The sequence below is a fragment of the Sander vitreus genome, chromosome 14 (genome assembly GCF_031162955.1).
Source record: "Sander vitreus isolate 19-12246 chromosome 14, sanVit1, whole genome shotgun sequence".
NCBI classification, from domain to species: domain Eukaryota; kingdom Metazoa; phylum Chordata; class Actinopteri; order Perciformes; family Percidae; genus Sander; species Sander vitreus.
The window spans coordinates 11,966,300-12,035,049 of NC_135868.1; the positions used below are offsets into that span (position 1 = coordinate 11,966,300).

The following is a 68,750-nucleotide window of genomic DNA, read 5'->3' on the forward strand; positions in this document are numbered from 1 at the left end:
GATGAACACCAACTGTGTACCACAATATTACATATCCATGAAGTGTGCTGTCTGGCATACTGTACGTCCTTGCAGATATTATCAGATCACAGCTTTATCTCAGCAGGGCTCATTACAATACGACAGGTAAAGTAATGAGCACAGGATTATCTTACACATGGCAATTTTGGCTCGGATTTGTAATGAAGCTGTGAATAAATTGCTAGTTGTGTCTGGGGTTATACAGGAGAGTATTATGTTGTGTCAAAGTTAAAACTAAATAAAAAAACTATGAATGCCAAAGATTTAGATAACTCGTCAGTCGTTTTATTTTCTACGAATGGCATCAACAATGGTACCAACTCGGTCTGGTCTAGCCAAATAAATGGTATACAGAATCAGCAAGTACTGGAGGCACAAGTACTGTATTTGTAAAGCAAAGTTCTCTAAAGCAAGTATAAAGCATTGTTGAAATACATTTTTCTTCAAAATGCTTGGTTTTCTGTGCTGTGTGGTTGAGCCTCCTTCAGATTATCAATTAAACTCTATAAACTGTTATATTGTATATACACATTTGCAGTGAAAAAAAATAATGACATGTGATGTGATTAAACCTCATGCACATCCATTTTTTTTTATAATTAATGGGTACTTTGTCCGGTGTGGGTGCATCATGTCATGCAACACATGAGAAGTTTATTGTTAATACAATCCATTTGCCTTTTGGGAAGGACATCAGGCAGTAAGGGGTTATTTCAACATGTAAGTCACATTTCCTAGATGCAATCCTTTTATTTTACAGAGACAGGAAACAGGATAAGAGAATAGTTAGGAGAAAAGGGAGTATTCAAGAATGTCATGCTGCAGTCTGGTGGATTTGTGTTTTCACCAGCCATTACATAAGGATTTATAAGAAAGAAGTAAAAACTTTTGATACATTTGCTAGTGCTGACATAGGTGTATATTGTAGAGGAAATATTTCCATTTTGATGCAGCCATATAATGTTACAATGCAAAATGGGGTATTATCAATTCCACACTCCATCTGTAGTAATCCAATATTCTAGTGTTATTTTCAAGATTACCATACAGGGGTACAGGGATGTCATCCAACACAGATTTCATCAAAGACTGTAATGCATCATAACTTTAATTTGATTGAATTGATTCCTTTAATAATTCTGAAAAAGGTAGAACAGCTCTTTACCTACATATTATAACTGATCCTGTCAAATAGAACTATACAAAAGCAAACCTTACAAAAAAGGCACAAGTTGAAAGAACAATTATTCAAGGCAAGGTTTTCGCCTCAGTGACAGCAGAGCAGTTCAGTATGTGGTAGTAAATGGATGCATAAGTAAGGGATAGAAGGTAAACAAACATGTCAGAGTGGTGCAAGTATTCAGAACAGTATGAGAATGAAAACAAGTGCCTTGATGCAAATACCATCCAATACCACAATCTGAGATAAATGCAATTGGCCTTCCAACATTTCATTCAATGACCCGGATGTATTCTATAAGAGCATTTTAGGGTAGTGTCTGCCATCAACTGCCTTTTTTTTTTTTAAACATTATTTTCACATGCATTTTCATGTGTCAAGTGGCTGTGTAACCATACAATAGTTGTATACCCTAAATACTGCCAAAGTCCATACTAATAAGATTTAAAAAAGGTTTACATTTATTTCAGAAAGGGCACCACATTCATAAATACTGAGCAGCTCACTGTCAGAGCCCTCAAAAAGATTTATTTTAAAGCAGGCCAAAACTGATATATGCTTTTATGGGAAAAGGGATCAAAAGTAGTTTCTAGACGACTCTTATTAGATGCGGCTTTTGAGGCACATGAAAAAATAATAATAATGTTAAATGCCAATTCACAATGTCATTTAAACCAAGCAGCAACATGTCACTTTAAACCGCACCCAGAGTCAAACTTGATTTAGGATCCCACTATTCAGTCTGGCTTATGTTCTGACCCAAGCTTGACCCAGAATACGCTGTTAGAATTACTCAAATGTTTAAACAAGTTTCACTCCCCACATCTTATATAACGATTGTTCTAAAAAGCTGGAATATCCAAGCAGGTTCAGCAAGTTGGACAGATAAGTTAAGTCAAAAAGACTAAGTGAAGTTTTTCTGGATGACGGCGCGTCGCTGTTAACACCCATGAAGTCTTTTCCCTAAGAGAAGGGCGAAGATTTTTGTTTTTTGTTTTTTTCCCCTTCAACGCATACTCCATTCCACAACCATTGTTCATAAATGTGACAGTCCTTCTCCAGGTCCAACATGATCAGCCCAAATCACCTACCATAGAAGAGCTTGGTAATCTGACAGCACACTGTCTATTTTGGGTTGATTTGTGACAAGCAGGATTGATCTTCCAAGGACCCAGCAATTCTCTCCCTTATGACTTTAGGCTGATTTACCAGAGGGCGCCGGAACAGCAAGATGTGGGGCTCTGGAGGAGGAAGTTACACAATATATAAGCAGAGATAATACTTATTGTGATGCTTTTGGAGAAACCTGACTCTAGTGACTCATATTCCATTATTTTTGAATGTAGGGTGTAGCTGCTGGGTTTGACATTCGCCGTCCAGATAATTGTGGTCAGAAAAGATATTGCAACGTTCACCACTCATCTGTACCACCTCTTCAAAAAGGTGCAATTTAACCCATTTTGACATCCAATCCCCACATCAGACTTTGCATTTCTCACCTTCTGCCTAAAAGATATCAAGAGGAGGTCCCCTTATTGGCAATTGTATTAGCTAAAGTAAAGAGGGGCAAAATATGGGGAAGGGGGGGGCTTCAACTTTCAATTAAGTAAAACCCTACAGTGGACAAGTTCAGTTAAATGTAGGGCTGCACAATTAAAATCGCAAATTTTATCAAAAACGCAATATGGACTAGTGCAATATCCAAATCACCGAGGGGCGCAATATTTGTTAAAGGCAAAAGTCAAAACCATTCTGTATGAAGTATTGTGGTGCTGCAGAGACGTCCCAGCCTATAAATCGTATCCTACAGAAAATTTATTTGGTACAGATCCTCGCAAAAAAAAAAAAAAATCAAAAAAAAAAATCACACTATAATCCTTTTAATTGTTTAAAATGTAATATTAGTCAATGAAAATAATGATAAACATGATCATTCCCTTCCATATCGTGAATCATATTGCAATGTCAGTCAAAATATAAAATAAATGTAATTAGATATTTTCCTCACATCCTGCAGCCCTAAATGCAAATTAGTGATATCACTCGTCAACATTGTGTCATGTGCCTGGTAAGTTTCAGCTTGGGGTCACGATTTTGTAAATACAGATTCAGCACATGACAACTGTAAAACAGAACAGTTGCTCATAGAGTGTGCCCTGCAGTCAAATAATCTCTGGCACAGAAGCCATTTTATACACATTTGTCTCAAATATCTAGACTTTATAACTTTCACACTTGATCATAACCAAAGCCTTACAGCTGCTCAGTTATTATGGCACTGTACTTTTGCAAAAATAGAGTAACTTCAGATAAGCCTCTTTTCCATCCAGTGGCCCCATCAGGTATAGTCTCGTCTATTATTGGCATGATAATAAAGGAGGACCAAGGAAACAATATTTAACAGAAAGCGATCAAATAAAGATATTTATGACTGCTTTGTTTACTTACGTTACTGGTATATTTTCAGATCAGTTTAATACATTATCCCTAGAAACAAGATGAACTACCTGGCTGGTGGATCATGTAATGCACCCATCCTTGGCTCTGCTGGACTCCCAGGTTCCTCCATTCTGTCTCCGACATCAAATGGGTCTTGGGTACACGCTTTGCAATGTCTTTGGGTAGCATTACATGCCTGTAGAAAATGAGGGCGGATATTAAGCAGAATATTAGCTGATGCACCAACGCAAAGTGATGATTAGTTTCTCTACAAAGCTACTTTGCTCAAGTCTTTATAGGATAACGTTGACACGCTCGACAAAATTAAATTGTATGTTGGATAAACATTAGCCATACACACCTGTACTCGTATTTGTCATCGTCATATTTATCAGAGTAGTAAATCTGTTTGTGAGACATGACGGAGACCTGGTGGAGAGATTTTTAACATTAGTCAACATTCAGAATCAGCAATAAGGCAAATTAGACTAATATTTAGGGGACAACGTGGCAGCAAGTTTCCGGGTTTTTTTTGGTTTGCATTGCTAAGCGAGTGCAGCTAACAGTAACGTTAAGCTAACGTTGCTCAAGTTAGCCGACAACAAACGTTATCTCTGACAACTTACGTAAACGCCTTTCTATGTTTCTGCTATTGTGTGGCGCAATCAATGAGGCTTCAAAGTTACCTTATATGGTTGCCAAAGTATTCTGATCAGAAAAAGTTAATAATTCCAGTTTTTCGCGTCCAAAAGTAGTAAGACGTTGACCCCTCTTTGTTTCCCTCTCGAATGTTTGCTAGCCCGCATTTGACTGTTCAAATAGACCTCGTCTCATCCCATTGGTCAATCCATCCAAATAGCCCTCTTGCCATTGGTCTGTTCTGTCTGTCGCAGTAAATATTCGTAATCGCTACAGGGCCTCGTGATTGGTCAACATATGTAGCATGCCAAAGATCCATTTAAACCGCCATGGATGTATTAAGAGAACGAACTAAAAGATATAACTTCCAGAAAGTATAAAACACACAACCCAAGCATGACATGTCATTGACTATGGATGTAGATGTATATGGATATGTATATCTACCATTGAGTATGGATGTATTATAAGAACTGTTATTATTATTATTATTAGATAGATAGATAGATAGATAGATAGATAGATAGATAGATAGATAGATAGATAGATAGATAGATAGATAGATAGATACTTTATTCATCCTGAGGGAAAGATAGAACTCTCTCTTTCATGATTTTGACAGTTTTATTTAAGCAAATACATAGAAGGGGTGAAATGATACTTTCAGAGCTAATATATGTTAATACACAATAAGACTTCCCAATGAATGACCTCTATTTTAAACAACTTCTCAAAAAAGTTATGATTTTTTTTTAATGATCTATTCGAACTACAAGAGGCCATACTCCTTTCATTTAGGGGTAGTTTTACACGGTGGTTTTATTATTTTACTTAAGGAAAGGATCTGAGTCCATTTTTACCACTGCAATCTAAAGCCTATCTGGAACCACAGACTCAATCATTTTTAATGGCGTGTGTGTTTGTGTGGGTTCTTGTGTCAGATATGCAGATGTGTTAAAGTAAATGTCCATATCACAAAACCATTTACATACTCTAATTTTAGAGTAAAAGGATCCTGATGAAATTGATGTCCACACAGGAGCAACCGGAGTAGAGGGGTTATCCACCCTGGTAAGTCCCGCAGTTCAAATATAGCTCTGCAGACGTGTCAGTGTGCGGCTGGTCCTGGTAGCCTCTCCCTTCTGTATATATATATGTGTGTGTGTGTGTGTGTGTGTGTGTGTGTGTGTGTGTGTAAACCCATGCATCTTAAGGGACGGTTCACACATGACGTTGTATTATTTAAATCGTCAGTGTCTATCGCCTGCCACTTTCACCTGCAGGCGTCAATCAAGCAGGGCTGTGCGTCGTTTTCCTGACACGACACTTATATCTGATTGGTCCAGCCGTGATTCAGGGGCGGGAGATTCTTCTCCTCTGCTGAAACCCTATTGGACGAACGGCGCCTTGGTCGACGTGACGCAGCTTGGAATTCCCAAAGTTCCCAAGTTCACGGGAAGAGAAGAGCGTTGTTCATACTAAAAAACAAAACGTTTTGAAGGGAAAAACAGCGAGCGACTGAGGTGTAAACAAATTGGGTAAATAAAACGTCTTCTTTGTGTTAAATTTGGTAGCGTCGAGCAGGTGTAGGTGCTGGCGAACAGCTGGGCCTGAGTGAGAATGCGGAAGAGTGGGAATGGGAATATTCAGCCTACCATCCATGCTACCATCCTTTGTTTACCATTATGAGTGAACCCTGAATTTAGTTACTACAACAGTCATATCCCCTTCATTTTTGTTTCTTATATGTGCTAAACAGAAGTTTAGCGCACATAGTGTTGTCGACACGTGAGTATCAACCGTTGTTTGTCTGGATCAAAGAGCTGCTCGTGTCTGCGGTTTGACCATTTTTGGTAATTTAACTGGCACACAGATTGACTGGATGCATGGATCTGAATGAAAAGTTGGCTAGGAAAAGCAGCGGTCATGAAAACAATCAGGAGATTCCTGTTTCTTCTTCTGACTGAACCCTTTTAAAAAAACTGCGCAGCAGTATGGATGCCAACACACCGTTACATAACTTGTATTAACGACAATCTGGTCTTTATCTCATGTCTGTGGTAAATTAGGTCCCAAACTGTAACGTTATTGCATAAGTGTCCTCTTGAACGATTATTTACAAAATCACCATCAAAATATTGCCGAAAATGAGACATAGTTTTTCATTCTGTGTTTACTTCATGTTCGAACTGCGCATACGGTTGTTGGCAAGTAGCCTACAAATATCAATGTAACCATGTTAGAGTCCGATTATTACATCTAGATAATCCAGTTAACTCCCACAAGGCATGCTGTGTGTGCATCAGGCATGATCAACTAATATACGTTGTTTCTGTCGTCGTCTGCAGAAAATCAGAAAGCTGAGTCTGCACCGTGCTGTGCCAAATTGAGCCTGAAGAGGGCGATGTCTGACAACAGCAACAGCACAGGCAGCAGCAGTGGCTCCTCAACCAACAGCTGGACCCTCCTCTCCCCCGAGGTATGACCATAGACAGTATAAAACAGGGTATGACAAAGACGCAGCTCAGGGAAACTGAAACTTGAAGCTCTGTGTGTGCCTGGATATAATTTGGATGATAGTTATTTTCCTTGCTCATGAATACAAGTTAATTTTAAATATGGCATGTTTGTACCTGCACCCTGCTTCCCATAGTTATTCAATTGTGGGAAACGTATTTCAACTCTATGTGCAAGTATTTGTACATGGCTGTCTGTGTTAAGACAGCTGCGTTCAGTACAGAAAAAAATATAATGTAATAAACATAAGATCCTCCTTAGATACCAATATACACACAATTGTCAGTTTATTAGGCACACCCAATTAAAACTAATGTAATACAACAGTCCTGCAATAAATCATGCCTTTATGAAGGTTATAGTGAAGGTTGTAGTGAGTTGAGTGTGTAGTATTGTAGTGCTGTTGCAATGTATTGCATTATACTGAGAGGTAATATTTTGCTTACCCTATTTATATCAATGAGAGTAGACTTAATATTTATCACAATATATGTTTAGGAATAGAGTCTGTGTCTATGTCAACATGAATGCAGTCACATTTGACAATAATGGATGTTAAATGTAAATCTAACTGTAATTTGTAGCTGCTATTATCAAGTATGTCAGAAATCATTATGGAAGAAAGCCGACTCAGCATCTACTTTATTGTTAGAAGTTCCCACGACTTAATTACAGTGACAGTTGATAAACAAGAAATAGTGATATGTTTGCCTTGTGTGCATGTGCATGCATGCATGCCTGTAATGTTTGTTGAAATGTCAAGGGCAGTGTTACCAACGAGAGCACTATAGGTGTTAATGTAAATACTTGCAGGAAGCTTGATCTCCCTAGATCTTCTGACTCCACAGGAAGCTGCTGTTGAGAATGTCGGGCCAGTAGATGACGGCACTGAGAGCCTGGGTGACGTCCCGAGTCTCTCTGAGGATGTGACAGGTATTGACATGTCAAGATGTGGCTGCTGGTTTGGGTTGTGGCATAAATCAACAATTAAGGCCAAAAAGATTGCTTTTAAACCTATTCTTTAGTTTCATATTTTAGTTTTGACATTGTGTGAATGTTGTTTCAGGAGCTGCTGCAAGTGACATTCCAGTAGAAACTGTCCTGTCTGAAGAAGGCCATCAGGTTGGTGAACGATGCAATAATCCAGTCAAGGCATACATTACACAATTAAACAATATCAAAATCTCCCTACAGCATATTGACATTGTTATAACCAGCTATTGGTAATGTGTATCGTGTCTAATTTCTTGTTAGATGTTGTGTTTTCTCTTTTAGTACATCCGTATGTATGTACGTACTTATGGCCCACACACAGATAATGTTACGACATTTACCGCCAGCATAGGTACAGTACAATTAGCATTTTGCACCCACGATTAAGAATCAGACAGGGTGAAATGTGTCACACATTTGTAGAGATACACTGAAAATAGCCTCAGTAGAGTGTGATGTGTTTTCAGTAAGGTGACTGGAAAACTGTCTCAGTCTGACTATGCAAATGCCTACGCCCAATATAATTTGAGAAGTTGAGACCTGTTGTCTTGAAAACTCTGGGCAGCATAGGAAGTCATTAAATAAAAGAGTAAGTACTGTAGACAATACAGACAAATGGGAAAATGGATAGATAGAAACATTATCACAAAATAACACATTGTTTGCAGTGAAGGTCACAAAAAAGATGATATCACAGAAAACCTTTTTCCTGCCCTCATTTCTAGGTGTGTCAAGAGACCTCTCCAGAGTCCAGTGAGGGACCCATCCCATCTAGTCCAACCCAGATTAGTCCTCTCCCACCCAACCTTCTTGATCCTCTAGACCTTGACCTGGAGAGTCAGCCTCCAGTCATCCATGACATTGTAACCAGCTCCCCCAGTGACAACGAGCACCTAGGAGCCACACCCTTTGTCACCAACATTGATATGGGGGCTCCACTCGATATTCCTGATGCCGATCTCCTGCCAGCGGAGCCCGAGGAGTCCTGCTCCACTCATCTCCTGACTGAGATCCCTGTCTTTACAGAACAAGGGCTTGACACGCCTGCTGATATCGGGATGGTTCTTGCCAGCCCTGCTGGGGAGAGTCCTGTCTTCACTGCTGAACCTGAGGTCAGCATCCCCACAGAGACCCTTACAGCCACTGATCCTCCCCCTCATGTTGAAGCTGATATCAGCTTTGTTCCAGAGAGTACAGAGTCACCAAGCCTAGTCCCAGAGAGCCTGGTGACAGAAAGCCCCATCAATGATAGTCCTGCACCAGAGACTGTTGGTTTAGTAGAGGCAGAGGGAGAGGCAGCTTTGAAAAAGGAGGAGATGGAGCCATCTGAGACAGTGACCCAGGATGGGAGAGAAGAAGGAGAAGAAAAAGAAGAAGAAGGAGAAGAAGAAGGTATATGGGATCAATCTACAGGAATATTTATGATGATGTATGTATGATAAATCAGGCAGTGGAATAGAGTAGAGAATTAAGAGGACGAGAAAATAGAGAATTTAGCGGAAGTTACTTCTCCAGCTAGGCACTGTTAATAGGGATTTCTTTTATTATTATTTAGATGTTGGCTTTTTTCTTGTGAAAAAGTGGATGCCTTCAAAAATACTTTAAATGAAACAATGAGAGACAGAAAAACCATTGGTCTCAAGCCAAAGCCGAACAAGGCTGGGAACCACTGCTCTAATAGATAACACAATACACCCACACTGATCCCTCCTACATGTGTATATATACATTCCTTTAAGCAGGCTAAACATCTCTACCTTCTGTTAGCTGCCCCTAGAGACAGCCATGTTCATTTTACTCTACACCCAGTTTGGCCAGTAGCTGTTATGCAGATATCTTGCTCTGCATCAAAGTTTTGTCAACATCACCACTTTGCTACTAGCTAGACAAATGCAAAGACAACACATAATATTATAACAAAACAAATTCCAGACATAAAGGTTAGAATGAAACAAGAAAATACGATAGAACAAGAAAGTGAAACAAAAAATCCTTTATTCCTGAAAACCTGATCTTCCAGTTAGCATTTGGAAATGAACAGTAGAGTCCTTTCTGAAGTAAAGTCATGTCTGGAATAACCTGCTGTGTGGTCCCAGGGCAAAGATAAGTTGCCTGGCTCCCGCTAACCACCCACTCCTCTGTCTCTGTGCACTGTGTACAATTCTTCTCTGCTGGAATAATACATGGCCTCAGATATGCTGTGTGATAATATAACTAAACACAAACTGATTCCTGATTCATTCAAGAATATGCACCATATAAGCACAGTATTGACTGCATTAATGAGTTATTAAAGCTAGATTTTGACACAGGCTAGCATATTGAAGCAGGACCCGTTTTAAGGCCTTTATCATTCCAGTTTATATTGTGCTTTAGTAGTGCTTATCCCCCCAAAAAGTGACGATTGATCAACTGCCACAAACATGGGGCTTTTGTGGGCCCCTGGGGGTCTTGGGCTCTGCTGGTAACACTGCCTTGAGCAAAGAAAGTGGTTTATGGCTCTTTGTAGTTAGCACTTGTCAATAGAAGCAGAACACGAGAGTCTTCTTGCAGAATAATTGTTTAACATGTTTCTTATCTGTGTCATGCTAGCATCTGGAAAGTGATTTATCAATATGTCAGGGAGGCGTACTCCCGGCTGGGGAAAATGAAGAAACCCTCATACATGAAATCATGATTGTTGTAAATTAGTGAGAAAACGCCTCCATTTACGCAAGCAACACTGACTTTTTTGTCCGCTTTTTTCACATACTGTTTACACTCTGTTGGGTTTTGTGTGCGCTTAGATTTTGGTATTTTTGTATGAGGCAGCCTGCCAGTAGATAATTATGATTTGGATACTGATCATGATACTTTTGGTAGCCAAATATGTCGAAATGAATTGTTGAAGTTACTCTCTGGGGCCACATTTGAATACATGTGGTTTAACTTAAGGCTAGGTGTCTTCATTTTTCTCAAGAATTTATTGTATAATGTGACGGCCTTCTGCTCTGTATCCATTGCTTTTTCATATTCAGGATGTCTTTTTTTTAAACTCATGTTATGTTTCTCCTTCCCATAGAACCATCCAGCGGTTTTGATTTGGGCGACACAAGCAGCTTTGATGATGGACTGAGGAGGAGGAATGTCCCCTCCTTTGAGGAGCCAAGACCAAGAACATCAGATGAGGAAGACGAGGACGAGGAAGTGGAGTTCAAACTTGCTGAGAAGAAAGAGGAAAAGCCATGGTTCTCCTTGAACAAATGCATTGTGGGTTCTTTGATCCTGCTTTTCTTAGGTTCCCTCTTCCTCTCAGGTGAGTTCATACAACACAACTAAGCCTGCTAATTTGCTTCTGCTTTTTATAGTTCGATACAGTAGGAGGGACTACTTTTGCTCACAGTTTGTTTATAATATTTATAACCTAATGCTTATGTTAGAAATATCTTATGTGTTGTGCATCTGTTTATACCTGTTACATCAGAAGTTTGCTAATTTTATGGTTTATAGTATATATTGTCAAAAATGACATTATTACACATTGGCTTTTTTACAATGCCAGTATTTACAGATGACACATTCGTCAGCAGTAGATGGATGTTTGTTTTTAGATCTTGTCGACTAAGCTGTGCTATGTCAACAGGTTTCTTCTCTGACCTGAATAATGGTAGGTTCAGTACTACAGTTGAGACAGCAGTTTAAGCTTCTGCGCTAGCTGGCTAAAGCTCAATAGCTTGTCCAAGCACTTATCTGGCCTGACACTTCATGCTGTGGCAGCAGAAAATGGCAAATAACACGCATTCTGAATTGTGAAATGACACTCTTTATCCCTGTTTGGAAGGACTCACTGGATGTTTAGGATGCTTAAGATGAGGGTAAACTTAACTATTGCTGGCAATTTGCTTGGTTAGGTCAAAATATATAAAACCGGATTAAAAGAAAATTCTGCCTAAATAAATAGTTTCTGTGCACAGGTAGTGCCTGAGTTTTTAGAATGCTCTTCACAACAAACACATGTTATGCAGTGGTAAGACAGCTTGGCAGCTGTGTGTCAATAAAAGTGCCTGTTGTAAGACTAAAATGTGTTGTTTTCTTATCTGACAGGTGACTTTGACGCCTCTGAACTGAGTGATGTAGAACAAAGCCAGGTCTGTTCCTTCCATCTGTCACATCAGTTAACTCAATCTCAGTGTTATGTCCAGTATGTGTCTTTACTGTAGTATTTAAAGGAATCTTACAACTTAAAAAAAAAAACACACATGCTAAAGACAGGGTTATTTAAAAAATATGTTTTTTATTCATTTGCCAATTATTTTAAATCCAGGACTGGCTTAGCAGTGATCCACAGGATATGAAAGAGCTATTGGATAAACTGACACAGGAAAACCAGCAAATCGCTCAGCTAGAGGCTCAACTACAGGTCAGTATACCAGTTATATTAATGCTAATGATGTTTTTTTTTTTTTTTTTTCCCTTGCACATTGTTTTAATGCACTGCAATATATAGGCTGCATGTTTTCAACAAACATTTTTGATTATTGTCCAAGTTCTGCAGAACCTGGCTTTGACTATGCCACGTGTCTGCATTTCTGAACGTCGCTGTTTTTCTATATTTCTTAGTCGCAGCAAGAAGAACTCGAATCAGCACTGAAAGCAGTAGCAGCAAGCGGGGATGAAAAGGGACAAGCAGATCTGGAAAAAGACAACAGAAAGTTGAAGGAGGAGCTGTCATCTCTGCCTGAGCTGAAGAAAGAGCTGGAGAGTCTGAGGTCCAGGGTGACCGAACTCAGCCAGCTCACAGGTACGATGTGGCAAACATCAAGTGAATTAAAATGCTGAATGAAATCTGTGCTGTTGCATTTTTGATTTTAGTTCATATTTATTGAAACTACTGTATATTGCACATATATACTATGAAATAAAAATGGATTTCGCAGAATGCTAATCTTTTGGCCTTTCTGATATAATTAATTACCAAACACATTATAACTTTGATGTCTTGAATCCCTCACAGATGTTCAGGAAATGCCTGCAACTACCTCAAGCTCAGCCCCTCAGCCTGGTGACAAAGATGGTCAGAGTTACCAGAAAGCAGCGGGCCCTGAGAGGAGGAAGGACACAAATGAGGGAGGTTGGCTGAAGGAAGAACTCCAGAGGCAGAAAGTTCTTCTGGAGGAGAGCAAGAAGAGACTGCAAGGGATGAAAAAAGATGGAGGCGACAGGAAACGAGTGAGGGATAGTTTGGAGGAGATCCAGAGGAAGCTTTCTGAACAAGTTGAGAGGTGGGGTAAGAAGAAGCCACAGGAGTCCAAGTGGAAAGAGAACAAGGGCAAAAGCAATGAGCGCGACCACTGGAAGAAAGACGAAAAGAAAGAGTGGAAGCATAGCAAGGAGGGAGGACGGAGAGACAAAGAAGAGAAGAAGGAGAAGGGTTGGAAATCTCAGAAGCAAAACTCTCACAAAGAGGCATGGAGGAAACACCAGAACGAGTGGGAGAGGAAGAAGGACGAGCGCAGAATGGACAGAGAAGAGAGGAGGAAGGAGAAACCGTGGCACAGCCAGCCTGGTAAGAACTCCCACAACCATCACCAGCACCAGCCTCACCACCAACAGCCCCACCAGCCTCATCAGCACAAGCACAATGACTTCTGGAGAGACCAGGAGCAGAAGCTTCGACGCAACGTCCGCCCCCAGCTTGGCTGCAGCTCTGTGGAGGACTGCGCCAGCAAGGAGGGGCTCTATCCAGTGGAGCTGCCCGAGTTTGAGGAACTGCTGGAGGGCTACCTGAGCAAGCTTGAAGGATCTTCATCTGAGAGCAAAGACAAGATCCGGAAGCTGACTGCAGAGTTCTTTGAGGATGGCGGGTTTATCCACGACAGGGTTCTTTTCAGTGACTTTGCTGAGGACGTGGCGGACATTCTGGAGGACATGGTGGACGTTTTGGAGGACGGTGGGAAGAAGGACGACGACTCCCTGGAGGAGGAGATGGAGGAGTTTGAACGGGAAGCCCTGTGGAAGTTTGCCGCCACAGCTTAAATAGACAAAGAGGAAAAGGGAAACGCTAAGAAACAGCTCAAGAGGTGCTATGAAGGACATTTCTTGCCTACATTCTCTTCTTCAGAGCTGTGATTGTAGTAGCTTCTGGTACAGAGTGGTTGTGCCTCTCATAAATGTGTCCCTCTGAGTCTTTAATTATAAGCTAGACTTGTTTGTGTCATTTTGGACTTAGTTGTTGTTACCTACCTCTGTCAGGTCATGCCTCCTAATGCAAAGTCCTTCAGTAATGTGTTGTGTGGGTTTTCCTCTGCTATATAGTGTTTTCTCAATACGTAGTGCATGTTGCGCTCATCATGTATATTCAAACTACTAATATCCAGATCACACACAAAAACTGGGTAGATGGTATTTGCAAAAATAATTCTGTTCAGCACCATTGCAGTGGTTAAATAAATTCTTTTCAATTCATATGGTATTATATAAGTTGTCAGTTACAGAAATACATGTTGAATACTTATCTGTCATTTGACTGTGTGAAAACAACCCAACACTGCTCTGAGCAGGTTAACACAAGTGCTGAGAGATTATTGCAGATACCATTTGCCTCAAGTCGGCTGTTGCTGTCCAATCCCAGAGGATGAGATCCCAGTTCTTTTAGTGATAAGAATCTGATCAGGTCAGACCAGTTTGGGGCAAACACACACAGAGTGCTGTTTGAGAGCCCTGAGTGTTTGGTTTCTAGATCTGACAGACCTTTGATCCTGCAACTTCCAACTGACAGTTGACAGCAGATGTACTAATCAACCAGGAACCGGTTTGTGAAACGTCAGAGCTGCTATAAAAAAACAACAACAACAACAACACCAACAATAGGACAGAAGTTTATATTTCGTCATCATAAAAGTTGACTGCTAAACCACTTTAGCGCTTTTCTCAAACATTCACATTTACAGCAAAGGTTTTTTTCTCTGTTATGTTTTTTTAGACCATTAGTTCTCTTTAATATTTTTGTAATGTAGCCATGGAGACCTCCAACACATGATCAACATATACTGGGTATCCCAGAGCAAAAATTATAGAGTTAATGTGCAGTACTTTATTTTTCCTGGTTGTTAACTGACATGCACAGAAGTGATTTAGTAAAAGTTATTTAGTTGAAGAAAATGGCAAAATGAGGAAGCTGCTGCATTTTGTTTTTCCAGTTTTAAATTGAATGAGCCAGGCAAAGGTTAAATAAGACACAAAGCAAAGTCCATTAAGTATTAAATATACTGCTGCCCACTTTTGGCTAGTTCTTTGATACAAAATAAAAAAAAAAAATGTTTTGTTTTGTTTTAGTGTTTGATTCTAGTCATATTTCATCATGAAGTTTTCCCTCTTTAGGAGGATGTGTAAAGATGACAGATTGAGATTGTTGGTTTTCATTTTTCAGTGATTGAAAGAAGCTTTGGAGTGTTTTGTGTTTATTTATTCTGTCAGTACACTGCAAATCTTGTCTTTTTAATGAGACTTTGTCCCAGGCCAAACCATAGACTGTATATAAAGAGGGCCGTACAGTACACATTGAATGTGGATATGGTGAAGTTTTCAGTTACTTTGGTATTTCAGATATTAAGTTTGCCAGCTACTGCTTACGTGCCTTTTATCATTGTGAATATCCTATATTGGACAAGAGTTCTTGGATTTAATTTGCTTCTGCAAAAGTAAGAAGAAAACAAGTTTACACTGCTTTCAGTTGTTCATAGGGCAGAAAATGAATGTCATAGGGTTTACACATGAAGTGTTGAACAGATTTTTGTTAAATGTTCTTTTCTGTTTGCACAGAGGAACTTTTTATTTTGAAAGTTTTTAGACCAAAGGGATCGGAAGAAAGCTTAATTTCAAAACACAAATCATTTAATCAAACACGTTTATGAAAGTTGAATCAATTTTTGAGAAGTATTTTTGTCTTTATGGGACAACAGTGGGGCTCTGTGCTTACTGCTTATGTAGAAACTGTCTCAGATGTGCATGTCATTGATCCCTGGGCAAATGTATTGAAACATTTGGATCATTTTTAATTGTATCATCAGTTATGTCCTCTTTTAGGAAGTCAGTGTTATGTTCAATAAAGTTTTCATCATTAAACATGTAAAGTTTTGTCTTTATTGAAACACTTCAGTCGTTTCATTTATTATAAGGAAGCAGTAAAAAAAAAAATATCACAGAATTTATCCCCTGCTTCAGAATGGGTTGTATTAATCTGACTATTTTCATAATGGGAAATTTACAATGAAACCCAGAAATGTGTGACTTGCTGTCTGACTCGCTCTCTAACAGGAAGTACAAGTGTTGGCATGACAGGCATCTATTATCACATCTATGATGCCAAACTAAAATATTTACATCTAGATTAAATACTCTGAGCGGTAGCTAACACATGCACAGGCATGAACTCTCTTTCATCCTGGAGATGATACATAAACCAACCAGTGTGGCAGAGTCACCGACCTGATCTGCTGAAGAACGAGAATGTAAGCAATGTTTGAGAACATTCAGTCACTATGAAACTGCAGAGAGAGCTTGTCATTTTTTGAATTGTACAAATAAGTCACCACGCAAGCATTTATGTATAGTTCTGTGCCTTTTCTCTACAATTTTGCTTCCAAGATGCGACCTGGTTCCAAATAAAATGTAACTGATCCACGTTAAAATACACATGGATGAACTTACAACACGTTTAACAGACAATCTTGAGAAGGTCAAAATACTCAAAAACTTTGTCAGTAATCTTTCATATCATCATCCTCCATCGTCCTTTAAATGCTGTAAAATAAAAGTTACCATTTCTTTCTTTCCAACACACATTTACTCCTGAAAGACTTACACATGAGGCAGTGTGTCTGAATTACATATTATTTGAGTCATGTTTTATATAAACTAATTAGTGCTGAGACATGCATGATTCAGTCGCTTTATTAGAATGGCCTGACAGAGATCCTTGCTCCGCAAACAGACTGGTAATGTTTTTTTTGCTATCATCAGTACAAATTTGCCCTTTGTAGGACAGAGTGAATGCTATTCTGTGTTGTGCATGTGTGTTTATGTAGCTGTTTATGTGTGCAGTTTTAGTGGAAATCAAGCAGAGATAAGGTCAGCCTGCTGGATGGGGGAGAAGGGGGCAGGTTAAGTGTTTTCCGCTGATGTGTGCATCAGTGAACGCAGATGAAGCATATATATTCAGAGAGGTGATGGTCAGAGTGGAGGCACAAGGTTCTTTGTACCAGCATAACACGCAACGTACAGCATCTCAACACAAAAGGTGAGAACGCAGACACTGTTTTTCAGTACAATTTGTCTTATATCTTGTGTGAAAGATTTTTGTTGACACTTTTGTTTCTCTTTTCATTTTACTTTCCAGGTCTCAGCACAAAGCATCATGGAAGCTGCCATCTGCACCCTCGTTAACCAGTTCAAGACGTACGCTGGGAAAGATGGATCCTCCAGCACCCTGAGCAAAGACGAATTCCAGAACCTGGTGACCTCTGAGCTGCCCAACTATGTTAAGGTAAACCTCAGAAGTTGTTCTGAGCCACTTTGCCTGCTTATTTCTATCTGGCTTTGCATCCTGAGCACCTACAGATAGATATCAAAGATAGTTCTTGACACAATATGTCTGAAGCCTCTTGAGACGTCACTGCACTGTTACTCAGACATAACACTGTGGGTGAGTTGCTTTTACATATAACTCCACTGTTATCCTCATCCTTAGTTCTTTTCTTCTTTTTTTTTCTTCTTTTTTTGGGCATTTTGGGCCTTTATTTGACAGGACAGCTGAATACATGAAAGGGGAGAGAGAGGGGGAATGACATGCAGCAAAGGGCCGCAGGTCGGAGTCAAACCCGGGGCCGCTGCGTCTAGGAGTAAGCCTCTATATATGGGCACCCGCTCTACCAACTGAGCTATCTGGGTGAACCCTCATCCTTAGTTCTACAGATTACTTTCTCTAATTTGAACACAATGTCACATCATCATGTCCTTGGGTAGCCCATTTGAAAGAATCTACATCATCATCTTGTGAAATGTACAATTTATTCACCCTGTATATGAAAACACAATGTATGTGTATATTTCATACCAGTCTTGTATAAAGTACTTGAAAGTAATACTTGAGTAAAAGTACAAGTATCTTACCAGAAAATGACTTTGGTAGAAGTTAAAGTCACCTTTTAGAGCATTACTTGAGTAAAAGTCTTAAAGTATCTGATATTTACTGTACTTAAGTATCAAAATTAATGATATGATATTGTACTTAACTATTAGAAGTAAAAGTAAAAAAAAAACTTTTGAATATGAACTTTAGTGTGGCTTCCTTATAGTGAAGCATAATATTCAGGGTTTTCACACCTTCTTAAACATCAAATTCAAAGTCTGACATTAACAAAGAGAAAAACAGAAACAGAATTCAAATTTTTTGTTCATTCCAACATGCAAAAAACATTTCTTGCAAGTAACGACTAACGAAGACGCTTAGGGGAAATATATCGGAGTAATAATGTACATGCTATTTAGGAAATGTAGTGGAGTAAAAGTGAAAGTTATATAACGAAGTAAAGTGCAGATACGTGAAAATTCTCCTAAGTACAGTAACAAAATGTTTGTACTTCGTTACATTACAACACTGTTTCATAAATTATTGTGATTGTATACTTTTTATATTCCAGTTTAGTGCCTTGTTTTTATGCTGTGTGTCGGTGTATGACATGTCATTATGTGCAACATTGTGACGAAGGACAACCTGGGCTGCAGCTAAAGCTAGTTTTCTTACTATCAGTTATCTTTTCTAATTACTTAATATGTATCAAATCTTTAAAAAAAAATACATCAAATTCAGATCTTAAATTAGCATTATAGGATGTCCAACAAAGGGAAATAACTTAGTTTGTCTTGGAATTTTTTTTTTATTACAGTGGTATAAAACAAAAGAAAGCAAGCAACTACCATATTTAATACCAAATATTCAGTGTTTTACTTGACAAATCACTTAAATGATTGACTGATCATTTAAATGTTTCACCAATTAATAAGTGTAATGTTGTGCCTCTATGAAAATAATCAGGTATGACAAATAACGCAGACACTGTGCATACATTTTACATTTTACATCGTATATAAATTTGTGTTTTATAGTGACTACAGATTATAGTTATCAGTAATGGGCTTTGAGTCATTTCCTACTGTTGTCCAGCAATATATATAACATAATCAAACACAAACACAGATTGAATATGTTTTTTTAAAGGAAAGTTTGTGTAGCTGTTAATGAATTTGTACTTCAGTTATATTTTTTACTACACTCAGCCAATAGGTGGCAGGACAGTCTCGCAGAGTAGTTGATGTTGCAGCTCAGGGTGGTCTTGCAATGATCAGGGTCTCCTCTCTGTGATCACCCACAGAACGCCAGCGATCCCGTGGCCATCGAGCAGCTCATGAGTTCGCTGGATGAAAACAATGACGGGGAGCTGACTTTCTGCGAGTTCTGGCAGCTGATTGGAAAACTGGCGAGCAAACAGGGAGGCTTCACTCAGTAAATCCTGCCACTGTCTTATCAATTGTGGCTTTGAGCAGATTGTGCAACACCAATCAGCTCAATTCGAGCTGTCCAACTGTAAACTCAAAGGCCTACAAGTTCTTTTATCACTCCACCAATGCCACATGTGTAACTCTTTAGTTAACCATTTGTTGAATGCAACTTTGAATTAAAGACTTCATTGTCTTAAACCCTCAGCCGCCAACACTCTCTTTCCTGTCATTCATTCACCACATTATATGATGTCCATGCACCCACATTTGAGTAGGAGTGTATTACAGCCTTGATTTAGGGGCCTGTAATCCTATATGCGTTACTGCTGCCACAAATACACCATCCAGACCATATCTTGTTCCATAGAGCTTCATAATGCCTGTACAAAGCTGCCTGTACAAAGCTGCCTGTACAAAGCTGCCTGTCCAAGCATTAAACATAAAGCGTAGCCTCTTCACTGTCTGTCACTGAGGCCTTAGTGGAATCTGTAATGGGGATATGTGGACCAAATACGTCCCATTATGTATGGGACATTTCAAGCTTTGTAGTTTAATTGCATTGTCCTTGTTTAGCTGTTAGTTACTGGTGTTATACTGTCATGTTGTGTTTATTCTGATGTCTAGACAGAGTTATGTGTGCTGGCTTGCTCCCCAGCTGTTTTATAGCCTATAGGCCTGTTTTAATCCTGCAAAAGAGAGGCGATGCTGCTAACTGCTGTTAAAAAGGCAGATCTTTCAACAGATAAGAAAATGTGACTTTTGTATCCAAATTACACAAGCCAAGGTGCCAGTGTGGGAGGAGTGGTGATGGGCAAATGAGTCACCAGCAATAAAGTGAGAGATTAAAAGAGAAGTGGCACTGGTATGTGTAGGCTGTGTGTATATTGTCTGGGTAGGGAAGTCTCCTAAATGGGCAGTAAACAGCTTTCCCAGATAATCTGGGTGTAGAGGCTTGTATCTCATGTATCTATAGAAGGAAGCACAAGTAGTGAGATTTAATCTGTGGAGGAAATTTAAAAATAATAATTGAAGGCCCTTTCAACTTGGCAAAACTGCTTCTTGCACCACTCATGCCACCCACACTGGCTTTTTCATTAAAGATTCCTTTAGTCTCAAATTTCACAGTTTTAGCTGTCATTTGTAGTTAAAAACTATGATTTTGTTCATGTTTTTTACTTTTGTACTTTTTGCAAAACATAAGTGCATTTTGAATGTGTGTCCCTGGAGACAGACATGTGTAAAAATAAAGGAGAACAAATATACATCCTCCCTAGAAAGGATTGTAAGACTATGGATAATAGCTAGGCTATACTTTAAGTTTCAACGTTTTTTTTTTTTCTATTTCCATTTAATAATGAATTAATAATATAGAATAAAATAGAAAGCGACCGAGCCTTGTGCAGATGAAGTAATCCCACCCGCCCTGTCTCCTCGTCCCTGCAGATGAAGTCGCTCCAAGACACCAGTTTGGCTAGTTGGCGTGAAACTGTAAATCACACATAACGTGAAACAGCTGGCTTAAGAACCAAAGATAATTCCAATAAAAAACAAGTATACTTTCACTCCCTTTTACTGAGAGTTAGAGCCGCTCTCTTCCACATCTCCACTTCTCCCTCTCACTCTTCCAGGTACACGCCCTTTGACTTGTCAGGGGGAAAAGTTTTAAGGAAAACTAAATCACGGAAGAGATTCTGCTGTCCTACTAGTTTGGCAAGTTATCTAGGCTAAACGCGGCGGAGAAAAGCGGAGAAGAGGGCAGAAACTAATTTGCGCAAATTTATACACTTCTCTTGTCCTGCAGACTGTATACGGTGAGTTGAATGCGTCTTTCTGGGCTCTTTTAAGTATCTCCTGCGTAAATCTTGTATTTGTTCATCGTTTTTGCCACGTTTCGATAGACTCTTTCTAGAGCCGTCCCATGAAACTGACTGTAGGATGGTTTCAATGACTCCAGCCCTCAGAAGTTTTTAGGCTCATGTTGCACTTATAACAGCAGAGTAAATGATAATAATTTGTGGCTATTCTGCTATTTACGTTTACTTGTTCGGTTTTATTGACTGTTTGATTGCCATATGCTCTCCCTCTTTCTCTCAGAAAGATATTTGATCAGTTGTCAAGTTGCCGATCAATTGCAAACAGCCTATGAAAAATGAAAGTGACAGGGTATTGAGCCTATAGGCCCACAGTATACCTAGTGGGCATCCGGGTCGCGCGTATAGCGCAATTTTGCGTAAAATCAGTATTTTGCGCACAATATACTTTTTATAAAGAGGCCCACGAAAGTGACAGCGTGGCCTGCTGGGTGGATTTGTGTGGAGCTGTGTCGTTTATGAAAACTTCTTTCAACACTTTTTGTCAATATTTAAAATATCTGGTGTTGATGATGATGATGATGATGATGATGATGATGAGTCCTGGCAAATGTTGACGTTGCGCAACGTCCAGCGTTCAATTGTCTGTATTTTCAAACCTAACTGAGGGATGAAAGACAGCCGCTGTACGTCTGCTTAACGCAATTTACAGCCACAACCTAACTTGTTCCTCTGTTAATATTTTATGCCACACAGCGGTAGTATTGTCATTACTGTGCGCACATACCGTATCACATTCCCCCATTTGGAAAGGCAACACTCATTCTCCTTTGGGCTCTGGAGGGAAACGGGAAACCTCTGGTTGTAGGCCTGTATATTTAATTATTTGCGCAGTTTTTTTTTTGTTTTTTTTTTACCTTTTAAGACAAATAAGGGGATTATTTTGTCTCTTGACAAGACAAGCTGAAGCTCTGACGGTGGACGGGTGATGCAATTCATTCGTCATAATTAGGGCACGTGTTGGGACTCTGTCCAAGCGGGCAATACCACCTTAAGCGAGTTCACTAGGTAAATAATGAATGTGAGAAAGGATAGAAATAGCATCCAAGAATAGAAGAAATGCATTTGCTGGGCATTTTTTAAACAGGATGCACATAGAGCCCTTGTGTACTCAGGCTGTGGAGGGTGTGTCACTGGTGCAGGAAGAAGTCCCCTAAAGTTCCTACAGAACACGGCTGTGTCTCTAATATCACAAAAACTGACAAAAGACATGATATATGGAGATCGAAGTTTAAAAAAAGAAAAGAAAAGATGTGGTAAATAAACCTCTTTTGAACTCAAGCTCATAACATTATCACTATTGCTCAATGACAGTTGTATGGACAATCAGATAAGTTTTACTACGTGCAAACTTGTGTTTGTATTGTGCTCATGTGGTAGATTGGGTAAGAGCAAAAAAAAAACAGGTAGAGATCAGTACGTCAATGAGTAAAATCTAAAAGGGGTCGAGTGAAATGTTAGCTTTTAATGCTATAATGTGACTAACAGGCACATGCTCTAATTGGCCACATATGCTTGTAGTGACCAGCTGTGGAGAAAATGCTTGGCTGGAGGGTGGTTGAGTTTGACATGCACTTCAGTAATTGAGATACTATTTTTTTTCGTCTACAAATAACCGCTCAGCTGACACGAGCAAGGCGGCATCCTGTGGAGACAAGGAGTCTGCAGTGTGTTTTCTCACCAGCATTAACTGTTGTTTGCTCTGCAACATTTGAATACTGAAGCTGACAGATGATTACTGTCACCTCAAACATATCCTCTCACTGCTTTGGGGCACACCAGCTCGTAGTTGGCCTGTAAATTCCTGTCTAAATGATCTCCACAGACAGCAATGAATGGAATTCCTGCAAAGCGGAGACACTTATACTGGCATGTTTTACATTTTGAGCAATGTCTGTTAGATTACCTACACATCTGTAGACAATTATGACTGGGTCTCTATATCTAAAGTGATGCAAAGTCTAGGTGGACTTTTTAATATTTATGCAGGAATTCACTGCTGGTGTGTAACAAAAGTCTTGAAATCCTTATCAAGCCTTGTTGTCAAATGTGGTTGCATGTATTTGTGCGAAGGCTCGAAAAGAAGAAAGGGCAGCAAAGTGAAAATGAGGATGAGACAGTGGTAGGCAAAGGAAGAGAGAGTGCAGCTGGTGAGAGAGATTGAAAGACAGAAAGAAGGAAAGAAAGAGATAGAGAGCAGACAGGGCCTAGGTAATCCCTTATGTAATCTGAAGCTTATCCCTCGGTAGCTTCAGTAGATCAGATGACCTATCAAAGATCAGAACTTCCATTGTGCATCAGAGCTTGTCTCTCAATCAGACTCCCTCTCACCCTCTCCACTTATCTCACGTCACTGTCCCTCCCTTATTGCGGCTCGAGACTCAACACCTGAAACGAAAGGCTTCGCAAGGACACAAGGAGATCCTCTGTTTCATTTTCCACTGTATGGGCCTATCACTTGAATGTGTTTTGAATCAGACCATCCTGGATCTTCCTCCCTTACACTATCTATCTGTCTATCTGTCTGTCTCTCTATCTATCTATCTAACATCTATCTTGACCTCTTCCTTTTCACAGAGAGAGAGGAGTCATGGAGTCTGCTATTCAGACCATGGTGAAGGTCTTCCTGAAGTCATCCAAGGGAAAGGAGAATCTAGGAAAGAGTCAATTCCAGAGCCTTGTCAAGAGCCAGCTCTCCAACATTCTTTCGGTCAGGAAATCTTCATTGAAACTCTCTGAAATATTACCAACACTTATATAATATAACCACCTCACAGAAAAGAACATAGTAGTCTTGCATTAGAGCTGGCTAGTTTTAACTTAATCAGATTCTTAACATTAGCATTGTGACCAAATGGTGGTGTAATATACAGTAGGTGAATTGGGAAAAGTGATCTGATATGATAGAATGACATTTACCAGCATTGTAATGCAGATAGATCCACAGTGTAATTTGCTAATCGTGTGTGGTGATTTCGCCAGTGGAAGTCCAGATAGAGTTACTAATCATCATGCTTGATTGTCTAATGGTTGTGTGTGCCTACTATCCAGGACACAGACAGCAAGGAGGCGGTCAACAACATGGGCCAGGGACTGGATGCCAATCAGGACGGCAAGGTTGGTTTTGAGGAGTACTTGAAGCTGGTTGGCTACCTGGCGGTCTCGCTCAGCGAACAGCGCAACCTCGCCAAAGAGGAGCCTGCCCAAAATGCTGTGTCCGGACAAGTGGCATTAAGTTCCTCCGGCAAAGAAGAGGAGAAACCAGAGGCAAACGCAGAGGCAAATGAGGAAGCAAAGCCTGAAGTGAATAAAGAGGCAAATGTAGAAGCAGTTGCTGAAGTAAAGGTAGAAGAAAATGCAGATGGAAATGTCAAAGTAACGATAAAGTCCGAGGTAGCAAAGCAGGAGGAGAAGCCAGCAGCAGTGGTGGCAGCAGCAGCATTAGAGAAGGCCGCAGTGGAAGTGGTCGTAAAAGAAGAGAAGAAGGAGGAAACCGAAAAGTTGGAGGAAGCTATAGGGAACCTGGCTGCAGCTGTGGAGGCAGAAGTGAAGATAGAGGAGGCCACCTCATAGGGGACAATCCATTCCTTCACAAAACAAATCCCACTACATGCCTACATTCAACACGACACAAAACAAAACATTAATGCCAAAATAAGCAAATAAACCACTAAAGATTTTTGCCAAAATACACACAACACTAAAATACAAGATATTGGAAAAAGTTCAAACACTACAAACCCAGCTCTGAAGAAACCCTATTCCTCAGATAAATAATACATGACAGTAGAATCATTGCTTTGTACTACTAGTTACCACTATGTTCATATGTACAGCATGTGCATCCCACTATATAGCACATTTACCTCATTATGATAATATTCTATGATAGCATGCAGACGTACACTATAATATGCATGCCATTTCCCTGTGAAAAGTTTACTGCAAAATATGATTTACCTGAAGCAGCACACTGACACCCATGGCCAAAGTGTCACTGCAGCCAAGATGTTAAGTTTAAATAACGTCCTCTCCCCACATTTATTTTTATCTGGGTCTTTTCTGCAACTCCTCTACACTACTTACTGTACATTAGTCCATCAGCAGTATATATATATATATATATATATCTCACAGTATATATTTCTTGCTTAGCACTAATGGCTTAAAGGAATAATTTGACATTTTGGGAAATTATTAACTTTCTTGCAAGAGTTGGATGAGACTCTTGTATTCTAGAGTGGTGTCAATCTTCTCAGCTAATTCTCAGTAAAAAAGTGAATACTTTCCCAGAATCAATAACGATTCCTATAATGGTTGCATGCAAATCTGTGAATAACACTATATCATTTTTTACATTCTCATCTTTTAACTCACAATGCTATGTAGCTGACTTGGCATGATAAACAATAAACAAATTGTTTTGCTGAAGATTTGCATTACTTTACCCCATCTTATTGTGTACTCAATGCCCCATCACACCCTTATCTCTCTCTCTCGCTCTCTGTCTCTTTATTTAATTTTTGTAATTCCCAGAGAGGTTCACTTCATGTGGATCCTACAGTATATTCTCTTCACTCATAGTCAGTCATGGGTTAGGAACTGGAAGATCAAGTGAGTAGTAATTAAGTAATTAAGGTTCAAGAACAATACACTTACAGTCAAAAGGGAGCCCCAAATATTCCCATGGGAGTGGGCTGGTGACTAGGGGAGTCGGCCAGAGAAGGTATTAATGCAGCCTAATTCCCCTGGATTAGAACAGGTAGAGAAGAACAAGGTAACAAATACCAAGAGGTAAAGAAGCCCTTAACAGGTGTCACTTTAACAGGTGTCACTTGGTGGCAGTTTGTATCTCAAGTACTTTACAATAAGTGCATTTCTATTTGTTGTGTCTTTATATGGCATTTCAATGGTTATTGCTCCATAAATGTGCTGGATGGTACATTATTTGGAGGGACCCCTGGTAGCAGTGAATGGAGTGACAGAAATGTAGCTCTTGTTCAGGCTTGCGTGTTTGTTTGTCGGTCACACCCTCATAGTGTTTAAAGACCCTGTTTGACCTGCAACTGGATTCTTGAGTCACAGGCATTGGGACACCTCTGGCTTAGGCATTTGATGGGTAACACACCCTTGGACACAAACAATTGCATGAAAGTAATCCCAGGCTCCAGTAATCCTGCCCATCACACGATGTGCTACTGTCAGAGAGATTGTTGTTAAAGGCGCTATTTTAAGCAAAAGATAAAGAATGCTGAGCCATCAATATGAATCTATGTGGTGTGAGCTTTTACAAAAGGCTAATACATAAGATGTTGCATGCAGAAACTAATTTGCTAGTATTTACATTGTATTGCAATTATTGTGGCCAATTATTTGAGTTTGACAAGGCCTCTTTATATTTAACTTTTTTAACCTAACTCTTTCTTGTTTGGACCACTATTGACATCACTTGAAAATGTACTTCTTTGTCACATGATATGCAATTTGTTAATTACAATTTAATGATTTGTAAATTGTCTCATCATCAATAATGCAGCGATGAGAAAAAGGCTTGTGTTGCAGGCCCGCTATGTTATATGTCCACCTGGCCAGCTGCGTAGTGCTTAAGGCACACACATTGGGCACACTACCAAATGTGCACCTTATGCACTGAAAAAGCACCTGGCACTTCAAACTGCTCAGCAGCAAAATGGCCAAGACAAATAAACCTGAGTCATGTGGTCACCCTGCCTCACTGCGACACTCCCATTGTAAATACTCTCTTATTTACACTCACTCTGCTCAGACATTATATTCATAGTACGCTGTTTCCTGCATGCTCTATTACTAACAAACCTATTGGACATGTTGGGCTATTTAGGCTATATTATTATTTCTTTTATTACAACCTATATTATTTTATATCAAAACATTTTCTTATCATGGTACTTCCTGTGAATGATGGAAACATATCACTCTCTTGCACCATCTACAGCCAGCTTTCTGTTCAACATGTACTGTAACTTGTGTTTATATATACAGTACATACTTGTCCCCATAAGCCATGTTCCATGCGTCTTTGTGTTCTTTCTTTGCTCTCAACCAATAATCATGAGCAAAATATGGTAAAATTAAACTGGATAAAGCAGAATTCACTTTGCTGGCACGTTTTAAAATGACTTGCACTAGCAACAGATTCCTGGATTTAGAGTGAATTAAACATTGCAAAATTATTCTATTGCAGCTAATGCTTTCTTTTAACCTATTTGGAACAGCAGATTGACGGACTGTTAGAGCTACGTTTTCTTACAAAGAGGTTGAACTGTCTGCTCTTGCAGTTTTTGTTAATTTCCCTTAGTGTGAACCTCACCCAACCCTAACTCCATGTAGATTAAAAACATGCTGGAATGAAACACAGCAGATTTGCAGGCAGATTGTCATTGACACACAATAAGTCTCATTCATTCACAGTAGATGAAGATAAAAACCTGTGTTAGGAATCCTCCCAGCGGATATAATATGTGCACATACAAGTATATGGATGTGCTTTGGGTCAAAATGTTTGTAATTATGGGACCATTCCCAGGATATTGTGCAGGCTTTCATCATTGTGTGTTGATGTGCTTTGTTTATTTCCTGCCAAGTACTAGAGGGTGTGTTTGTGTTAAGCAGTTGGACTCATTTCAGTCCACTGTCATGTCCAGTAAATTCCATTTTGCTAGTACTTTAACTTCATATGTAATGCTGTATCATTTTTGCTAATTCTATGTAACATGTGTAATGGCTAACATTGAATAAAACTGTGATGATAACATATTTTTGTGTGCGTGTGCGTGTGTGCGTGTGTGTGTGTGTGTGTGTGTGTGCGCAAGCATGCGTGCGTGCGTGTGCGTGTATGTGTGATGGAGAGAAAGCACCTGCAAAGAGAGAGAGGGAGGGGAAGGATAGAGAAACAGAAGTCGAGAGTATGTAAGAGGGTAAAAGAGTTTGGGGGGTGAGGAGGAGGGAGGGGGAGGAGGGAGAGAGGCAGGTGATATTTAAGCCACTGGCAAACTCTCTCCTCATCCATCGCTGCCTTGGCTCAGTCCCCTGTACCTCTTCAAAGACAACGGAGGCCTTCCATCAGCACTCAGGTAAGACAGACAGCTTGGTTTCTGCACAGTACTTTCTCCTCTGTATCTAATGACGGTTTACTTGTAAAGTAAATCAAAAGCATGTTATCAACTGTGCAACTGCAGTAAATAGCTTAGAATCAAAACCCTTCAGGGTACAGTGAGACTGGGTAGCAGAAGACTTGAAAATCGAGGGAACTTATTTTGTCTTGTAAAGGTACCGTTTGCTGTCTTTTGATGCGCAACCTCTGAGAAGAGCATGACAAGGACTTTATACATAAAAAGTGAAGCCAATAGGGATTTGAGTCAAAGCAGTGTTAAGAAATAACAATATACTGGCATTAATGTAGAATAAAGGATGAAAAATGTATCAATAACAACTATAAGAATGGCATGGACGTACATCAATAGTTCATTCTTAAACCAATGTTTTAACTTCATACTTCACTCAACGTTGATATAGTTCCACCATTAAGTTAACATAGTGCATATTCATTATTGCCATGCTCAATGTTGTGATACTGATATAATTTCTGTCTCCATGGTTTCCTATTGTATTGTGTCAGTCAGTGAGACAGATGACCCCTATAGATTTTCCAGTTAGCCAGCTTTGGTGTCCACTCGCCTCTTTTGTCTCCGCTGCCTACAACTCTGACCTCTCCGGGACACAATGCTCTGCAGCATGATGAGAGGCAATAACCGATGACTGACATCAGCATCTCTGTCTTCTTTTGTAATAGCTGATAGTTAATAAATCACGCACAGGGAATGATTGTGTCCCTCAGTATCATGTGTGAGTATGGATTAGCCTCAAAATAATGCCGTTAACTTTTACTTTTTAGCGCTAGATCCCTAAACGTTATACTTGAGCTTGAAAATTTAATGTGACTGAGCAAGTATGGAAGTAAATAAGTTCCTTAATCTGTACACACAAGTGAAGGGTATATGCTGGCACCTCAGGTTATTTAGTTTCTGAATGTGATTACCAGTTGTATGTTTCTCTCCTGGTTTCCATCTTGAATGATAAGGCTGTTACACAATCAACAGACCGAGAACAGGTTTAACACTGAGACCACTCTTCACCGACACCACAGTGGTAATTGTTACATTCAGCTCACAAGAACGATAACCCAAGAAGTGGACTTTTTTTTAAAACAGCTCATATGTTCTTAAATCTATCTTTGAGGTGACATGAAGAAATAAAAAAAATATATATATATATATATTGAGATAGAAAGTCTGCATCATTGACAGTGACTTATCTGTGTCTGTGTGTGCAGTCTCTCCACAAGTCCAGCACAAGAAGCTCCAAGATGCCGGAAACAATGTGTGTAAGATTGTTTCGAAAAGGTTTTTCAACGCTATTCTCCATCTTTCCATCCAAACCTCTGAAATGTAAAACCCAGTGAGGTCACACGCACACATACACACACACACACACACACACACACAGTGACCACATTAACCTAAATTAGGGTGAGTAATAGCCTCTGCATTACAGTGAGTGTTATTCAACCCATTGTATAGAAATGGGGAAACCTCCTTCCTTCTATCCATCTGTCTCTCCAACTATCACTTTGACTTAGAGGTGGCTTCACCCTTGACTGCTATGTGACCGCACATGCAGCTGCGGCTGGAGCGGGCATTTTGTGGCAGACTCTCACCTTTTTACCTGATGCCTTTGCAGAATGTCCAAGGAGCCCAGTTCCAACCTGGAGAGTGCCATGCAGATGCTCATAAAAACCTTCCACAAGTACTCTGGGAAGGAGGGCGACAAGTACACTCTGAGCAGAGGTGAACTGAAGGAGCTGCTACTAGAGGAGCTGGGGACTTATTTAGGGGTAAGAGAAGGAGTGTGTGAATGAATGAACACACAAGTGAAGGTATGCACTCACATACTTAGACACACAAGTTAAGACAAGCTTGTGCAGTGATGTATACACACACATACACACACACACACACACACACACATAACAGAGAACACATTCTTAACTCTCTCTCTCTCTCTCTCTCTCTCTCTCTCTCCCCCTCTCTCTCTCTGTTCGCTCTCTGACAGGGCTCCAAAGATAATGAAGCGGTTGAGAAGGTGATGAACGACTTGGACGCCAACAATGACGGGGAGGTGGACTTCACCGAATTCATCATTCTGATGGGCGCTCTCACTGTCGCCTGCAACGACTTCTTCCTGGATTGCAAAACAGATGAGAAACCGAAAGATGGCGGGTCGGCATAGATGAAAAATTGAATCAGTGCAAGAGAGAAGGGGGGAGAAAAGTGGGCTGGATAGGTGGAAAGAGGGAGAAGAGCAATGGGGGAATGAAGGTGGAGGAGGGGAAAGAACTGTAAGAGAAAGAGGACAGAGTTGCAGTGGACTTTTGTCTTATGCAATTTGTAAACACTACAATTACACATGAGGGGAGCGGTCACAGGACACAGGGCATTCAACAGGAGTAGTGTTTTCTCCTCTGCAACTGTTTTTCATACCACAGCATATCCAGAGCTGGTTGCACTCAGGGTAGTGAGTGACTTTACATACAGAACAGGGTATATTGCAACTTCTTTCAACTCAAATATAGCAGTTTTGACAGCTTCTTGTATGTTCTGAATAAGGCACTGGAAAGTAAGGAAGTTAGAGTTTTGCAGAATGCACAACAGGATGTTTGAGCACTTCTTGCACATAAATAATTTGTGAACATATATTAAGTTACAGATTATCATATTATTGTATGTACTCAGCATTGAACAATAGAATATGATTTATCCCCTTTCTTGTGCCTATTTTGTAATCCGTTTTGGTAATAACCAGTGCATTCTTCAAAATATTAAACATGGCATTTAACCAACTATTAATTGTGGTGGTTTGGTTTCACATACTTAAAAATCTGGCTGCACAAGTACTCATGTTGGGCATGAATTGCTGCACCTGGAAATCAAGTTGAATGGCGCAAAGAGGAACAATGTGTGTGTGTGTGTGTGTGTGTGTGTGTGTGTGTGTGTGTGTGTGTGTGTGTGTGTGTGTGTGTGTGTGTGTGTGTGTGTTGGGGATTCCCACAGAGTAAACTGCTCCAGCTCACACATCCTGCCAACAATATCCTGCAAGTCTTGTTCCACTAGATATAAGCTGACCCAGATGTTTGACTTGGATCTGCATGGAAAACCTCTTCAAAAGAGTGAGAGAGAGAGGGAAGAGAGAGAGAGAGAGAGAGAGAGAGAGAGAGAGAGAGAGAGAGAGAGAGAGAGAGAGAGAGAGAGGGTGTGAGGGAAGATAAAGGGTGTTGGTGTGCATGTGTGTGTCTGCGTGTGTTTGTGAATGGAGTAAGGCATAGGCGGGAAGTGAATCCAATTTATGGAGTACATTAGTCAAGTATGTAACTTGGAAAGCAGTGGTATAATCACAGAGGAATGTTCAAGTTGCTGTGACTGTTAGCACACTTACTGTCCCTCAGTGTCTAACTCACACACACACACACACACACACACACACACACACACACACACACACACACACACACAGAGATCAGTAAATCAACACGTTTTCTTCCACCTCATTGGCTTTTAAAGCTGCTCATCAGTTTTAAAGAACAAATCCTGAGCAGCTGAATTACAGATCCTCTCCTTTGAACTGGAGGGATTTCTTCACTTCTGGGTGTAACTGTGCTGAAACACTGATGAGCCTCCTTTTCTTACCTTCAGCAATATTAAGAAACTGATTCCAAGGTGGGTTCACCCTGCTTTTATTCCTCGGCACTGTGTTCTCTAAAGTGTCCTCCGATTAGGCGGTTTGAAAATTTGAGTTTTGAGGTGCATGCAGATAGGAAAACAATTCAAAACAAAACTTGTGTCAATGACTGTTAACCCTGTTGTAGCCTGAGGGGGAAACAAACTGTTATGACTGTTAACAGCCTAGGTTACCTGTTTTCTCATTCCAAAGGTCCAATAAAACAGCTGCTTTCATGTTGGACAAAAGAGGGTAGACAAAAAAATATTAACACCTTATAAAAAAGGAGAAGCAAATGCCAGTTAACAACATTTGTAACTTACTTGTGAGTCTTTAAGGCAACTGCAGATGTATAAAAAATAATTTAATGCTAATGCCAACAGTTTCAAAAGTGTTAAATACAAATTGCAACAGCGCTCACATATAACTGTCAGTATACCTAGAAGAATTCAGATCCTTTATTAAAGTAAATACAACAATGTTAAAAAAAAGTACAGGCAAAGTCCTGCATCCAAACGAACAAAGTACAGAAGAATGTGCAGAAAAATATACTCATTAAAAGTATTTGTTCTCCAGAAAAATGGCCCCTCTGAGTTATATATTATAATATTATATTAAAGCTGATACATCAATGCATACATTTTAATTTTGTAACTGGTTGCCCCCCTCCAAAGGCTCACATGATAAATCTGAAGGGTCATGAGATAATTAATGGAATAGAAAAGAAGAAAAAGGTTTTCTACACACAATTAAGATACATTTCAGACGTTTCTCTAATCTTTGTTTTTTTTATTTGAATGAAACCATCGAAGACATTTAAAGGGGAAACCTCTCTGTGGTGAAACTGCAAACAACTCATAGACACTACACACAGTTTTTTTGTGAGGGGATACAAGGCAAAATGGGTTGTAACCTCTGTTTTAATCTTTAACAAGTCATTGTGTTTTATGTTTTTTATTGAAAAATCTTAACCTGAAAGATAACTAGTAACTACAGTCATCAAATACACATAGTGCAGTAAAAAGTACAATATTTTACTCAGAAATGCAGGGGAGTAGAAGTATAAAGTAGTATCAAATGGAAATACAACTACCTAAAAATTGCACTTTGCAAATTGTACAGTACTAGAGTAAATGTATTTATATTCCACCACAGCATAGCTATAGGATGATTACAAAAGGGCTTTTCACATTGCACTTAGCTCCAGGCTAAGGGAGCTGTTAGCCTGGGGCTAAGAAAGTGTTCACACTAGCACAATCCTGGAATATTCCAAAGTGGGCTAACGTTGTCTTTAGCCTATAGGGCTTGCTGGCCCTGCTCCGGAGGAGAGTTAGCCTCGAGTTTGCTGGGTTATCCCCTGAAAATTGACTAAGAATGCAGTGCATAAGAATATGCACTGTAAAAAGGGTAAAACAGTGCTAATTGACTTGTAATTTAAGAGTAGTTTGCTCTGGTGAGTGACGTTACATGAAAAGTCTATGTCCTTTAACAATATATACTTATAACAAGCGTTATTTTGTGCATATTTTAGACTACACATTTATTGTGTATTCAAATGTAGTGCTTATTAAATGCAATGATATTCCAATGGGATTCTGTATGAGGAGAGGAGGCTGATTCAATAAATTTGGGGCTTGTAACTGAGGTGCATCAGTTGTAAGCCATGGTGAGTAAGTTATGCTTTGGGGCAGTTACTTAATTCTAAGTCACATGGCCTTTCCAAACACACTTGCACAAACAATGGCTCAAAGGCATCCTGCAAACAGTATCTAAAAACACGCCTGACCTTACAAGGTGAGCCAGTTTAAAGGCAAGAGTCTCTGCTGATGAATCACACATGGCAGGTGCTGCCTGCCTGTGTGAGGAAAGGAGATGAGCAACACAAAACCAAGTCACTGGCACCAAGCCTAAAGCATCTGATAAGGAAGGCAGGGACACTTTGGTTACCAATACAGCAGGTCAAGCGACACCAGATGTCAAGCCACCACATCCATTAGACAGGGATCACGTCAAGCTGTCATGCAAGCCTGAGAGAGGGAGCAGCGATTGCATGAGAGTAGGGTACATGTGAGAACAAAATGAAATTATTCATTCGTAGTATACAGAAGCATAGCTCCAGGTCTATATCATGTGATGATTTATTCCTTTCCAGGTGTAGCTAACTCTCTCTTTGGTAGAATTTGAGAAGGCCTGTTTCCTCAGGTTCATGAAATCCATCTTGATATAAGACCGCAGGGAGACCTTATGGCTGCAGTGCACTGCCAGAGAGGAGTCAGGAGGACACATATGAATTACAAGGACCTGGCTCCATATTCATAAAGAACATGCGTTGATAAAACAGGCAGTGGTGTAAAGTAACTAACTACACATTTAAGGTTTGTAGTATTTTATGTTGCTTCATACTTCTACTCTGCAACATTTCAGACTTTCAGACAACTTTTTAGATCAATATTTTACATTAAAAAAAGCATATAACAATCTTATAGAATACACCACAAGATTAAACCAGTGGTCCTTTATCTCTTTGGCCTGTGTGTAGTTGCGGGCCCGTTGCCACATTTCAGATGTCTGATTTGTTAGCACTTCCACTAAAGACGCATTTCTCCTCTTAACTTCTCCCATGGTGATCTTTAAAAAACAAAAACAAAAAAACTGTTCAAATGATCCAACATTTTACCCCAAAAAAGACAAAGATTTGAGAAAAGTCACACACACACACACACACACACACACACACACACACACACACACACACACACACACACAAAAAGAAGAAAACTAATTTGTGGAGCAGAACTTTGTTTTCTTCTTTTTTTCGACCCCATTGATCATCTCACGACTCCTCCGATTTATCTCATGACCCCAGGTGGAAACCACTGGACTAAACTACTGAACATTAAAGTAGGCCTGGTACAACAGTAAAATTCAGCTTACACACTAATGCATCAGTGCTAACAATCTAATAATGTCTTATATAATAATGTATCAGTCATAGAAACTATTTGTATGCAGAACTTTTGATACTTTTGCTGACACATTTAAATTGTTGTATTGGTACTTTGGCTTAAGTAAATGATCTTAAAACTTCTTCCACCACTGATCAAAGATATATTTCTTCTAGCTAAACAGGTAAAAGTGTCATCTCTGGATTTAGAGTAATGAAAGCTATGGGTCACTTCTTGCCTTCATAAATTAAAACTCTTGGCACCAAATAGAAGCAAACAGTGATAGTGTCCTCCCCGAGACCCAAGGTGACAGACAGATATCAGCCTCAGATAAGACACAGTGAGGTAAAGGAGAGGGGTGAATGATACGTAAGAAAAGGAGGGAAGGACAGAGTGTTGGTGTCAATTGCTCTTTTTTTCCTTCACATTAAGCGTCCTTGGCACAGGTGTAGTGATACTGCTCTTACTCTTTGTCTATTTTAGTGTTGCATTTACCTTAGATCTACACACAGCCTGCCTGCTGCTTGCAGGTACGTGAGATGTTTGTTCTCAACATGATCCTCAGCTAAACCTAATCTCCCTACTAGACCTTTCACCCTCACCTTTTCACTCTAACCTGGCATAATCTATCCCCCCTCAAGCGAAATGTAGCACTAAACTTCCAGACAAATTACCAAACCACTAAAACCACAATGAAGCTCTTGCCGTTAAAAGATTCATTGTGCTCAGAAGTGCCCTTATTCAGTCATTTCCAGCGTCTGTGAAGAGGCTGGTTCCTCAGGGACAATAAGGCAGTTTGATGCTTTGATCACTCCCTTTCAGAGGAAATATCGCTGACACAAACACCCTCACATTTTGCTGTTCATGTTGTTGTTTATTGGGATCAGAGAAATGCTCACAGAGGAACTCCAGCATCGAGATTAAGGACCTTCTATTCTAATCTGTTTTACGATTTTTGAACAAGCTTACCACATATTAAAAGACAAGGACAATGACAACTGTATAGCAGGTGTGTCCTCATATAACCTCTGCATCACTGCTCTGCCAAAAACTACAAACTGACCTCCCTTAAATCTTTGACGAGACATAAAAATGGCAGACAAAAATATAACATAAGACAAAATTGAACCTTATTATACCATATTTTTGTCATCCTGGCAGATCAGAGTTGTCCAAATGATTTTCAGCATATCTCTAAATTAAGAGTACATATCATGTCAAATGTTTGAGTTACATTAAAAATACACAAAAAAAATAAGACTTGGGAATATAATATAGTTACCACTTTTCAATTTGGTGTTCTGCTTCTTAGCACCAGGGGGGCATTAAACTATGAGGGAGGACAGCATTACTTTGTAGCAACAGAGGTCTGAATGAACCATGGCTTATTTTTTTAACAGTTTAAAAGAAAATTCTTCTTTTTACTTTTGCTTTTACTAATTTCTTGCACTTATAGCTATAAATGATCCCAATGCGTAGACCCAAAGTATGACAAAAAGCCCTTTATATTATAATGTTTTCTTACTACAAATCAACATAATGTGCAGGTTTATCTTACAGATATTCCCCAAAACGAATAGGCATGTTAAGCTGAAAACCAAAGATGAAATGTAGTGTAATTTCTTGTCATGAAAAGCCATGGTCCTTTAAGCACATTGCAACAGGGTGAATCACTCTTCATAGTGCAGATTAAACAATGGAAACAACTCCCTCATTCACAGTTAAACAGAGGAAATCCTCAAGGGGCAGTGGTTACAGACAACTAACAAGTATACCAGCATAAACTAGAAATATGCTGCGAGCACAAATATTAAAATAGCTAGTCTTTGTTCATATCTTGATAAGTGTAATGATATGCTCTGTGCATGGATTTTACCAACTATTAATTTTGAGGAAAGAAAAGACTTCTTTGTGTTGGCATGTTGGTGCATTGTACCGGCACATCCACCAGAGGGGGAAAGAGAGCCACAAACTACTGAGTTTCACTCCATGTCAAAACTCCTTTCTGCTTCATAGTGAATTTAACTTAGTAACAATAACAAAAATATCACAAGTAGCTTCTAATAGAGCCACATCAGATAATTAAAACATCACATCTGTGCGCGAGTCACATCACATTTCAGCATTAAAAGTGCCTCGTCGTCTGCGCTGAGCTTCTCCCCCTGTTCACATGCAAAACAGCAGCCTAATGTTTTGCATCAGCTGCACATCAAAGTAAAACACAGACAAAAGAATGCATCCAGAAAGACACAGAGTGAGCCGCAAATGTTTTCTGATTATCAAATAAAAATCATAAAACATGGCACAAAGTAGGGTCATATAGCCAAGTTATAAAATGAGACAGAGCAGTAGAAGTACACAATGATCAGAGAAGTGAGGTCTTGACTGATTGTTGGAAACATTTTGTCCATGCAGGCCCAGAGGTGTGCTTGTTTTGTCCACCTATAAGCAGGGCTGGGGTAGAGTCAGTGGATGCGAGGCACTGGGTGCAGCAGAGTCATGTGCTCGGCGCCGTTGAAAGGCAGACGCTGAGTGCAGTAGTGATGCACCACCTCTGGGATGCTGGGGAACACGCAGCTGCTCTGGTCCAGGGTGTAGCCGCTTTCTTTGGTCTGGGCAACAATGATATGAACGCAGCCTTGGCTCGTCCTGAGTCACACAGAGGAGAGGAAAGGTAAAGTATTAACCAATTATACACACAAACGTGTCATAAAAACAGGACTTTTTTTAAATTAAACATGAATTATGGATCTTATTTTGCATTATACAAGTTTAATTTTACTTACTGGTATGCATTATATTTATTAGTATACATAGCCAAAAGTTAAATGATAAAGCTAGCATTATTCTATCTTTGTCTTATATAATGAAAAGACCAAAATCAGAATTGTTAGTCTGTCCGTCGTTCCCAATAAAATTGCTCATGAATATATATTTTCATTTTTATAAAAGTCTAAATACTTTCCTAAAAACGCTGATGCCTGTAGTTTTTAGCAAACATTAGTAGTAAATTTGCTAGGGACTATTTTTAGCTGTGGATTACACATTTGTGCTCTTGCGTGTAAGTGTGGCTTAGTGATGTGTGAAAGGTATTGCTGGTTCTGGTCTTTTAAAGGCATTTATAGATATTATAAATATTAAATATAAATAAATATTAACGGCCTGATCCTTTACAAAGTTATGCTAAAAATAATTAATAATGAAATAAACTACTTTTCACTGCTGTTTACAACTGGACTAAATACATCAGTATCATTCAGATCAGATCAGTAAGTAACATTTCAGCCATAGAGATGCCCTTTCAGGTTGCACTCACTTGAGGGCGATGGAGTACTTGCTGTTGTCCGACTCACTGTTCCTGACCAGAAAGCTGGCCTCTTTACATGATTGCAACTGAAACTCCGCCTCCTGACGAGTCACACAGCCATGGTACCAGCTGAGACAGAAGGTGGGAAAGAGGGAGATTACATTTCATCTGCTATTGATCAAGTCTAGAACCTCATTTCATACAAACCCCTTGAAAATGAGCAGGATTTTTACATAACACTGAAATCTATTAAAAATCTGGGAGTGAGGTTTATTGCGAATTATTATATTAAGGATAAAAAACAAATGCAGACTCATTATGACATACATTTGAAATCATTTTAAAATGGTTTGAGTATTACATGCATCTACAGGGAAAACCCAACATTGAGGTATAATGATGAATGATTTTGCACCACTCTCCCTCCTCACCTCTGTTTTTCCAGGGGCAGGGACGGGTCAACACAGCGGGCCTCAGTTTCAGGGTTGCTGCCAGAGGTGGTGGATGGCGACAGGGTCGGAGGAGAGGATCGCAGGATCTTCTGGGTCCAGCTTTTCTGCCTCAGATGCTGATGCTGCTGTTGTTGTTGCAGCTGAGCTGGCGGATGTTGCGGCTGCCTGGTGAGTGTGGGGTGAGGCGTCTCATCTTTGGTTTGGCGTTCAGAGCTGTCAAACTGTGCTGAGGGAAGAAGAGAGACGAGAAGATATGAAGTCATGTAAAGAAACAGTGCTTGAACTGGGTGCTGAAGCCTCCTGTAAACATAGAATAAGAAGACAGCAGTTTGATGATTCATGCAAGATGTTATTCAATATGCTGTTGGTCTATGCAGCATATAAAATATAAATGTGAGAGCAGGCCTGAGTTGTTTTTTTTCCTCACAAATACACTTCATATTAATCTAAGGCAGAGAAGAGGCAGTGGGTGTATGACTTCAGCACTGTTGCACACTGTAATCAGTGATGTATTCTTTAAAAACAAAGTGTTGCTATTTGAGGTATAAAAATTAGGAAATTATTAACAATTTAAAAGTGCAGGAAATCCAGGTGTGCACAGAAGCAAACATTTCCTTAATGCTCAGCTTGTTCTCAGATATGCGGTGTGACAAACGTCTGATGTACCTGACAGAGTTCTAACAATATGCTCCTTCTTCCACTCCCAGGGCAGCTCGTACTCAGTGGAGGGACGAGGATCCAGCTCGGGACGTGTGACCGCCGTCTTGGCCCCCTCACCGCTTCCCTCATATGGGACGTCATATATCTGTAAGGGCACAGGCTGACCTTCCTCCCCCATTCCCTCGCTCGCCTCCATCAGCCCACACACCTTCAGCAGGTCCTTGGACCCCCGACGTCTAATCTCTTGCAGGTAGAAAACAAGGGATTCAAGATTAAAATCTCTTCTGAGAGCTGAGCATAGAACCACCATCAGGTAAAGAAGACTGGAGTGATGTATGACATCAACTGCAACAGCTGTTGGATACATTACATAAACGGAAAAGATACTGGAATCAACCAGACACCAGACCAAAACCAGCCACATTATGGACTGGGAAGGTGTCAAATTCACTATTATTTACAGGCTTCAATAACCATAACAGGATACACTTCTAATGAGGCACTCCTTATACAGGGTTTATACATTGTATCTAATAGCTTTATTAATGGTTAATAAATCATTTGCTAATGCTCAATAGATTAGTTTGTTGGGTTGGGTTGCCAGGTTGTGACAAACCCATTTGCTGGTGTTTTTCCTTTTTTTGTGGCAATAATGCTGTTATGAATGTTGGTAATCCATTAATGAATGCTATGTTGTAAATAAATAGATTAAGATTAATTATAGATTAACTGATCAATAACACATAGTAAAGCCATTAGGTAGACCTTTTAAAGCCTTTATAAAAGGTGAATCTGCTAAGTAACTGATGTAAGCTGGCACATAGAGTGTTAATAATAACGCTGCCCTACTCTCATAGCCTTTCTTATTGAGTCACAGTGACATCAGAGTCTTGCTTACTTCCTTAGTATGATTTCAGCCTCATAAATTGACTCTGTCACATCGTCACTTCCTCTGTAGACTTCTCTGAGGAGGCCTGGAAGTAGCACATGCATGCACTGATTGAAGTTAAATCTACTAGACACTACAATACAATAAAACATTTTCACATTCACAGCAGGCTATAGTGTAACCCTTTTAGTTATAACAATGGAGTGATGGAATGAAAGGTCAGGAGAGCATGTGATTGGACGACGGACCACCCATCTTCCTAGATGCTGGGAAGTTTTGATAAATGGTCAGACAGGTCCAAATAGGGGGTTACACAGAGCTGCGTCCGAGAGGAGGCAGGGGGCACTGAGGGACAACTTCCTTTTTAGAGAATAGTACCAGGAAACAGAGACAGGAAAGAGGAAGCAGGGGCAGGAAACTGCACCCATTGTCTGCAGCACAGTTACCATGGCAACCCCATGGGGTGCAGAGAGCACTAGGGGAGCAAGTTCATGTTCTCACTGCTCGGCCTGCAGAGACTGAACATGTGAATCCTGTCATTCACCAGGGGGCTAACACAACTGTGTAGATTCAGTGATTCGGGGACTGAATGAAATAGCACAGCTCTTTCCTATCAGCTGACAGCTACAAGAGAAGGCAGTATACGCATATTGATGAAAGTCTCACCAGTAATCATCTGCTGGGCATCGTAAGGCTCCATGTAACCATCGTTCTCCCCGACCCTCTCTGCCTCCCTTTGCTCTCTGGTCTTTTGAGCATCAAAGGGATCTGCGTAATCCTCAAGGATGACCTGAATCACAAAACACAGGATTTTTTTTTCAAGCATAATAAGATACTTAAAACTGAAAAACAACAATAAAAGTTTTCAGAATGGCACCAAATAATAGGGCTAAAAAGAAACAAGGATTCCCCAACAAAGGGTACTTCTGATTGTGCTACCAGCTACGACAGGTTGACAGCTTTTACCACCTGCAGAAAAGAATCACTGTCTGGTATGAAAACACGTTGTAACCTCTTTATATACAGTCTATGGTTGTAACATTATCTAACTTTATATAATTAATAGTGTGAAATATCATCCAGTTTAAAATAGTTTTGTCTATAAAATGTCATGAAATTGTAAAAACAAAATCCCCATTTTGTGCCAAATGTCTTGTTTGTCTGAAAAGCAGTCCAAAAGCCAAATATATTCAATTTAATATCAAATATGGCAAAGAAAGACAGAAAATCCTCACCTTTGAAAAGCTGGAACTGGCAACAACTTTTTTTGTATTTTTGCAGTTAATCAATCATCAAATAGTTGCAGATTAACTTTCGATTGACTAATCGATTACTTGGATCGGCTCTAGTTTAAAATCAGTAAGTAAATAAGTTTGACAAAACACTAAGTGCAGTAAACTACAAGAAGGCTTCAGCTAAGAAAACCTGACACTTCATCTTGTCTTAAGAGCTCACTCTCTCTCTTCACATTTATATCTCTCTGTTCACCACCTCTTTTCGGCTACACCAGTCATGCCTGACTGTCTTGTCATCTTATCAGTGCCATATCATTTGTTGTTTGTTTTACAAGCCACTGTCCAAGAGACAATGGCAGGCCGTAAAATGAAGTTGTCAGCAGATGCTTGACAGGCTGAGATTCAGTGAGTTGTTAACATGTTTAGTTTAAAGCGGTTTAGACTGCAACACAGATACATATTTCCTTATTCAAATCTTACAATATGTTACACCTTCACCTCCTGTGGAAATAACGTAATGTTCTTTATGAACAGGGAAAATAAGACATATAACACACAGTAACTCCACCAATCAAACCGAGTGGCTGCTGCAAACTTTGAGATCAAGAACAGGGATTTACTCCCTTTCTGAAATATAAAACTCACATTTTATTCTTGCTCTCTTTTATGGGTCTTTTTTTCTCACCGTCCCTCCGCTATCACTATCCCTGACTTCACTATCTTTCTCCCTTTTTTTTCCAAAGCCAAGCTGGAGGGGACTTGGGTTAGCGCCTAAGTGTCAAATAACACGATGCTTTTGATAACATGATAGCCTTCTTCACCATGGGGCCTGAATCTAGTGAAAGAGAGGGGTGAGGCAGAGGAAGGGGAGGGGGGTGGGAGAGAAGAGGAATACTGAGCCAGATTACATACAGGAGAGAAAGGTACGGCCTCAGGTCTGACCACAGCTTTCCATTCAAGGCAAGGAAGGTGGGTGTAAAGGCGAGGAGTGGAGAGAAAGAGAAGGAGCGATAGAAAGACAGACTGAGGAGCGGACACAATGGGTATCACGGAGACAAAGGAGAGGGAGAAACTGAAACAATAATATCAATTTTCAGAGCTTGGACTGGATCCATTCTACTTCATTGTCAACAGTATTGATGACACATGTTATTTTGTAGTAGAAGTACTTAGTTACATTTCACCAGTGATGTTTGCTGATGTATTAACATGTAAGAGGCTCATTTTAACTATGCTACTATTTGGTAGAGTTATTCTTAACATTATCATTCTATAAACTAGAATTCCCATGTTACATCTTAATCTAATCTAATTAAATATACAGTAGCACAAAATGAAAATACTTAATATTGTCAAGTACAGTAGGCTACTTGAGAAAATAGCCTTGTTTACTTTCTAGGAAAACAAATAACCTAAATCACACAACAGCTGTTAGTTAACCCCACATAATTTATTAAGAACGTCCCTTGTTACATCAATTAAAAAAAAACTATGCCAAGTCTAAATATTCACCAAAATTGTTACAAATTGATCTCCACGGGCTGAGATTGCATTGGTTACTCACCGTCTCTGTTTTGCACTGGACTGGTTTCTCTGCTTCAGGTACCACTTGATTGGTGATGGTGCCGCTGTTGAAGTTAGGGCTTTTGTCCAGCTTGTCCACTCGGATCAGCCGGTTGATGTAAGCGTTGGCAGATGGAGAGCTTTTCAGAGGTCTGTGCTGCTCTTCAAATACCGGCTCCGCTTTGGAGTTCTTGCGACTTTTCCCTGACAGGAGGTTGTCCCAAACTTTTCCATCTGTCGGGGAGCTTACACTGTTTTTACTCAACTCTATGGCTGAGTTCTTTCGATTTCTTCCGGACAGGAGAGACCCAACTCCTCCACCTCCTCCGCATGTGTTGTCACCAGAGGAGTTTTTGCGATGGCCCGTTTTGGAGCCTGTTGTTTTGGTACCAATGCCGGCCACCAGCCCCGTTTTATTGACTCTTGGTTGTGAGCCTGATTCGGAGGCTGAGCGGATCCTGTCGGTACCATTCTTCAGATTGATGGGGAACTCCTTGAACCACTTTGCCATTATTACTCAGAACAACCTCTCTGCCTGTTTCGACACCTTTAAGCGCCATGCACCACAGGGCCCCGGAGACGCACCTTTAGAAATCACAGTCTTTCTAACAAAAGACTTCCGTTGCTTTATTCTAGTACAGAGCATGTGTAGACTACAAAATCTCCACGCTTCAGTTTAAATCATGTCATAAATGCTTTCAAAAGTCAATGGCTCTAGTCTTCAACCTCCAACTTTACAAAATATACACAAAAAAAATAAATAAATAAAAAAGACCAACAGGCTAAATGCCTTTTTGGCAAAAGAAAGAAAGAAAAACCAATACCCCTAGGCTACTTTATCCCATTTGTGATGCACCTGTTCCTTCTTCTTCTCAGAGGAAAAATGTATTCCCTTTGGATAAAAAGATGTCTTCGGTGTGGGATGACTATAAAGAAGGCAAAATTCTTCTTGCTTCTGATTTGTGGTCCCATTCCCAGAGTGCCTTATCTGGTCTTTCACAACTCCCACTGTCGCAATGAGGCTCCTGACTGTGCCTGGAGTATAGAGGGGAGGGGGTAGGCTGTATGAAGTTAAGAGGGGGAGGCAGGACCGGTGGGCGGTGAAAAACTTTTAATTGTAAACACCATTGTAGAATAAGCATTTGGGGAGTTTAGTATTGTACTTTAGACTGACCTATGCCAAGGTAACCCACCAAGGATTTTGACACCTTTATTAGCCTATTATTTTGCTTTATAATTAATGTAGTCAATGTTTTAACTGCAGTATACAATATAATAATTATATGTGAATCAAAATGGATATTGAGAAAAATGTTGATTATGCTCTGAGGCATGATTAACAAGCTAACATACTGCTAATGCTAAAGATTTTTCAGATAAAGTCTTAAATTGAACTTGACAGTTATGCTAATATTTTGATGATGGTTGTTAATTCAAGATTAATCAAAATGTCACTTGATAATGGCCTTAATTGGCTGTCTAATCAATGTCCACCCCTTCTTTAATTGTACAGGGTATCGTTGGGAAATGGTCTGTTCTGAGCTGCTCCACACATACCAGTGAAAGGTATGACACTAATGCTATAAATTAAAACAAATACTATGGACGATGGTGATACGGATAGTTTTTCAAAACATAATATTCTAATTTTATATATTGTACAATACACTCTGGGTTTTAATCATTTTAGTTAAAAATGTGTTTTATATTCATGAAGTATACTTTTCGACACCCCCATATTTGCCATGAGATGTAACCTTCCATCGTGCGCGATACTCTTGCTTGTCCCTCTTTGTCCGGTGGCGATAGAAGGCCATGATAATTATGGCAAAATTTGCGTTTTTGAATGAATTATAGTTGAATGGTGGATCAACAAGCATACACCGTGCGAGGACCAGTTTGCTGGCAATGACACACCAGAGAGTTTCAATTTAAAGGACAGCAGAGCAAGCAACGGAGAAAGGGTACAGTTTGCTTCCAAGACAGTCTGCAAGATGGCTAGCTATCTTCAGTGGCATGCTAACGTTAGCTAGCAAGCTAATGTTATCATAGTAAACAACAGTTTTCAAAAGATGATCGGTTTATTTATCTGATTAATGCTATGATAAGTGGAATTAACTGCACATTTTCACAAGTCATTGTAGAAAGATAAGTCACAGTTTCGGATTAATGTTCCAGTGTTGCCGCTACTGGGTGAAATCTCAACGTTGCTAGCTAACCACATTGAGTAACGTGGCTAGCTAGTTAGCCAAGGTAGTAACTAGCTTGCGTTAGCTAGCTGGTCGACTTCTTTGCTGCACATCTGTAAGTGATCATTTATATAGGGAGGGGGTGACCTGTAACTTGCTTGTACTGGCAGTCAAGCCAGGTATCAAGCAACCAGTTTCAGTTAGTTGGAACAAGACGAACTTGTGCTAAATAACGTGAACCAGCTCAGTTTTACCTGACGTTTTATTTGGTGACCAAATCCCGGCGTGACAGACACCGTGGCGAAATATTTGCAGCTGTAAAGGTGTTTGCAGACCTGGGCCGGCGTTATAACATAACATAAAATACGTGTTAGCTACTGCTGTGATGATAACCATTAATACGTTGACATGACCTGAAGGCAGAATTTCCACCTACTCGGCTCATAGCCTTCAAGACGTCGTCATTTTTAACTTTTTTTTTCTTGCATATGAACGGTGATATGCCACTTCACCGACAGTCATATTAGCTAATGGCTGCCGAATCGGGGAGACTACTGGCGGGACAAGGAAAACGAAGCAAAGGTAGGAATTTATTTCACCCATCTCCCAATCAGATCGGAATCATCCATTACTGCGCTGCAATGGGCTGCACTGGTGCTGTTAGCAAATCCCTTCTCGCCTCCCCCATATGTAAACTTCACGACTGTCTCCGGTGGTGGCTGTTTCTCACAGAGTGGATCTGTGAACGGGGTTCATGTCTATCTTGCTGTAAATGTACCTTCAACTCCGTTTCCTCGTTCTCATGTCTTCGTCTTTTCCTGTCTCCCTCATTGACCTTACCTCTTCTGCCTCTGTTTGCGGCCTCTCTCCCTCTTGCCTGGGTCATTTGGTCTGCCTGGGTCATTTGCGATTCAAGGCTTCATAACCTTGGTGATGATAGCGCCTGGATGTTCAGCATCTTGTCCTCATGCCAGTCTATGTCCCATCATTGAATCCATCTCAACTGTTGGACTTGAAAAAGAGGACCTAGGTCTAAAGCTGCTCCACTCTGTCACTAAGGGGTATTGGCCAATCCAAATGTGATGGTGCGCTTGATTGGTGGTGGACCAATAACATGAGACACAAAGGCCTATTTTTGTTGTCTAATATTATATTTCCCCATTTCCACCCCTTCCCTCCATATTTCACTATTTCAGCTTCACAGATGAAGAGCCCAGAGAAGAAGAAGGCGAGGAAATCCACCAACCAGGTAATAGTTGTTTTTAGAAATCTGATTACTTTGCAACGTAAAAGAAACATTATCTCAGTATGTGACAAGTGGACGCTAAAAAGTGTTCTGTTTTGTTTTTTTTTTGTCATTTTTGTTTTAGGCGGCAGGGTTCTCCCACCTCACTGAGTTTGCACCCCCACCTACCCCCATGGTGGACCACCTGGTCGCCTCCAACCCCTTCGACGATGACTTCGGCCCCCCATCCCGACCTAGTGGGACAGGTGGACCAGGTGGTGCTCCATTTCTACCCAGCCCAGGCGGAGGAGGTGGGTATGGAGGTAGAATGAGCGGAGGCATGGGCTTCATGGGAGGCCCAGGAGGACCAGGTGGCGGCCAACCTGGACGAAGGCCACCGTTTGGCCCTCCATCCAACGCTGGACCTCACCACCAGCTCGGCTTTGGAGGAATGCCTGGCTTTGGAGGTGGTGGTGGGGGCGGTAGTGGGGGAGGAGGAGGAGGAGGGGGAGGATTCCCCCCAGGTGGCCCTTCTCAGTTCAATATGCCACCAAACTTCAGTCCACCCATGCACCCCGGGCCAGGATTCAATCCCATGTTGTCTCCAGGGGCTATGGGAGGTCCCGGGGGAGGAGGGCCACCCCACCCTCGGTTTGGCATGCCTCCACAGCAGCAGCACGGACAGGGTGGACACCCATTCAACAGCCCACCATTACCTGGTGGTGGAGGCCCAAGAGGGCCCCCACATGGCCCCCTGCCTCCCATGGGTGGAGGCATGGGTCCTGGGATGAACATGATGGGTGGCATGGGTGGTGGCCCTGGAGGCAACATGGTGGGAGGGTTACCAGGTATGCCCCCTCAAGGACAGTTCCCTCCCTCACAGGATGGGCCCTACCCTGGCCCCAGTCCGCCAGGGCCAGGCAACGAGGATGGAAAAAACTTTGGTGGCGGAGGGGCTCCGTCTGGGCCGCAGCAGCAGCAACAACAGCTTAACCTAAATCCCAACGGCCCCCCTCCTAATAATACCACACCTGGCCCTCCTCCTAACTCTGGCCCACCACAGTCAGGAGGGGGCTTCCCTGGCCACCCTGACGTCCAGCAGACCAACACCAATACACCTGGTCAGCCTCCCTCAGCACCGCCACAGCCTAACCCCAACTCTTCTCCTACTGGTCCCCTGAATGGATCAGGCCAGCCTCAGCATCCACCACCCAGTCAGCTACAACCCCCCAGCAATGCAAATACCCCCAACTCTAACAACTCTACCCAGCAGCAACAATCCACTCCACCTAACTCTGCCCCTGGCTCCACCCCATACAACCAGCAGAACAACACTCCTGGTGCTGGTGGTCCCATGCCAAATGCGGCCCCCAATTCAGGTCAGAACAGCATGACCAACAACAACGGAAGCAACACTCCTGGCAGCAACCCCAATCCCCCCTCTAACTCCACTTCGACCCCAAACACCCAGTCTCCCCTTCCCCCTGGCCCTGCTGCCCCGTCGACTGGTCCTGGAAAACTCTGTGGCCCCGGGATGGTCTTCCCTTGTGGCCTTTGTACGGCAGAAGTGCATGACGATCAGGACGCCATCCTGTGCGAGGCGTCGTGCCAACGCTGGTTCCACCGTGACTGCACAGGCCTGACAGAGCCTGCGTACGGGCTGCTGACTCGAGAGAGCGCTGCTGTTTGGGCCTGTGACTTCTGCATCAAGACCAAGGACATCCAAGCTGTGTTTGTGCGCCAGGGATTAGGCCAGCTGGTGGCAGCTAATGAGAGTTGAGAAGTGGATGAGAAAGGAACAGTGTGGAGGTGCATCACATAAGGACAAATGGAGACATTCTTTGCTTTGATCTAACTGATGACCTGTGTGTCATGTCAGCTACTTGCCCAACTTTCTCTTGACTAGCCCTTTACTTGTTCACTACACAGAGAAACACCCTCATTGACATTCATGCTTATATATAGCACTTTGAGTGACTCTTGCTAAATGATTTTTCTTCCCCCCCCTTAAAGAAGTCAGATCATGATGAATGTTAAACTACACAGTCATTCAGACATCTAGCCTGCCAACCAGCAAAGCACTGACACCAACACACTACCTCACAAACTTTGTGACTGACTGGCATGGACGCTCCCGCACTGACTGACTGTGATTGACTCGCCACACTCATGCACCACATGGGTATGATGATATTTCAAACACACAAACCCACGTTAGGCGGAGAAAGTAATGTGGAAATATTCCTCTACTGTGTATTGACACAATGACTCGAAGTGTCGGCGTTATTCTCTGATTTTTGCGGCTTTAAAGTACAACAGACATAATATCAAATCTTTAAAATTGAAAAAAGTAATTGAACGACTGCCTGAAAATCTTAAAGGGACTTGGGTTTCGTTATTGAATTGATTCACAGCTCTGCCATCGAAATGCTTTATTCTAGCACTGCCCTGTCACATTGTTAGCCTTTTTACTGCAAGCAAGTGAACGAAGATGGAAAATTATATCAGTGTATTGCAGTGTAAAATCTCTAAAATCAAGTGTTTTGTGAAACACATTATTGGGGGAAAAACAAAAAAAAAATTGGTAGTTCCTGCATACATACACAGACTTGTACTTCTTGTATCTGTCGTTTTGTACCCAGTGCTGATTAATCCAAAGGAGACCCCTGCCGAGATTTCATCCACACGTCACATAGAGGATTTTACCACAAAATAGTTGTAAATATTAGGACAAAACATTAGTCCAGAACTCCCATCAGTTGTGAACATGCCACCAAGTTGAACAATGAACAAATGAGTTGAACTTACGTGTTTTTTGTTGTATACAGTATGACGTTTTGGTTTTTATACAGTACATTCGAGTCAACCATTTCTGTTTATCTCTGCAGTACACATGGATTGTGAAATCAGTGCTTTTGGATGGTGTTGGCATAGCAAGTAGTGACATCATGTCATATCAGATGTGCATTGTCCTTTTTAAATAAATAATAAAAAAAAGAGGGGGAAAAAAAAAAGTGTGTGGGGGGGTGCATGTGAACCAATGCAGTAACTGTCTGATCTGTTTGTTTATATTCTGGCCTCTGCGCTGCAAGAAGCCTTGAAGTAGACCAAATAACTTAAGAGCGAACAAAACCCATTTTCACATTTCTGTCACGGTATAAGGTGTTTATAACTATTCTTCCTTTTCGCTGTCCTTATTTTTCTTTATTCAATGTCCAAGTTGCCTTTCTTTTCTTGCTCTCTCAGCTGTTCCTTTTTGTTTTGTACTGTTATTTTTGCTGTGCTCTTGCTCTGCTCTGGCGCCTCCTGGTGGGACCTGGAGGAACCAGTCAGTCCCACACCAGGTGGGGAAGGGAAAGGTACTGAACTCTGAAGTAAAGACAGAATTTTTTTTTTTTTTGTACTTGTCCATGTCTGTTTTATTTACTTTTTTTTATTTGTTTGCTAATTGTATTAAAATGAGGGTTGTAAAACCCGTATGAAACTGATAATGAAATTTCTTTTCCATAATGCTCAGAGTTACAGCTAGATACCTTTTTATTATCTGTGTTTACGGTTTAATTTTTCCTTGGTCATCAGGGATTTGCTTTAAGGTTTTCTTCTCGTTTCATTGTGAAATTCATTTGAAAAAACGATTGATGAATAATGTCAGAATTTTCTAAGAAGTTTCCTGGAGAAAAAAACTAATTTGGTACCAATTATAAGTAAAATGGAGAACATTCAATTGGTACACTTCAAATTGATTCCAATGAAATGCTAAAATAGCATAACAAAGATCATCTGACAGCTGGTCAGTTGCAAATTCAAAAATAGACAATTTGCCTTGAGGGAAACAAACAGTTTGACAATAAAGATTAATTGATTATGATAAATCATTATTTACTTGGGTTTAAATTGAGTTCTTTCAAAGAAATGCCTCTGTCTCTTTTGCCTATACTTGGTACCAAATTACATAGCTCTTTTCAGAAAACGTCAATAAATGAGTAGGAAATTATTTGGATATTTAATTAAATTTACAACAGATTGTTCGTTCACATAGACTCATTACAGCCCTTAGATAAGTGAAGACAGTCTATCATAGGTCACTTGACAAAAAAAGAAAAGCTAAGTGAGTCAAAATTTGCAGTAGAGATAACATTTTCCACAGAGTTTTTAAAGTCAATTAAATTATACCTTATTTGAATTGTTACAAATGCAGTTTAATAGCCTTGTAAGCTGCATTGTACCATGCTAACAGTAGTTTTTTTTCCTGTCAATAGCTCCTGTTAATTAAACTTAGCACAAAGAGTAAGGAAATTTGTGTTTGGTAGATTATTTCTCTGTGGTAACAATGCTTTTTGGCAATACATCTTATACTGTTGGAAAGCCTGTTTAGTTCCCTTTCAAATGGTGCCCCATTTGTAAGGAACATGCATTTGTGGGATGAGCAGCAGCGCTGAGTATGTGGGTTGCGCCCATGAAAAATTTGCCAAATCTTCTCTGCCAATGCCAAACAGCTTATTCTGCCATTGACTCATTTGGTGTTTGGTGGATTGGATGATTGAAGTTTGAAGAAACAAGACATATTGGCAATTTAACAATTTATTCATTTCACAAACAGGAGCCTCAGTAGCGTGTGGAAGAACCATACACAGCCTGGCACCTCCTCCTCATGCTGGTCACCAGCCTGGTCACACACTGCTGTGGGATGGCATCCCATTCTTCAACCAGCATTTGTTGCAAGTCTGCCAACGTGGTTGTGTTGGTCACTCTGGCACGAACAGCACGCCCAAGCTGATCCCACAAGTGTTCAATGGGGTTGAGGTCAGGACTGCTGGCAGGCCATTCCATCCTCTCCACTCCCACATTCTGGAGGTAGTCTCTGATAAACCCCGCCCTGTGGGTGCAAGCGTTGTCATCTTGGAGGATAGAGTTCGGTCCCAGACTGTGGAGATATGGGATTGCCACTGGTTGCAGAATTGGGCACCTGATTGTCAGCACCTGGGGGTCAATAGCAACAGCAAAGCTGTTTGACATTGTCAGAGACTATTTGGCAAATTCTTCATGGGCGCAACTCACATACTCTGCGCTGCTGCTCATCCCACAAATGCATGTTCCTTACAAATGGGGCACCATTTGAAAGGGAACTAAACAGTCTTTCCAACGGTATAAGATTTATTGCCAAAAAGCACCACAGATAAATAATCTACCAAACACAAATTTCCTTACTTTTTGTTGCCTAATGTGGTTTAGCCTCAGCAGTGATCAGCATTTATCCTGATCTGCAATGGTATTAGATATAATTATAGGCCAATACTGCCATGCAAACATTTTTAAATTGATTGAGGAATTATTTTCCACAATACCTCTGTAGAAACGGGTCCCACTAGCCGTTTCTCTGTAATAATTAACCCGTGTTGTGCATGTGTACAGAGATGAAACTGAGCCCACAGCAGGCACCGCCTCTTCGGGGAGCCGCCCACCAATGAAGTCGGTCCTGAGGCGGGACGATGACTATCCGATGTGCTGGCAACAGGTTGCACTGGTAGCGGGGGAGAAATTTCCCGATGTCCTCAGTTCATTGATTAACATCTTCTCATCCCACCAACACTGTACAACGCTGCTGCTACGGTGTGGACTGGTACAGGAGCGCTGACTGAGGAGGGAGCAACATTTCGCGATTTGGATCACCTTTGCAGGTGCAGTAGCCTAGAATAAGTATTCACACAGCTGCTACTTTTTTACTGTACATTTACTTTTGTGGGATCAGGTGGGGAAAGTGCAACACGGTAAGACCCGTTTTGCCGAGCGGGCATTTAATAAAAATTGGATAAGCAGACATGGACACCTGTGGCTTTGTGATTGGATTTGACAGTCGTCGTCCTGTGCCCAGGTTTTCCTGCTCACGAAAATGACCGAGAACAAGCATCAGGCTTTTGTTGTTCGCTTTCAGGCGTGTTGTCAAATGTTTGGTCGCAGCTTTGTGTGTGTACTCCGCTGCTGTCTATAATTGGATCTGACTGCGCCGCGTAAAGAGGATATGAGAGGTTATTATAGCAGGTAAAGGCTTAAAATGCATAGGACGCGTTAGGAGGCAAGTGCATCGGTTGTTTACCTTGTTGCTTGGCTCGAGTAAACAACCCGGTGGTTTCGACGCGCACCGATACTGACTGACCGAGTAGCTAAGTCTGACGCAATTAATCCAGGAGCAGACAGGTGCTCAGGGGCTTACTCTGCTCTAATGGTTTCTCCTGAATAAAGTATCTTTAATTTACATATTGCTATGAATTTGAAAGTGATTTTATTTAAATTTATCAGTCAAGCTGTGTAAATAATCGAACACTTTCCAAGAAAATACAATGCAGGCTTTGTATTGATCAGATGTATGTGGCTTTATCAACTCCAGGCTAGGAAACACAAGCCTCATGATCGTCCCTCATATCCTTGCCAACATAGTTTACAACTCACTAGCAGTTGGGAGGTGTAGTAGAAATAGTCCTGACCTAAAATGTGTGCTTGGGGCACACTTGAAGCTCACTTTAAGGTGTTTATGTAAACATGTACCTTTTTAATGAGGGACTAATTTTACCATATTGTTGATGATTAACACAAGATGACCTGCACCGACCTCTCTAACACAGACCACAATACTGGTAATTGCAATAGTTGACAGTCTGGCTTTTCTGTTTTAACTGTACTCACCCCAAAACAAACTCTAGCCTATTAACATTTTCTGTTATTGGTCTCAAATAAAGCTGGGGGATAATTCATTATTATCATTTATTGTCTTTGATTAGAATCTAATGGTGATATGTTCATATAGCCTGATTGATTTACAAAATCCTGCTATCTGAATGATGCGTTCCAAGCAAATACATATACTTAAAAACAAACAAAATTAGTGAAATAAGTTTGTGTTTTGGATGTGTGAAGAGTTACATGATGTAATGCAGCAAACACAATTTGATTATTTTATATGAGTGTGCATATATTCTCATTTATACTTTTATATTTAAACAGATTTCAGAAACATTCATTATTGATTATTCTATCAATAGGCTATAAAATGTCAGAAAAAAGTGAAAATGCCCATCACAATTTCCCAGAGCTGAGGGTTTGTTTTGTCCAAATCGTACAGATGTTTAATTTACATGGATTTAAAACATAGAAAAGCAGGAAATCCTCTTTTTAAGGGGCTGGAACCAGTGAATGCTTTGAGTTTTTGCCAGAAAAATGACTTGTATCAATTGTCAGAATTGTTTCCAATTACCTCTCTGTTTGAAGAATCTCGTAACTAATCTCATAATATAGGCCTACTGACATTGATTTCAACCAAATCACCCAGCCCTAGTATAAAAGTAGCTTGTCATCTTGTTCAAGGGCAGGAGACACTGTGGGAGAAAGTTGAAGATCAGACGTGTTGTAGGAGGCAGAGGAGGGTGCAGGAACAGGGCCAGGGGAAAATGAGCTGGGTGAGGAGAAAGAGAAGCGTGATGACAGATAGGCCCGTTTGGTGACATTCCTGTCTCTGTTGACACAGCCATTCCTTGTACAAGAGAGAGCACCAGAGGAGGTGAACCTGTTGTCACCAAGCAGTGCTCAGATACTAGCTGCTGAACAAAACCTGAGCCTTGAAATCTGTATTTACCCAAGGAACATATTTACACCTGGGAGCTTTCTGTGTGACCAGTGATCCACAGCTGAGGGCTGAGCACCTTGACAATAGACATTTATATCTTCCTTCTTTTTATTTTTATTTTTTTTATAAAGATTTCCCCACAGAAGTAGTTTTTAACCTTGAGGTCATTGTTTTGCTGTCCAGTGTGCAACATGGTCTGCAAATCTGGTTGTTATGTTTGAATGGCAGAATTAATTTGTTTTGCGCTATATTTTTAGTCTCCAGTTTGTCGTCTTTTAAGTGTGGAGTCTCTTCACTTTTTATTTACTGCTTATGTGGACAGTTTTCTGCATGTATAGGCTTTACAGTGAGTGCTGCCCTACTTCTCAGTTTCCTCCTAATCTGTCTTTATTAATACAAATGCAAACCATGCATGGTGCCGAGTGTTAAGGGAACGTCTGGAATCCTAAGAATGTTTTTAGGAAAGACAAAGGCTGACTTTGATTCACCAATCTAACCTCAATGCCAGTCAAGGTGCTTTGTGTTACACTATAACCAGCGGTCAGTCAGAGTCGGTTACATTTTAATTCATGTGAGAGTCACATCTGTAGGTGCTGGACAAAGGAAACAGACCAGGGTTGGAGTACAATGGTGAGCTCTGTAAAGCAAAAAGCAGCTTTAGCAGCACTTCAATACAAAGATGAATGTGTTCAAGAGAAATAATACTTTGATGTGACTGCAATAACACGTTTAACATAATTCCACATTACTTAGTACTTTCTTGCCACCGAAAACAGTGATTCTTATTAGATCAACTACCTGCAATCAGATGGGGAATGCACAGCAGGTTTGTGCATATGTCTGTGCACGCCCTTCAAGTTGTGTGTGTATGTGCACACACTTGAGCCGGTGTGTGTGCCTGTACTGCTCAAAGTAAACAGTCTACGCCTGAGTGAGTCTATCTGAAGTCTGGTGACTGTGGAGACTCTGGCAAAGGCAGAAACGGAGAGAGGGGAGGCCCATTCCTGACATAGCCCCCAGTGTTTAATGCTCCACAGAGTCTGGACAATAGAAGGAGTATTCACTTTCTCATAGTGTTCATCACCAAGCCCTTTTTCAGAGCATATAAGGTGGACATGCATAGGTTAGATTACTAACATTGTATCTGACTGAGTTTTAGCCTGTAAACTGCAAATGTTTTGATTTTAATGATTTCAATCATATATTTTAAGCAAACATACAGTATACTGGATTCAGCTTCTCAAATGTGAGGATATATGGTTTTCTTTGTTATGTATACTATAACACAATATCTCTTTGGTTAGATATTGATCCGCTATTCCACTTCCATATAGTTTTGAGAACAAAAAAAAAAGATCATAATCAAAGCAACAGATCAAGCTCCAAAAATCCTGGATCCTACATTTTCCATCATGAAAAGTTCCTTCCTGAGGCTATGTTCCAGCGGCTCCGTGCGGAGCTTAGTGCTGGCCAAGACGATTGTGACTGGTTTAAAGAAATGCCAATAAACCAGAGCACGTTTTTCTCCACTCCCGGAATGCTGTGTGGACCCTCCTTTGCAGCGCTGTGGAGGAAGGTCTGGCAAAGCGAGACTAGCCATCATGTAACAAATAGCAGCTGAGATAACTCTGGTGACATCATCTGGGTTATTTTCTCAGACTTTAGAAATCTCCTAGAGACAAAGAAGACATTATACAACTTGTATCACAGGCTGAGTAGTACTCCTCTTGACAATTAAACTGACCGTTATTGTGTAAAATCAATGGAATGCCCCTTTAACACAATATTAAAGTCAGTAAAACACAACACAAACTGTCAGTATCAGGCGGTCAGTTGCCACTGTGGCCACCAGTAGTGCAAATATACTGTATATCCACTCATGTCAAGTCAACCACCTACACACCTGTACAGCAGGTTCAATTGTTCTAGTTGTTTCCCTGTTTTCCCAATATCAAAGTCAAAAAGACATTTAGATCTCTCTCACTCTCTACTTTCCAGCAGTTCGAATACATAAAAAATACCTAAAACTCATCATTAATAATGAATGGATGAAAACATAAACACAGTCAGCATGCTTATGTAATTGCATATTGATTACTTCCGTGTGTACACACACACACACACACACACACACACACACACACACGCACACACACACACAGTCACACTCCTGAGAGCTATTGCAAAAAACCAGGATAAGGGATTAAGCCGGGATATTCCCTATTCCTGTTATCCTGGATGAATTTAGCATTGACTTGGTTGCAAGTTCTGTTTACTCAGCAGTGTTTTTTTTACCTTATTGTTAACAGCCTGCATTAAAATACAACAGGTGCACAATGCTGTTCAGTTAAGCACTGTTATTATTTTAACATTGTGACCATTATTTTTATTATTCATTGTTACTGTTCGATTGAGTTTATGCTATTCATATTGTTGTTAGAACAAATTGCCTCTCGGGGAGTTTTCTAAGTCTAAGAAGTTTGGTGAATATATTATGGCAGTTGTTGAGATAATTGGAAAAGGCTGATACAGTTGCAAATGTGTTTTAAATGAAGTCAGTGATGAATGATAATATATAAAGTGCTGTACACCTGTTAGTGGTTCTAACAATGGCAGACTGGTCAGAGACCAATGCACCTTTAATTATTTTAGTTTATTTATTTTTGTATTTTTTAACAATAAAGGCTCATGTATGTTCCTCTTCCATGTGCATTTTATCTGCCATAGCACACAATGTGTGTTCTCTCCAGTAAACTGCGACTATATTGTACATTTTTAAAAACCTATCCTAATTGTAGAATCCTCCTTAATTATAGTCTGAGTTCACTGGACCAGTAACTATATAGTGCAGGCTACTGTACATTCATGAAACAACACCTCAATGGTTTTTGACCTTCTATTTTGCTGGGGGGAAATAACTGATGAATACTGTGTTACAGTCAGGTTTACAATGTGCATTAAATTTATCACATAATTATCTTTATAGTTTCAAGATTTCAGAGTCCAATTTCTTCAGTGTCTTTCTTTTCTATGTCCATATATAGGAGGAAGCAAAGCATATAATATGTAAAGAAGGAAACTCTGCCTCTGTAAAAAACAAAAACAAAAAACAGCGAGAACAAGCGTGGCAGAAGCGGTCTGACTGAATCTAAAAATATACATTTAACTGCTCTTAAATTAAACCATTCAAGAAGTTAGGCTAATTATTTCCACAAACGAACAGTTGTACACTTTGCCTGAAAAGCGAGCAGTGGAAGTTAATGTTACTTTCCCTGCCTTCTCATCACACCCTCTGGAAAAGTAGGCCTCAACCTGTACAAAGAGGTTCCTAGTGCCCAAATGGCATATTTGTCATAACAAGAATTCAGTCATTCTGGTTGAGAAGGAACTAAACCTGTAGAGCAGCAAGAGAAGATGTTTGCTTCATCAAGTTATACCGGTAATCTGATATTATTGCCGAGTCGGAGTAAGTCCACCTGGGCAGAAGGAGTGACACATGCAGGTAAAAATGAGGTATCTGAGTTAGGGTGTAATAACCCTTTGTAAAGCCTGGTAACAGCAAAAGACAAAAGAACTAAATCACATCTTAAGAGTGTAACAGCTGGAACAAAGGCTCTGAGTATGTAATCATCTGCAGGTCTGTATTGTGGAATAGGGGAAAAAGGGAGTCTTAGCTCGAGACTTTCATTTTCACTTTCATTTTCACTTGTTCCACTGATTCACCTGATTTGCATTTTTGCTGTTTTCCCTTCCCTGTCTGCCCAGGCTGCTTGCTCAGAAACCAGGAAGTCAGCATGAGCACTCTGTCTACTGACAGGAAGCCTCTTGTGGATTACGGCGTTCAAATCCGCTTCATCAAGGACCTCCATGACACAGGCGGAGGTTATCCCGATAAATCCAGAGGAATCAACAGTGCTACCCTTCCTTCCAATAAGTATGGGGTGGCAGTGCACGTTCAGGGAATCTCTGGACAGCCTTATGTGGTCCTGAAAGATGGTGAGAAAGGTGACTCGTACGGAGTTCAGCTCAACACTCCCACCCCCAGCTCAGGGCCACCTTCACTGTGCAACAGCCTCCCCAAAGCGAATAAAGAACCAGCAGAATTAGCAAACTCTTTTAGCCCTGCTGTAAATACAGCACACTCCCCTGTTTCTCCAGCAGAGGATGAGGTAAGGGAGATTTTTGAGAGCCCTCATAAAAGACCTCCAGGGGACGGTCAAGCAGGAACACAAGGGGAAGAGGAGGGTGGAGCTGGCAGACAGGGTGAGAGGCCAAAAGCTGAACCCCAACTCAAAGCAACAAGTGAGACAGAGAAAAACAGAGATAGGACTAGTAATGACAAGTATAATGAGGCAGGGCTGAAACCAGTCAAATTAAACAGTGTGGCACCCAGAGGGGTCAAGCAGCCTGCTGCCTCTGGTTACACTGGCTCTTTGGGGAGATACAGTGGGAAAAAACAGAGCACATATTCCCCTTCGGAGTCGTTTCCAGAACCTCCAGCATCAACTAATGAGGAGCCCATCCCTACAATCGACACCAACTCCCTGGCTCCCATCAACAAGCTCATCAGTAAGTTCAACAGTGGGACACCAAGCAGCGCCCCGCAGACGAGAGGCCGGTCTGGAGCGAGGCAGCGGCTCAGGTTTGACGAGCGCAGGCGGTCAAGAAGTCTTGATGCTAGAAAAGATGTTCAGCATGAGGTTCTCTCACCTAGCTCTCCGATTCTGAATCCCTACGCTGCTCTTCTGTCTACCTCCTCCAATGTGTTGGCGTCATCTACCCCAGCAAGCAGAAGCCTGGGAAGCAGCCCTGCATCTGTTTCCAAGGTGACGGCACTCGAGGCCCCCAAGCCGAGCTTTAAGTCGCCAGGGAAGTTTGTTGCCAACACCCATCCAGCTGTAGCCAAAAAACCTGTAAGTACCAGCAATTGTGAAGTATTAAATTCTCTTTGTTTTTTGTCTGTTTTCTTACTCTGCTATCTCTCTATTTAAAGGAGATAACTCTGAGGAGCCTGTATCAAAGTAAAGAGGTCATCAATGGGGAGGAAGCACAAGCAAAGCAAGCTGTTCACAACATCCTTAAAGATGGGTAAATAAACTACAAGCATGATATCCTAAATGGCTAGAATCATTGTTAGTGTGTACAAATATATGTGGCTTTCCAATCTAATTCTCTGTCCACTGTTTCCTGATCAGCACCAGTGAGAGATACCTGAAAAGCAAGGTCAACCACGTCTATGAGACAACTGACAGTTTTAAGGTACGAGAAAACTGATTTTTTAGATGCATATACACATACGGACTTTTACTTATAGATTAGAAAACAGCAATGTAATGGAAGTTCGTTCTTAACCCGGGTAACAGTGTGTGTTATAAATAATGTCAATTCAAATGTCCGTGTCATTTTCAACCATATCTCACCGTCTTCATCAGCAAATAGAACTAGCTCACATGATTGCACGTGAGCCACTTCCATTTACTGGGAAGATTATGAGATTTGGTTGAAAGCACAAAAAAAAGCTTCTAAGTGGACCTTTGAGTTGAGATTATTTTGTCACACATTAATAACTTTGTTGTTCTTCTTGTTAATACCATGTTTAAAAAATATCTGCCAATCATTTTGGGATTAATATCCAGTTCCATTCTTATATTTTGAAGTTCGCTGGTGGCGTTTACATTTTTATTACAGATTGTGCCTTTTTAAAGAAATAGTTCAACGTTTTAACAAATGTGCTTTTCTGTGTTATGCAGAGAGTTGGATAAAGAGATTGATACAACTTGAATGTCTGTAAAGTAAATATTGAGCTAAAACCAGCAGTCTGTTAGCTTAGCTTAGCATTAAGACTGTAAACAGAGGCAACAGCTAGCCTGACTTTGTCCAAAGGCAGCAACATCTGTCTACCAGCACCTCTAAAGAGTCTTTATGCTCAGCTAAGTTTACTGGCTGCTGGCTTCGTATATACCGTACAGACATGAGAGTGGTGATCTTTAACTACTAGCAGCTGCAGTTGCTTTACAATTTATAGTAGCATAATTATTTTTTCTTTTGTTTTGCAGCCTTCTAACCTAAAAGCTTCCCTCATTACAAAAAGCTTGCCAAATTGATTGTATGCATTTATAAAACTAAGACAATGCACACATTTATAACGTAATCCAATAAGCTTTTGTGGTGTGCGTTCAGCATGATGGTCAAACAAAAGTGTAATGGTATCTGTGAAGGGCATCTTCTCAACAGAGCAGCTCTTGTAAAAATGCTACTTGATGTTTGGCAGCCTGTCCTCTTTTCTGAGGATATGAAGTTTCTATTTCATTCACATTGTCTCCAAGGATCCTCTTTGGGCAGGCCAAAAAATGTGAAAATTAAAGAGCATGCTGAGTATTCCTCTGTCAATTTTGGTGCTCCTGTGACACCTTATTAAAATAGATTGTGCCATGTTTTTTTATGAGCATGAGCACACTACTTCCTTTACATTTGCATAATTTTGCATAAATCTACATACAGAAGTTATTCCTTTGTGTCCTTAGCTTCTTATATTACATGCACTTGATTATGTAAGACCCCTTGTTATGTTCTTCTCAGTGTGTTTGCGACCATTGCGGCCTGTGAATTGTGAATTTGGTCGTCTTGTCTCTTGGCAACGATGCACCTGCAGAGGAAAGCTGTTGAGGGCTCAGTGTGTGTGTTAAGGGCGCAGTCATTGAGAGCCATCAATAATTAAGTTGGACTGGAACCATGCACCAGCTGGGGGTTGGCTTGCCGGGTGAGACAGAGCCTTCTCAGAGGGGTCTTGTGTACAAAGCCTCCATGTTCTTCATGGCTGTAACCATGCTCTCCACTTTAGTAGATTTAGTGGCTGATTTCTCAGTTCTGCCTCTATACCAACATTTTGCTTATGTCAAGGAAAACTTTATTATCCACAAGTAGGAAATTCATGTGGTCACCATTACACGCTCCATTGTTATACCGACTACTGCATAACATTAAAAACATAAATACCAAACATTAAAAGAAAGGAAAAACAAGGATGAGATAGACAAAGCAGTAAGAACATTGAAGAAACATGACAAGCATGTATGATACAGTATGCTCATAGTTTAAAATGCCTAAGAGTTTTTAAGTCTATTGTTGTGCAGTCTAATTGCTGTAGGCACAAAAGACTTGCTGTACCTTGTAGTCCTAATGTTCCTTTGCAGGAGTCTGTATTAAGCCAAAACATAAGATCATAGCAGGGTCAGATGAGTGTCCGTGTGTGTTATGGAAGGACCATCCAAAGACAATCAGTGGCAGATAACTCTGAAATGTCTGATGTCAGGGAGTTATCTGCATTTCAGGGGGGTAATGTAGGGTAGGTTTCACATTCCCTCTGTACCAACAATGTCTGTGGCTCTTTCTAAGTGCTTGTGGTGTGTTCTGACTGGTCTAATGCAGTGTTGCCAGTTAATGTGTGTCAGTGGGAGAGTGATGGAGTTCATGCACACCCTGTTTGTTCCCCTGGTTAATTGAGGATCAGATGCTGGTGTGTTGGGTTACTTTAGACCAAGAACGTGATGTATGTCTGTGTTTGTGAAAAAAAAATGAACACTGATCACTGTTTTTTGTTCAAAATTACAAGGGACTAGAGCACAGGTTTACCCCTTAAAAATGAAGCCATGTCCTATTGCCACCCCTCGTCGGGTTGCACATGTTTACAAGTTGTAACTATTTCAACCAAAGAGTGATTATTCCTTCTCAGGTTGCTTTAATAGAAATATTGGACACTCCTGGTTCCGTATTAAAAAGTCCCATTCATTTTTCCCATAAACAATGTTATGTAACTCACAGCTGTAGCTCTTCTACAGCTTGGATCAGCATGAAACTCTTCTGGTTGAATTATCAGTACAAAAGATCAACTATTGTGAAAATATCTGGTCCTTTTTGATAAAAGTGCAAGTTCATAAAAATGTAAGGAAATAAGTTGACTACGACTCCCAAAGTGCATTTCGGCAAAAATAATGTGGGTTTAAAATAATGTGTTAGCTTCCACTCAGTGGGTAGAAGCTAACAATTATGAAAAAACTGATTTTACATACTGCAGTTTAAATCAATTTACTTTTGGATCAATATTGGAGGAATTCGTCAAATAATGAGCTGTGTTCTGTTCACAAATTCACAAATTTGGTACAGCTCTGACTGGCTTCTTGTCCACGGCAACGGTGGCTGAGGCTCATGGGTATTATGGGTAGTATTTAGAGCCGTCTGCCATGCAAAGTGACGGACAAAACATGATTTCTCAGAAATAAAGTTAAAATGATTCAAACCTATGGCCGTAAACTAATCCTATCTGGTTGTTACATTTTCCACGAGAGTACCATGTTTCTATGTTAAGTTTCAATGAGGATATTAATTTATAGAAAAATAGGAATAAAGAATACTGAAAAACACTTCTAGAATCAGATTCTCCTCTTACTTTGCAACTCTAGGACTGAAGTGTAATATTATTTAGTAATTCATGAGGAAAAAAGTAAGAAGAAAGTCAGAAAAGATAAACGTTTTGCATAACACAAAAAAAATTGTCTTCTCATGACCCCTAAGATTTATCTTGCGACCCCTTGTTGGGAACCAGTGGACTGGTGGCTATCAAGACCAAATCCTCTATTATATTAGATCAGACTTTAATTGAATCTCCTTTGCATTATGTAATCACATCATCCTCAAGTATTTCTGCTAAGACTGCAAGGCAGGAGAGGAGAGTCTCTTTTATTTTAGATAATTAATACACATAAGGATACAAAGATGCAATTCACTCAAAGCACTCAAATTAACTTATGTTATCTTCTTTTAATGATCTCCTTGTGAGGACAAAGAGAAATGTCCAAGTATGGGATAATCTACAAACTGTCCTGCAGGGAATGATAGGAAAATGAAACAAATCTGTTCAAAGTACATATTCATAATCCATCACTGATAAGAAACAAATGTGAGGTCCCTTGAGGAGCGCAACCGTCCGTGATCCTCGCTTTGTCTCTCTTCTTCTGCTTCTGTGTGTGCGTCCGTGTAATGAGTGTGTAGGAGGATGAGAGCGGTTTCATGGGCAGGCTGCACTTACATCTCCTTTTCAGAAGCCTTGATGAGCGGTGGAGTGGTGTGGGCGACGCTGCTCTGGCTCTGCTGCTCCAGCTCTGCTCCCCTGCAGCCTGTCAGAGAGAGTTGTTAATGTGAGGAGATTGTCTTTTTTTTTTTGACAATGTCTGAGCATACTGGCAGGGCCTCTTCTCCCAAAGATGTTTGACTGTCAGAAACTAGGGCAAGGAATCCAAAAGTGTTTCTTCTTTTTGAAGTTTCAGATAACACAGAATGCATAATGTATTTTCAAGGTCGACATTGAATGACGCTGCAATATTGCAATGTTTCCAGTCCTCTCGCTTTGTCCTCTTTTTCTCTGTCTCACCCTAAATTTCTCTCACACTTTCTCTCTGTGTGTGTGTGTGTGTGTGTGTGTGTGTGTGTGTGTGTGTGTGTAGAAGGGAGGATCTGACGGGAGCTTCAAAAAGGGGAACCTCGAGGAGCTTCAGGAGCAACTTAATCGCTGCAAGAAAGAACTGCAGCAAGTCCATGATGAGTAAGGACCTGTTATCTTGTACGTGTGTCTGTGGGTGCATGTATTTGTGTGGTTTTGCATGTACAGCGTGCACACTTAACAACCAATAATAAGCTTCTAGTTATTGCTCCTGTGGCTTTTTTGTCAAAGGATCATTTCACTATTGTCTGATCGATAGGTTTGTTAATGTGTTTTGCGTTGCAATATTGATTGCGTGTGCGTGTGCCCTGTGCGTGTGTGCAGACTGGCCGAGGAGCGCATAGCCAGAGAGGGGGCAGAGTCTCGTCTGCGCCTACAGGAAGATCAGCTGGCTGAGCTTCAGGAGGAGCTGAGGAGGGTTTCAGAAAACTCGCCTCACTCAGACTCACTGCAGTTGGTAAATTTCACTCGTAAATTTCACTCCGGGGAGCACACTCAGACTTGTTTGCTTGCTTGTCTGTCTGACTGTCTTTCTTTCTGCAGGATGTGATGACTCTGCAGGCCGACCTTGCTGAGGCTGCCATGTTACGTCAGCGCCAGGAGGAGGTTCTACGCCAGCGGGAGCGGGAGCTGACGGCCCTGAAGGGGGCACTAAAGGAGGAGGTGGAGTGCCATGACAGAGAGATGGAGGCTTTGAGGGAGCAGTACAGTGAGGACATGGAGAACCTGAGAACAACCATGGAGCAGGTCACACAGGTGGATGGCACTATCATTTGCATTTTGTGTAGAGAGTCAATCACACAAAACTTGACTGTATTGTAGCTCATACATTCTTGAAATGGATTCATCTGTAGTTGTCAGTATTTGAGAGTTCAGGCTTAACTTATTAGCAAAACAATTTTTTATTAGATTAAAGATGGAGATAACAGGATTAAAACTCTGCAGCTGAGACAGAGAAGACCCAAGAGACTTTGACTGTCTCAACTGTCTCTTCCAATATCTGACTAATGGTACATAAGTATATTAATCATTAAAAGTAAAAGAAAATCTGTCACTCTGCGTTATTATCAGCAGCCCTGATAGATGATTCTGAGTTTTGACATTTTTCTTAAGTACTACGTTTGTTCGTGTGCAGTTACTTTAATGTAGGAATAGTCTGTCCGGGTGTGTTTCTGACCAGATGAGCTCTGAAAAAAGAGATTCTTATCTCAACGGGAGGAACTGGTTTAATAAAACAAAAAAAGTGTTGGTTTAGTAACTCTGATGTCACTGAACCAACACAAGTGATTCAGTAAACTGAACAAAGAACAAGCAAGACGCTAATAAATACCACTTTAAAAGAGTGGGTCAGCTGCAGCTCCATTTTATGTGTCTTTTTAAGTCCATTTCAGCAACTTTCTTGCACTACAGAAAGTCTTTTAGACAGGTGCTTTGGCTCATAAACTGTGAAAAAACCAAAAGATTCTGCACACTGAAGACTACTTGTACTCACTGTGTGCAAGATTTTTCTTCTTTCTTTTTCAGCATTTTTGGTTTACAATTTTGATTTAAAAAAAAATATGACGTCCATTCTATTTTGAGCTTTTGATATTTGTGTTAGAACTCAACATAAACGTGTACACTGACACCTATTTTCACATTCACTGGTGTTTATCCTCATTATATTGTCTTAGTGTCAAAGGAAAACTCAGCAGATTACAGAGCAATTTACCAGGAAGGATTTCTAACCTCTTTGACAGCTACAGCAAAACCTGCAATGCAGCAATCGCAATGAATATTTCTCAGTGTAATTTCTGTTTTGTTACATCATTGTCTGCTAAGAACATTTTTGTCTTTTGAGTGAATCTCTTTGTTCAGATACAGTGGGAGTGAAGTTATACCTGTCAGGCAGTTTGTGCATCCTGCATCCGTTTTTAAGGCGATATTAAATTGTGCCTTGATGTTGCATCCACCCTAATATACACCCAGGCTTTGTCTTGTCATTCTGTTTAATGTGTCAGTATGCTGGCATTGTTCAAACACTGAGTCAGAGTATCATAAGGTCAGGCTAAGCCCAGTGTGCAGTGTTAGAAAAGAGAATTTTTGCTACTCATGATTGTAATGCAAAACTTTTCCAGTTGACGTTCCATTGAAGAGTTTCTGTTTCTGCCAAGTTAGACTATTTATGGAGCGCCGTACTGTAGGATGTGAAGTAGAGGAAATTTGAAGCATATATGTATATACAGAAATAGATCATTAGGCAGATTTTGGAAACACTAACAGTGAGTGCAGGAAATAAGCAGACAGGTTGGCAGCTGCTTTTGATGTGGCGATTTATTTGGTGAGAGGAGGATTAAAGTAGTTGGATCCTGATGAAGACATGCTGATGAAGGCATACGCCCAAAGATCTCTGTTCCCTTGTTCGGAACATTTGCTTGAAAAAGAAGCTGAACTACAGTAAAAGAAAATATGACAGATTTACGCATGTGAACCTCGTTTTGAATCACTGCTTTTACGTGTCATTATAATGAGAAGGGTAATTAAATATGGGGAATAAATCACAGTGACTCCCATGATAATAATCCTATCGTTCTTTTGTGTTTTCAGTCCCAGGAGAAGATAGAAGAGGAGAGGGAGAGGGTGAACACCTCCATGTTGACACTGGAGGAAGAACTGGAGAGCTGCAGAGATCAGGGAGAGCAGTGGAAGACGCAGCTGGACGCCACTGCACAGGAGCTGCACAACACCAGAGAGGAGTTAGTGTCTATAAGCCTTTCTAAACTAAATCAATCAATTGTTAGCTTGGAATACACATACTATATCTGTCTTAGTAACTAACTTCAAAGAATAAAAAAACAAACATTGCATAGGCATGAAGTAATGTTCAAAGACCGTGCTTATGTGGAAATCAATTTTCATTTTAAAGACCTCAGATAGAAGCTTATATTTCCAAGATCTCACGCTGAACCCATCTGATTATGTAGCCATAACATTGCTTTGGATCCACAGAAAAGACAAACATACACAGCTGCAGCAGCAATGCTTATCTTCCCAGCAACTCTTTAGACGTCATATTTTATACATTTTACAACCAGTTCAAAGAATTTAAAGTGCTCACTGAAAACTTTCGTTCTGTTAAATCTATGTGGATATCCTGAAGATACTGTTTTTGGTTCGGTCTTATTTTTTAATGCATGCACTCTTTCACTTAACTTTTCGATCGGCAGGAGTGGGACGCGCGTCGTCAGCAGTCGAATGTGAGAAAGAAAATCAATCTCACTGTTTGGTTTGAGTGGGTTTAGTCTTTTTTTAATCAGCAAATCTGAAATTCACTTGAAAAGCTCATACATCAGAGTGGATTTTTGTATCTGATGATTGTGATCATTAGATTGGGGAACCCTCTACTAACAGTTATCCAGTGATAATAAACTCAAACAATCATGCAGTCTTCTTTTTGAAATAGATTTTGTCTTAATGAAGTTATGTTGATCATTGTTTTATTGTTTTTTCAATAATCCAATCTTAACAACACATTTCCTGAATAAATTGCCAATTGCTATGTTAATTGCTAAAATACTTTGATTTTAAATAAATAAGTGATTCTTCTCAATTTAAGTTACAATCCCACAATGAAAGTCAAACAAAAGACAGATTGATGATGTTTTTATGATTAAGTGCAGTAGTTTTCCCCCTTGTGCTTTGTTTGTTGTTAGTCACTGTGTGTGTGTGTGTGTGTGCGTGTGTATTTATAGAACTACTGTTACCACTGTGTGTTCTCTAACAGCTACTTTCTCTCCGCAGGCTGCTAAAATCCAGTTTGGAGAAGGATAAATTTGAGGGCGAGCTAAAAGATCTTCGGGAGTCACTGTTTGGCATGAAGAAACAAATGCCTGCATCTGACGATATCAGCTCTTTAGCAGAGGTAATTCACACGTCAGTCACACACTGTGTGGGCAAAACGCAGGGGCTCAGCTCCTCTGTTGTACAGGATGATTATTGTTTATTTACTAGGGTTTCCTGTGGTTGAAGCTTCAATGGTGTCATTCATTTTTCCTGCACCCACACACACACACGCACACTTGCATGCCCCGTACTCATATTAACACATTGGTATGCACCCTGGCACATTCTTCTTACACACACGTTTTTCATCTGATTGCTTATCCCAAGGAGCTTCGGCGTTGCCATGATGATCTGAAACGGGCTCGCACTGATCTGGACAAACAAAAGAGCGAGTTAGGCGAGAAGAGAGAGGCACTTCAAGCCCTGAGGAAAGCGAGTGGAGAAAAAGAGGCTGAGCTTCTGTCTGAGATCAGCAGGTTGAAGGAGCAGTCGCAGAAAGACAAGGCCGAGCTGGAAAAGGCGTCCGAGAAGGCGAAGGAGGTGAAGCTTCATTTGTAGTCTATAGAAAATAATTGACTGACAATTTTTTACTAAATAGAAAGATCCCCGCAAGTTGTATGCACAGTCAGTCATATTTCTCTCTTGATCCGCTCCACTCTGCAGTCATCAGTTGGGTCTTCAGGAAAGACTGTGGTGGACCACGGCACCAACCTGGAGCTCCAGGAAGCAAACACTCGCCTCAGAGAGAGGCTGGCCCGCATGGTACTGCACAAAAAAAAGGAACACAGCTGTACACACACATACCATGAAAAATTATGTAAACCAATATACTGTACAAGAACAAAAGAAATAACCTCCCACACAGACTATATTTTCAACCGAGAGATGTGAAGTAAATTAAATCCAAAGAAAAACTCATGTAAGCTCAGAAAATAATCCCTCCCAGATAAATTTGCATAAGAAGCGCATTGTGCCTCATCTGAGTTGGAACAGCAACGCATTATAGCTTTTTTAAGTGCTATAATCTTGTTACCTTTGATGTGAAATGATCATGTGAAGAGCATAAACATACACAAATCATTGTAGGTGCAAAGCGAATACAAATCAACATATGTTTAGGATACATAGAAAGATTTTGGGCTGGAGTTTGAATGCAGTGATCAGAGCAATGAAGTACAGAAAATGTACTTCAATATGAAAAGACTTAAAGCTCTTCATTAGTCGTCACTCTCCCCATTTTACATGCAAAACAGGTATAACAATACAGACTGCAAAGGCAGATGAAAATCATATGGGTTTTCTGTGAGGTAAATATTGTTCTCTTCTTAACATGGCCTCA

The 68,750-nt window shown here is 40.5% G+C and overlaps 8 protein-coding genes across 14 annotated transcripts in view; 6 read left to right on the forward strand and 2 right to left on the reverse strand.

Annotated features, from left to right (window-relative positions):
• Window positions 1-1,639: 1,639 nt before the first annotated feature.
• On the reverse strand, window positions 1,640-4,460 carry cks1b (CDC28 protein kinase regulatory subunit 1B). The gene is made up of 4 exons (XM_078267976.1): window positions 4,327-4,460; window positions 4,002-4,069; window positions 3,709-3,836; window positions 1,640-2,442 (listed from the first exon to the last, which is right to left on the reverse strand). Exons 2-4 carry the CDS (start codon window positions 4,058-4,060, stop codon window positions 2,327-2,329), a joined length of 303 nt encoding a protein of 100 aa, XP_078124102.1. The 5' UTR covers window positions 4,061-4,069; window positions 4,327-4,460; the 3' UTR covers window positions 1,640-2,326.
• Window positions 4,461-5,662: 1,202 nt separating this feature from the next.
• pbxip1a (pre-B-cell leukemia homeobox interacting protein 1a) lies at window positions 5,663-15,892 on the forward strand. 3 transcript variants are annotated; one of them, XM_078267156.1, is made up of 10 exons: window positions 5,663-5,817; window positions 6,628-6,758; window positions 7,645-7,729; window positions 7,863-7,918; window positions 8,515-9,181; window positions 10,851-11,084; window positions 11,873-11,916; window positions 12,093-12,188; window positions 12,389-12,569; window positions 12,783-15,892. In XM_078267156.1, exons 2-10 carry the CDS (start codon window positions 6,684-6,686, stop codon window positions 13,802-13,804), a joined length of 2,460 nt encoding a protein of 819 aa, XP_078123282.1. In that variant the 5' UTR covers window positions 5,663-5,817; window positions 6,628-6,683; the 3' UTR covers window positions 13,805-15,892. The 3 variants fall into 3 exon arrangements, with proteins under 3 accessions (XP_078123282.1, XP_078123283.1, XP_078123284.1); XM_078267157.1 differs by lacking the exon at window positions 5,663-5,817 and adding an exon at window positions 5,910-6,132; XM_078267158.1 differs by lacking the exon at window positions 5,663-5,817 and adding an exon at window positions 5,910-6,067.
• A 1,067-nt stretch (window positions 15,893-16,959) lies between these two features.
• Window positions 16,960-19,531, forward strand: s100a11 (S100 calcium binding protein A11). Its single transcript, XM_078267163.1, has 3 exons — window positions 16,960-17,066; window positions 17,166-17,312; window positions 19,201-19,531. Exons 2-3 carry the CDS (start codon window positions 17,184-17,186, stop codon window positions 19,333-19,335), a joined length of 264 nt encoding a protein of 87 aa, XP_078123289.1. The 5' UTR covers window positions 16,960-17,066; window positions 17,166-17,183; the 3' UTR covers window positions 19,336-19,531.
• Window positions 19,532-21,008: 1,477 nt separating this feature from the next.
• s100u (S100 calcium binding protein U) lies at window positions 21,009-27,993 on the forward strand. Its single transcript, XM_078267159.1, has 3 exons — window positions 21,009-21,138; window positions 23,776-23,908; window positions 24,250-27,993. Exons 2-3 carry the CDS (start codon window positions 23,789-23,791, stop codon window positions 24,769-24,771), a joined length of 642 nt encoding a protein of 213 aa, XP_078123285.1. The 5' UTR covers window positions 21,009-21,138; window positions 23,776-23,788; the 3' UTR covers window positions 24,772-27,993.
• A 223-nt stretch (window positions 27,994-28,216) lies between these two features.
• s100s (S100 calcium binding protein S) lies at window positions 28,217-31,135 on the forward strand. Of its 2 annotated transcripts, XM_078267160.1 has the most exons (4): window positions 28,217-28,310; window positions 29,570-29,616; window positions 29,977-30,130; window positions 30,349-31,135. In XM_078267160.1, the coding sequence occupies exons 2-4, from the start codon at window positions 29,603-29,605 to the stop codon at window positions 30,523-30,525; spliced, it is 345 nt and encodes a 114-aa protein (XP_078123286.1). In that variant the 5' UTR covers window positions 28,217-28,310; window positions 29,570-29,602; the 3' UTR covers window positions 30,526-31,135. The 2 variants fall into 2 exon arrangements, with proteins under 2 accessions (XP_078123286.1, XP_078123288.1); XM_078267162.1 differs by lacking the exon at window positions 29,570-29,616 and having other exon boundaries at window positions 28,220-28,310.
• A 4,682-nt stretch (window positions 31,136-35,817) lies between these two features.
• Window positions 35,818-44,204, reverse strand: LOC144528689 (SH2 domain-containing adapter protein E-like). Its single transcript, XM_078267450.1, has 6 exons — window positions 43,063-44,204; window positions 40,930-41,053; window positions 39,381-39,617; window positions 38,694-38,940; window positions 38,272-38,391; window positions 35,818-37,604 (listed from the first exon to the last, which is right to left on the reverse strand). Exons 1-6 carry the CDS (start codon window positions 43,570-43,572, stop codon window positions 37,421-37,423), a joined length of 1,422 nt encoding a protein of 473 aa, XP_078123576.1. The 5' UTR covers window positions 43,573-44,204; the 3' UTR covers window positions 35,818-37,420.
• A 623-nt stretch (window positions 44,205-44,827) lies between these two features.
• On the forward strand, window positions 44,828-48,887 carry pygo2 (pygopus homolog 2 (Drosophila)). 3 transcript variants are annotated; one of them, XM_078267447.1, is made up of 4 exons: window positions 44,828-45,025; window positions 45,769-45,832; window positions 46,447-46,499; window positions 46,621-48,887. In XM_078267447.1, the coding sequence occupies exons 2-4, from the start codon at window positions 45,781-45,783 to the stop codon at window positions 48,253-48,255; spliced, it is 1,740 nt and encodes a 579-aa protein (XP_078123573.1). In that variant the 5' UTR covers window positions 44,828-45,025; window positions 45,769-45,780; the 3' UTR covers window positions 48,256-48,887. The 3 variants fall into 3 exon arrangements, with proteins under 3 accessions (XP_078123573.1, XP_078123572.1, XP_078123574.1); XM_078267446.1 differs by having other exon boundaries at window positions 44,828-45,832; XM_078267448.1 differs by lacking the exon at window positions 45,769-45,832.
• Window positions 48,888-51,976: 3,089 nt separating this feature from the next.
• The window catches only part of cgnb (cingulin b), a 24,896-nt gene continuing 8,122 nt past the window's right edge, over window positions 51,977-68,750 (forward strand). Inside the window, exons 1-12 of one of the 2 annotated variants that reach the window (XM_078267357.1) lie at window positions 51,977-52,153; window positions 57,859-59,006; window positions 59,087-59,181; window positions 59,289-59,352; window positions 63,594-63,691; window positions 63,914-64,046; window positions 64,133-64,345; window positions 66,176-66,324; window positions 66,796-66,825; window positions 67,370-67,490; window positions 67,739-67,951; window positions 68,075-68,173. In XM_078267357.1, the coding sequence (XP_078123483.1) occupies window positions 57,888-59,006; window positions 59,087-59,181; window positions 59,289-59,352; window positions 63,594-63,691; window positions 63,914-64,046; window positions 64,133-64,345; window positions 66,176-66,324; window positions 66,796-66,825; window positions 67,370-67,490; window positions 67,739-67,951; window positions 68,075-68,173 (2,334 nt within the window). In that variant the 5' untranslated portion in view covers window positions 51,977-52,153; window positions 57,859-57,887. The remainder of the gene's footprint in view (window positions 52,154-57,858; window positions 59,007-59,086; window positions 59,182-59,288; window positions 59,353-63,593; window positions 63,692-63,913; window positions 64,047-64,132; window positions 64,346-66,175; window positions 66,325-66,795; window positions 66,826-67,369; window positions 67,491-67,738; window positions 67,952-68,074; window positions 68,174-68,750) is intronic. The other variant, XM_078267358.1, reaches the window with a different exon arrangement.

Excerpts from the sequence above, each read along its gene's own strand:
- s100a11 (XM_078267163.1), top strand. The coding sequence starts at position 17,184 with ATGGAAGCTGCCATCTGCACCCTCGTTAACCAGTTCAAGACGTACGCT. Across the intron at positions 17,313-19,200 it reads AGCTGCCCAACTATGTTAAG|AACGCCAGCGATCCCGTGGC; the intron begins GTAAACCTCAGA and ends GATCACCCACAG.
- pbxip1a (XM_078267156.1), top strand. The coding sequence starts at position 6,684 with ATGTCTGACAACAGCAACAGCACAGGCAGCAGCAGTGGCTCCTCAACC. Across the intron at positions 7,919-8,514 it reads TGTCTGAAGAAGGCCATCAG|GTGTGTCAAGAGACCTCTCC; the intron begins GTTGGTGAACGA and ends CCTCATTTCTAG. Across the intron at positions 12,570-12,782 it reads CGAACTCAGCCAGCTCACAG|ATGTTCAGGAAATGCCTGCA; the intron begins GTACGATGTGGC and ends AATCCCTCACAG.
- LOC144528689 (XM_078267450.1), bottom strand. The coding sequence starts at position 43,572 with ATGGCAAAGTGGTTCAAGGAGTTCCCCATCAATCTGAAGAATGGTACC. Across the intron at positions 41,054-43,062 it reads TCCAGTGCAAAACAGAGACG|GTCATCCTTGAGGATTACGC; the intron begins GTGAGTAACCAA and ends TTTGTGATTCAG. Across the intron at positions 38,392-38,693 it reads CTGCCCCTGGAAAAACAGAG|CTGGTACCATGGCTGTGTGA; the intron begins GTGAGGAGGGAG and ends CTTCTGTCTCAG.
- s100u (XM_078267159.1), top strand. The coding sequence starts at position 23,789 with ATGGAGTCTGCTATTCAGACCATGGTGAAGGTCTTCCTGAAGTCATCC. Across the intron at positions 23,909-24,249 it reads AGCTCTCCAACATTCTTTCG|GACACAGACAGCAAGGAGGC; the intron begins GTCAGGAAATCT and ends CCTACTATCCAG.
- cks1b (XM_078267976.1), bottom strand. The coding sequence starts at position 4,060 with ATGTCTCACAAACAGATTTACTACTCTGATAAATATGACGATGACAAA. Across the intron at positions 3,837-4,001 it reads GATGACAAATACGAGTACAG|GCATGTAATGCTACCCAAAG; the intron begins GTGTGTATGGCT and ends CATTTTCTACAG. Across the intron at positions 2,443-3,708 it reads TTACATGATCCACCAGCCAG|AGCCCCACATCTTGCTGTTC; the intron begins GTAGTTCATCTT and ends TTCCTCCTCCAG.
- s100s (XM_078267160.1), top strand. Across the intron at positions 30,131-30,348 it reads AGCTGGGGACTTATTTAGGG|GGCTCCAAAGATAATGAAGC; the intron begins GTAAGAGAAGGA and ends GCTCTCTGACAG.
- pygo2 (XM_078267446.1), top strand. The coding sequence starts at position 45,781 with ATGGCTGCCGAATCGGGGAGACTACTGGCGGGACAAGGAAAACGAAGC. Across the intron at positions 45,833-46,446 it reads ACAAGGAAAACGAAGCAAAG|CTTCACAGATGAAGAGCCCA; the intron begins GTAGGAATTTAT and ends TCACTATTTCAG. Across the intron at positions 46,500-46,620 it reads CGAGGAAATCCACCAACCAG|GCGGCAGGGTTCTCCCACCT; the intron begins GTAATAGTTGTT and ends TTTTTGTTTTAG.